The following is a 55,038-nucleotide window of genomic DNA, read 5'->3' on the forward strand; positions in this document are numbered from 1 at the left end:
GTGGGTATAAGTAGTGCATCCCTGTGCTGTGACGTGAAATATGATATGGATATGGATATGGATGAAGAAAGAGCAAAATCGGCCTGGCTGAGTGTCATATCTGAAAGAGGTTATAAGAAAAGGCGAGGAGAGTTGTATCTCAGGGTTTTTTCCTGTGTCCATTACTGGTGCTATCGCTGGCTGTTTGTAGATGCATGCAACTGAGACTTCTGTTTTCAAACTAGAAACTGATTAGAAAGTTCCTTTTCACTTGTTGGTAGGGTTTAGGCTGAGGAATGTTTGTAGTACCTTGAGCATAGCCATGGTCATGCTCAGACTTGTTACTGGTCCTTTCTAGGCTCGAGATATCAGTGAAAAGAATTCAACAGGGATGGGAAATACAACAGTGGAATTCCGCTCTGTCGCAATCTGTGACAAGGTCTGAAGATATCGGAGCTGGAGGGCCGCTGGAGATTCTGACATGATCACTGCTGCTTCTTTAAGGGCCCGAGAAGCATTCATCTCCCCTTCTGCTGCAACAACCTGCATCAAACACAGTAAGCAGGGTGAATTAGGGTCCAATTTTCTGAAGGACTTTTACTTTCTACAGGTTTCACTTTGAATTTAAGTTAGAAACATTCTAATATATGTGTCCAATCTGCTACAGTATTTAGTGAGTACAAACTATTTAAACAGAACTCTTATAAAAAAGAAAAATATATTTGGACAAAGCTGGCCATAAACTAATAGAATTTCATGCAAAATTTCTAATTTAAAGAACATTTGCTTGGTTTTTTAATTGTTAGTGTGGTCAAATTGATGTTTGCATTTAATGGCAGTGGTGAGTAAAATCATAAGAGCAGGATGCAAAAATTTTTCTCAAACAAATGAATTTCTAACGGTGTATGTGGTTTTCATGCAGAAAAGTCAATTCATTCCAAAATCGAATGTTAAAAACAAACGAAATTTTGACATACTTTCGACCATATTAATCGAGTATTGAATATACTGAGAAATATAGGACAAATAATGTTAATTAACCTCCCTGGGTATGATTATGTCAGGAATTATGTACCAAAAGCGGTACAATTTTTTGATATTTATAATTTATAATATATATTATATACATATATATATATATATATATTGTAATAATATATATTATAAAATATAAATATATTATAAAATATAAATATTATAAAATATATATATATTATAAAATATAAATATATTATAAAATATAAATATTATAAAATATATATATATATATATATATATATATATATATATATATATATATATATATATATATATATATATATATATATATATATATTAATAATATAATTTATAATTTACAATTTATAATATCTGATATTTTTCTGATACTAAGGTGATACAGTGTAATCCTCTCAGATTACTCTGTATCACCTCCTTTTTATGTGTGTGTGTTTTGTGCAACATTTGAATTTAGCAGGGATATTGTGCTTGTTCACCCAAATAATGATTTTAGTGTATTTTTTATCAAAAGTAGGGGGTGCTACCTATAGGTATGGTTTAGTACCTAATGGTAGTGGTTTAATGATAAGCACTTATGCCTTTCTGCACTGGGGTCTTTGGTTAAATCCTGACCAGGACACCGCCTTCATGGAGTTTGAATGTTCTCCCTGTGTTTGTGTGGGTTTCTTCCCACACTCCAAAGACACAGGGCAGGTTAGTATGTGTGCATGAATGGAATATGCACATGTGTATCATATTCTGCATACCATTCCCAAGCTGAGCAATTGATTTTTGGAAAGACTTGGTGACCTACCTTTAAAAAAATGCCAAAAAAAGTTTATAGAAAAGGCTTTCAAGCATATCAGATCTGGTGCCCAGACAGCTGACCCATAGAATCGCCAAGAGTGATGTATGAATAACATACTGTATATGTACATACCTATCCCGACACACAGCCAGCAATAAAAACCTGACAGATGCTCCATTCCTTCCCTATTTCCTCCAAAACTACATAAAAGTTTTAGCTAAAGTTGGACTTTAATGCTTTATTACTAAAGTAACAGCTCTATTTTCTTAAATACAGTATATATTTTCTTCAACAATTTCTGCCCAGGCCTTCGCTTTCTTTAGCACCGGTCCCAAAATTTGGGACGTACATCAAACTGTATGTCTGCCCTGGCTCATAAATATATAATTGGACAATATTTACTTAGTTGTCTGAAAGACATATTTTACTCTGACATTACAGGATGGGAACAATAGGCTTTTGTCAGTGTCAAAGCACTGAGCGGTATATTTATACTGAGGATCTTGACAGTTCCTGGCAGCAGTCCTAAACAAGCATTCAGCTGGATTAGGAATGCAGAGAGCCAGGGTACTGTATGGCTGTCCTCTGAGCAAACTCTGAACACACCAAAGTTTAGAGGAAAGAACTAATACAGTAATCTGAAACTGCAAAAAGTAATCTTTGTGCTACTTTGTTCTAATATACAGCATTTAGTCAAAAGTACATGCTAGTCTATGTAGATTATTTCTTTACAATACATTTTAAATAAAAAAGTAAATTAAAGCTGAAATTGAATCTGTTTATATTTTGCCTTTCTTGTTTCCTCTCTTTCCCCACATCAATATGTTAAATATAAAAAAAAAAAAAAACACCTTTCCATTACATACCTTATCCAGTCAGTCGATTGGCGAAGACTTGAGAATGAGATAAACACCAGCTGCTGCCCTGCAGTGCAGAACTGGTTTACAGCTATATCAGCAAGAGGAATGAGCTGCTGAGCAGGAAGGGTTCAATAGATCAAGTCCGGTAGCATGGCACTGTGCAAACTGTAGCCCATAGGAGAGAGGCTCCACTGCAATCAAGAGCTTTTGAACTGCATTTCCCAGGGAGGACAAGAAATAGCTGCATTTTCTGAGACTGTACAGGACAAGGCTTCCTTTTGCAATGAGGGAGCCTGGTAAGCAGTGCTGGAACAGGGTCACCTAGAGCCCAGGAGAAGCATACCAAACTGCGCCCCCCCACACACACACACACACACACACACACACACACAAAAAAACTGAGCACTAATCTGCATGCAAACCCCATAAGTATAAATACCCCTAACTGTCAGTACAAGTCTACCCCCCTGCTGAAATCCTCCCTGCCAGCACAAATTCCTCCAACCTCTATTCCTCTGTCTCTAAAAATCCCCCCCCCAAAAAAAAAATCACCTTTCCTAGCACACACCCTCTACCTCTCAAATTTCCCCTCCAAGCACAAAATCCCCCCCCCCCCATCCCTTTCCTAGCACAAATCCTCCCACCAAATTTCCCCTCCTTGCACAAATACCATCATCCCTACAAGTGCAAGTCCCCCCCCCCCCCAGAAAAAATAAATTTCCCCTCCTAGCAACAAATTCCCTCCCACTCTACCATATCACCTCTTCTAGCACAAACCCCCAAAACCTCCCTCCTGGCATAAATCATCCTCTCCATCCCCCGCCCCCCAACATAAGTGTTGGGAGTGCAAGTCCCCCCCCCCCCCCCAAATATATAAAATGTCCCCTTCTAGCACAAACTCCCTCCTTCTCTACCATATCACCTCTTCCAGCACCCCCCCCCCCCCCAAGTCCCTTCTCCTGGAACATATCATCTTCCCCCATACCCCCTCGCAACACAAACCCCCCCCCAGATTACCATTCCTAGCACACACCCCTAATTTCCCCTCTCAGAACAATTCTGCCACCCTACAAATGTCCCGTCCAAACACAAATCACCCCCCCAATCTACTCACGGTGCCCCCCCTCCACCTCATATGATACCACAGCACCCAGGCAGCCGCCCCTTCTGCCCACCCCTTGTACCCCTGCTGGATAGTGCACATTGCTGTCCTGTGTGCACCACCAATACTGCATAACGGCATCCTGAGCAGGATCTGGAGTGTGGAGTTCAGATTTGCAGAGCAGAGAGTGGACTAATTGCGGTGTGCGACTGGATGGTGATAGTATTATTGCTGGGACAAGTGAGCTGCTGCTGTGGAATTTACTATTTGCAGTTAGAGGGGCTGAGTATCAGGGCCTGGATCACCTGCTGGTGGCACTGTAGTTCCCTGGGCAGAGAGTTGTAATTTCAGTGTCCACCAGCGGATGTCTCCCAGCAGCCAGTAATTAGTTACCACCTGATGCTGGCTGCTGGTAAGGCATTTAGGTCCTCCCCTATAAGTGCCTCTCACTCTGGTATTTTGCTTGCTTTCAGATACTGCTAGCCGCTATCCTGTTCCTGCTCCTGCCCTGTTAACCGTATCCTGTATCCTGCTGAGTTGAACCTGCTCCCCCTTCATTCCTGTCAGGGAAGAAGAAGTAAGCCCAGGCACATAGTTATGTGCAGACGGAGAGTGTTTGTTAACCAACGGAGAAAGCCTATTTAGCCAAACCTATGGACTTTGGATTCCTGTTCACTTTCCACACCTGCCACTAAGTAGCGCCAAATGGCCTATATAAACACCTCTGCTGCACTAGGACCTTGCCTTATGGTCTACAGCTTCCTGCTTCCTGTTTCCTGTTCCTGGTGTTTACTCTGTTGCTGTCCTGATCCGTCTGACCACGATTGAACTCTGCCTGAACCGACCCCTGGCTTGCTCTTCGACAACGTCTCCGCTTTATCCTGCTGTCTGCCTGTCTGCCTGTCTGCCGTTGCCAACTCCTGCCTGAACCTGACTACTCTGCTGCCTGTGATCTGCCAGCCTGCTAAGCATCTGCTGCCTGTGACCAGTCAGTCTGCCAAGTACCTGCTGTCTGCATCACGATCCAGTCTGCATCCAAGTACGCACGGACCTCATCTGCAGCCTTCACCATCTGAACTTCTAGGCACTTGTGCCACTCCAGGCTTCTGTGTCTCCTGTTTGCATTATCAGGGGTACTAGGCCGGAGGTGTAAGAGATCGCCTTCCTCTCCACGTCAGGCTCCATCTCCAGGTACGTGACAGTACCATAAGGCCATGTCGGAGCCTGAGAGAGGGGCATCTCCACTGGATGAGATCTGCCAACACATCACAGCATTGTCACAAGCCATTAAGGACTTACAAGAGGGGTACACTCAACTGGAAAATCGCATCCAGACACTTCCTGCAGTGGCGACTTCAGCGACTGATGCGACTCCTGCTAATCCAGTTGCTTCTTCAGGAGCCATAGCTGCACCCACTGTCCTGATGCTGCCTCCAGAACCCAGAGTTCCTATGCCTGAGAGATTTTCTGGTGATCGTAGCAAATTCCGTGCATTTTGCAACGCATGTGAATTATATTTTGCTTTACAACCTCGCACCTTCTCCTTAGAGGCAACCAAGGTTGGGTTCATCATATCATTACTTCAAGGCGAACCTCAAGCCTGGGCTCACCATCTGCTAGAGAAAAACGATGCCAAGCTGTCCACCCTGACTCTCTTTTTTGACGCTATGGCACAACTCTACGATGATCCTCAGCGATCCGCATCAGCAGAGGCGGCCCTTCACTCGCTTCAGCAAGGCCGCAGGGCAGTGGAAGATTATGTGACAGAGTTCAGGCGCTGGAGTGCTGACACCTGCTGGAATGACGCTGCCTTGCGTTACCAGTTCTGCTTGGGCCTAGCTGAACCCTTAAAGGATGAACTGGCTCGTGTAGGGGTACCCAGCTCACTGGAAGGACTTATTAATCTCTCTATCCAGATTGATCGCCGCCTCAGGGAACGAAGGTGGGAAAGGTCCTCCAGTCATGCGTTTCCCGTATGGAAAGCCCCGCCAAGAGCAAACATGGCTTCAGCCGCTCCTGCCTCACCCACAGCTAAGGAACCTGAGCCAATGCAATTGGGGCTGCTACGTACCTCTCTAACGCCTGAAGAACGTCAACGCCGCCGCCAGAACAACCTATGCCTCTACTGTGGGGAAGCGGGGCACTATGTGCAGAACTGTCCAGCAAAGGCACGTAAGTGTCTGACCATCTTACCTGTTAATCTGCCACCAGTGCTTTCTAGTTCCACTCATGTTGCTCTCCCTATCTCGTTCGAGCTTTCAGGAAGAACCGTTCCAGTCTCCGCTATAATTGACTCAGGAGCCTGCAGCTGCTTTGTTGATCTGGCTTTTGCCACTCAGCATCAGATACCTTTGCAGCCCAAAGCCCAGGGACTTTCTGTATATCTGGCCGATGGTTCCAGCATAAGATCTGGAACAGTCACTCAACAGACTATACCTTTGCCAGTCCTAACCTCACCATCTGGTCACAAGGAACTGTTATGTTTGGACGCTATTTCATCCCCGCTATTTCCAGTCATTTTGGGTATACCCTGGCTACAGGCACATAACCCCAGTATTGACTGGGTGACTGGCAAAGTGGACTTTCAATCTTCATATTGTCATGAACACTGCCTCCTAGGACCTTCAGGTCTACCACTGCCCTTACTATGCATGGACTCGGATGCTGAATTACACCAAGCCGTCCCAGCAGTTTACCATGACTTCTTGGACGTATTTAGCAAACGCGGAGCTGACACACTTCCGCCTCACAGATCCTACGACTGCCCGATTGAGTTGCTGCCTGGGGCTGAAATCCCATTTGGACGAATCTATCCTCTGTCTGTACGTGAACTAGAGACATTGAAAGAGTACATAGATGACAGCTTAAGTAAAGGCTTCATCTGTCCCTCCACTTCACCAGCAGGGGCAGGTATCTTTTTCGTGGAAAAGAAAGACCACTCTCTCCGGCCCTGTGTGGATTACCGCGAGTTGAATAAAATTACAGTCAAGAACCGGTATCCCCTTCCGTTAGTTCCAGAATTGTTCCAGAGACTTAGATCAGCAACAGTATTTACCAAGCTGGATTTACGGGGAGCTTATAATCTGGTACGCATTCGAGAAGGAGATGAGTGGAAGACGGCCTTTCGTACCAGATTTGGGCACTTTGAGTATTTAGTAATGCCGTTTGAGCTATGTAATGCACCGGCAACCTTCCAACACTTTGTTAATGATATCTTCAAGGATTTTCTGGACATTTTCGTTATTGTTTATCTTGATGACATTCTGATTTTTTCTGTTTCTCTGGAGCTTCACCGAGGTCATGTCAAGAAGGTCCTCGGTCGGCTCAGGGTACATGGACTTTACGCCAAAGCAGAAAAGTGCGAGTTTGAACAGCAAAGCATTCAGTTCTTGGGGTTGATCATCTCTACTGAAGGCATCAAAATGGACCCACAGAAAGTTTCTGCCATATTAGAGTGGCCTGCACCATCAGACAAGAAGGGAGTCCAGCGCTTTGTCGGATTCGCAAATTTCTATCGGAAATTTATTAAGGGGTTTTCTGCCATTATTGCCCCCATCACTCAATTGACCAAGCAGGGCATTCGGTTCTGTTGGTCACCTGAAGCACAAGCTGCTTTTGAGACTCTAAAGGGACTCTTTACATCAGCACCCATTCTTAGCCACCCAGATCCAGCGTTATCCTTTGTCTTGGAAGTAGATGCATCCGAAAACGCAGTAGGGGCAGTTCTGTCACAGCGCCAGGGCCCAAAGACTCTGTTACACCCAGTGGCGTTTTTTTCACGTAAAATGTCCTCTGCTGAGAGAAACTACGATGTGGGAGATCGTGAACTGCTTGCTATCAAATCAGCTCTGGAAGAATGGAGGTACCTCTTGGAGGGGGCAGCGCATCCGATTTTGATTTATACAGATCACAAGAATCTGGAGTACTTGAAGGCAGCCAAACGTTTGAAGCCACGTCAGGCCAGGTGGGCACTTTTTTTTTCAAGATTTTTGTTTCATATAACCTACAGGCCAGGATCAAAGAATGTCAAACCTGATGCTTTGTCCCGAATGTTTGATGACCCCAAAGACCCACCTACTTCAGATACTATATTATCTGCAGGAAACTTTTTGTTGCTGCAAACAGATATCTTGTCACAAATCAAGCAGGCCTCATTGGGGGCTCCCTCTCCACCTGGGACAACGCTTGCTGCTAGAGAAGGCTTACTGTGGTCTGGGGATAAGATATTTGTACCAGAGAATGTCCGAGTAGCAGTTCTGGAACTATGCCACGATCATCCCTTGGCAGGACATTTCGGAGTTCATAAGACCACAGATCTAGTACAGCGCCTGTTCTGGTGGCCTAATTTGGACAAGGATTGTAAGGAATATGTAAGTTCTTGCACCGTTTGTATTCGTAACAAGAGTAGCAGAAATAAGACCTGGGGTTTACTTAGGCCCCTTCCAGTCCCCGATAGACCCTGGAGGATGATTTCGATGGACTTTGTGGTAGAACTACCAACATCTGAAGGGTGCTCAGCCATCTTTGTCGTGGTGGACCGGTTTTCCAAAATGGCTCACTTTGTGCCCTTGAAAGGGGTTCCCTCCGCAATAGAAACAGCCAGAGTCTTTATAAAGGAAATTGTGAGGCTCCATGGTGTTCCTGGAAACATTGTTTCTGATCGAGGAGTACAATTCACGTCAAAGTTTTGGAGGGCTCTCTGTGAAAAACTAAAGATAGAACTTTCATTTTCCTCTGCATACCACCCTCAGTCTAACGGTCAGACTGAAAGAACAAATCAGACTCTTGAACAATATATCCGTTGTTTTACTTCTTTTTCTCAGGATGACTGGGTTTCATTATTACCGCTGGCTGAATTTGCATACAATAATTCAAGACACTCTGCTACAAAACAATCTCCTTTCTTTGCTAACTATGGGTTTCACCCTTTATTTCTGTCCAATACTGTTCCTGACTCTTCAAATCCAGCTGTACAAGACACCCTTGAATTTCTCCAACATAACAACAGAATTTTGCGGGAAACAATCTCTAAGGCACAGGAGGACAACAAGAGATTCTTTGATAAGAAGAAAAGGGGAGATTTAATTTTGAAACCAGGTGAGCAAGTCTGGTTATCCACCACCAATCTCAAGTTGGCTTGTCCTATGAAAAAGCTTGGTCCCAAATTTGTGGGACCTTTTCCAGTAAAGAGGAAGATAAATGATGTTTCCTATGAACTTATATTGCCAGACTCACTGAAGATTCATCCTGTGTTTCATGTGTCTCTACTAAAACCCACAGTTTCTAATCCCTTTCCAGAACGGAACTCAGGTCCTCCCGAACCAGTGGTCATTAATGGCGAAGAGGAATATGAGGTAGAGGCCATTTTAGACTGTAGGAAAAGGAGGAATCAGCTTCAATATCTGATCAAGTGGAAGGGCTATGGCCCTGAGGAAAACTCGTGGGAACCAGAATCGAATGTTCACGCCCAGGAACTAATTCAGGCCTTCCGCTGCAGGTACCCTGAGAAATTTACTCAGTTGGGCATCCGGAGGCTGCCCGTAAGGGGGGGGCAGTGTCAGGGAAGAAGAAGTAAGCCCAGGCACATAGTTATGTGCAGACGGAGAGTGTTTGTTAACCAACGGAGAAAGCCTATTTAGCCAAACCTATGGACTTTGGATTCCTGTTCACTTTCCACACCTGCCACTAAGTGGCGCCAAATGGCCTATATAAACACCTCTGCTGCACTAGGACCTTGCCTTATGGTCTACAGCTTCCTGCTTCCTGTTTCCTGTTCCTGGTGTTTACTCTGTTGCTGTCCTGATCCGTCTGACCACGATTGAACTCTGCCTGAACCGACCCCTGGCTTGCTCTTCGACAACGTCTCCGCTTTATCCTGCTGTCTGCCTGTCTGCCTGTCTGCCGTTGCCAACTCCTGCCTGAACCTGACTACTCTGCTGCCTGTGATCTGCCAGCCTGCTAAGCATCTGCTGCCTGTGACCAGTCAGTCTGCCAAGTACCTGCTGTCTGCATCACGATCCAGTCTGCATCCAAGTACGCACGGACCTCATCTGCAGCCTTCACCATCTGAACTTCTAGGCACTTGTGCCACTCCAGGCTTCTGTGTCTCCTGTTTGCATTATCAGGGGTACTAGGCCGGAGGTGTAAGAGATCGCCTTCCTCTCCACGTCAGGCTCCATCTCCAGGTACGTGACAATTCCTGATCCCAGTTTTGTTTCCCCCTTTCCATCTTCTTCCTCCACCTCCAGTTTTCCCCTGCTTTTCGGCATTCATTTTGTATATATTGTATATAGTTAGTTAGGCTTCTATTTGTTAGTTTTTAGGTTTTTTTTGGTTTACTTGTTTGCGGTGTGCTGGGGTCTGGAAGGATTTTGTTTCACTGTAAATAAATCTCACTTAAAGCAAACACAGTCTGGTCCCAGTTTCTTGAGAGTAGCCATACAGATCTGGTCATCTCTGCTGCAGATTCCTGACACTGAGACCTTTAGGAACTGACCATACAGGCACCTAGTAGCCTTATTGTTGCTTGCAGGCTTGACTGGGACTATTCTCATGTGCACCAATGGTATAACTGGGCCACAACACTAGCCGGCTGAAAAGTTAGAACTAATGACTGTCATTTTACAGCTGCTACTCTATATATTGCTTATGCTAAGAGTTTACGCTCAGGGGACATTGCATCATATCCTAGTCATATTCCTAGAGTGCACTGTAGACTATGCATTGTACAGTAAAGGAAAAAAGTATTTGATCCCCTGCTGATTTTGTACTTTTGCCCACACAAAGAAATGATCAGTCTATAATTTTAATTGTAGTTTTTTATTTTTTTAACAGTGAGAGACAGAATAACAACAAAAATCCAGAAAAATGCATTTTAAAAAAAGTTATAAATTGATTTGCATTTTAATGAATGAAATACGTTTTTGACCCCTTCGCAAAACATGACTTAGTACTTGGTGGCAAAACCCTTGTTGGCAATCACAGAGGTCAGACATTTCTTGCAGTTGGCCACCAGGTTTGCACACATCTCAGGATGGATTTTGTCCCACTCCTCTTTGCAGATCCTCTCCAAGTCATTAAGGTTTTGTGCCTGATGTTTGGTAATTTGAACCTTCAGCTCCCTCCACATATTTTCTATGGGATTAAGGTCTGGAGACTGGCTAGGCTACTCCAGGACCTTAATGGGCTTCTTCTTGAGCCACTCCTTTGTTGCCTTGGTCATGTGTTTTGGGTCATCGTCATGCTGGAATACCCATCCATGACCCATTTTCAATGCCCTTGCTAAGGAAAGGAGGTTCTCACCCAAGATTTGATGGTATATGGCCCAGCTCATCCTTCCCTTTGATGCAGTGAATTTGTCCTGTCCCCTTAGCAGAAAAACACCCCCAAAGCATAATGTTTCCACCTCCATGTTTGACAGTGGGGATGGTGTTCTTGGGGTCATAGACAGCATTCCTCCTCCTCCAAACACGGCGAGTTGATGCCAAAGAGCTTGAATTTGGTCTCATCTGACCAGAACACTTTCACCCAGTTCTCCTCTGAATCATTCAGATGTTCATTAGAAAACTTCAGACGGGCCTGTACATGTGCTTTCCTAAGCAGGGGGGGCCATGCGGGCGCTGCAGGATTTCAGTCTTTCACGGCGTAATGCGTTACCAATTGTTTTCTTGGTGACTATGGTCCCAGCTGCCTTGAGATCACAAGATTCTCCCATGTAGTTCTGGGCTGATTCCTCACCATTCTCATGATCACTGAAACTCCGTAAGGTGACATCTTGCATGATGCCCCAGACCGAGGGAGATTAACAGTTATTTTGTGTTTCTTCCATTTGCGAATAATCGCACCAGGTGTTATCACCCTCTCACCAAGCTGCTTGTAGCCCATTCCAGACTTGTGTAGGTCTACAATATTGTCCCTGACACCCTTGGACAGCTCTTTGGTCTTGGCCATGGTGGAGAGATTGGAATCTGATTGATTGCCTGCTTCTGTGGACAGGTGTCTTTTATACAGGTAACAAGCTGAGATTAGGAGCACTCCCTTTAAGGGCTCTTTCACACTAGGGAGTCCGTCGGCGGACTCTGTTTTTCTCAGCGGGGGGATTGAGCAGGAGGATGACAGCTGTGTCTCTGCGCTGTGTGCGGAGACACAGCTGTCAGGTCCCCATGCATCTCTATGGGGGAATCGGATGGGAACGGACCGTCGGTCCGTTCTCATCCGATCCCATCCCATCCGCTGGACGGATGGAAAATAGGGTTTCCATCCGTCCAGATTTGACGGATCGGATGTCAGTGGACATGTCTCCGCTGACATCCTATGCCCCATAGAGATGCATGGGGTGACCGTTCAGATCCGCCAAAAAAACTGAAAGGCCGGATCTGAACGGTCCGCCTGTGTGAAAGGGGTCTAAGAGAATGCTCCTAATCTCAGCTCGTTACCTATATAGAAGACACCTGGGAGCTAGGAATCTTGCTAATTGATACAAGATCAAATACTTACTTAACTCATTAAAATGCAAATCTATTTCTAACTTTTTTTAAATGCGTTTTTCTGGATTTTTTTGTTAAGCCCCGTACACATGTAGCGATTGTCGGCCGTAAATATTCGGCCGCCGAACGATCGGCCGATTGTCGGCTTGTTAATATGATGCTTCCGACAACCGACAGCGAATTTTCGGCCGAACAGAATCTGGCGTGCAGACTTTAAAATTTTTGTTGGCCGTCACCAGAACGGCCGATTGTTCGCCAGTCAGTACAGAATTCGGCCGACAAACAGCAGATTAGCAAGACTGGGCATGCTCAGAAAAGAAAAAACACACGGAAAGTTAACCATCACATGACATCACTTCTGCAGTCGGCTGTTGTTGGCCGACAAAATTTGTGTGCAGTCTTTAGCACTTTTCAGCCAGCAGGACAGCACCGGACAAAAGACGGCCGATCGTTCGGCCGACGATCGCTACGTGTGTACGGGGCTTTATTCTGTCTCTCACTGTTAAAATTAACCTACTATTAAAGTTATAGACTGATCATTTCTTTGTCAGTGGGCAAACATACAAAATCAGCAGGGGATAAAATACTTTTTTTCCCTCACTATATTATTCACATTGAAGTTAATGCTTGTATGCTTTGTTTATTGCTGACTTTGCTGATTCATGGGTTAATTCCTGTCTAGTTATGAAGAACTCTATTTGAAGTTATCCTGGCATAGTGATTATATGGTCTAGTAGACTGTGACTAAACCTTCTTTCTGGGTGTTCATTTATGCTCAAACCATAATTTATTCTAACTCATACCAATACATTGAGTTACTATACCACTAAACGGTCTTGTGTCTATTTCCTGGTTATAATTCACAGTCAAGTTGAGGGATTCTATGGTTTTGTTCCTAAAGGTGCTTACAGTAACTTTCACGCAAAAAAGGTGTGTCAGAGGGGCTAAGGCTGTTCTTGGAGTTGAGGTGCAGAACAGAAAACCCAAATTACCAAGAGGCTCCTTCGGGGGTAGTGCTACACTTGTTTTAAACCCAGTTGTTCCATCAATGGATCTCTGAGCAATGCAGACAGATCACGGCTGGTAGGATGGGGCTGTACATAGCTTCCTGAAAAACATCACAGTAGCCACAAAAAGTACTCCTCTTAGGAGTTCTCAACCATGATGCAAGCAGTGGGTTCGCTCATAGATAGGGTGATCAGATATCCCTGTTTCTGGGGCTAGCCCCCAATGCAGGAGACATACAGCATACAGAACTTTTTGCCAGTCAATTCACCTGCACTGAAATTATAGTACTAAAAATGTATGTCAAAAAAAAATATCTAAAATCAATTTTTTTAAAATGTTTAATATTGTAGGTACTATTTAAAACCCTCATCATCCTTTTGTTTTTTGAGTAGATTCACTTTACTTCCTTTCTTGTAGACACAACAGGAAGTGATACGAATTCTCTTCAAAGGGAAGGGATGCCATGGGATTGAATACCAGAGGTGAGTCTGCCACTTGAGGTCCTGTTGAGGTGAACCTTGCATGGAGGCTAGGAAAGCATCGGGAGGATCTAATGAAGATATGGTTGCTATCAGCTTAAAGGCCATTTTCTTGTACGGTTTTGCTAGTGAGTCTGCCGGTCAGTAATGGATGTTCTACATTCCTGACCCCCTCTCCCTGGAGTTTGAGTGTGAGCTAATAAACTCCTTTTTGTTTGCATCTAAGTGACTGGTGCCCATCTATACAGGTTTTCCACTATTGTACCAGTGCTGAGCCTTTTCCTGCAAGTGTGAAAGCATTAGGAGACACCCCTGCCAGTGCCACCCCTGTGTAACACATATAACATGCTGTACACAATAATATATCCTTTTTTATTTTTTCTCATTATTCTAGTACAGCTGACCACTTCAAGACCGCAATACGTATATGTACGTTGCTGCTTTGAAGTGATTTACCGAAGTTATGGCTGAAGCTATTGGCCATAACCCCAGTATTTTTTTTTCAACTGGCGATTCTTTTTCTCAAAAGCAATCAAAGTGGCTGATTAGCCGCTGGAACGCTTTTAGAAGCAGCAGGAGGGGTCATCCCCCCCTCGAGCCGCTCGCTGGCATTTCTCAGGTTTACCATTCTTACCAGCAAGTCCGGGAAATGTTCCAACGGTTCGCACAGCTGGTCATAGAAGTGAAGAGCAATCAGATCATCTCTGATCACCTCTATCATCTAGGAGGACCAGAGCAATGTCAAAACATCATTTCCGGTCTGGGGCAGAAAAAATAAATTGTTTAAGCATAAGATCAATGTTTTTTTGTTTTGATCTTTTGCTTTCAGCCCCGGTTCACACTTATGCGATGCGGGAAGGCTGCGAATTCGCAGCCTGTTCCCACATCGCAAACGCACCCCCGGCAGTTCACACTGCCATATGCGATACGCTGGGGGTGTCAATGTAATCTTAACGACACCCCCAGTTTGATCGCATATCACAGTGCGATCTTGCAGTTTGCACAGGATCGGATCGCACAAATGTGAACCGATGTGCGATCCGATCCTGATGCGGCTGCAAAAAAGGGTCCTGTGCGTGTTTGCTGCGGGTGCGGTGTGAATTTAGCCATACAAAGTGTATGGCTAAACTCGCACCGTACAGCCGATCGCATGTAATGAAGGAGCAGTGCGCTCCGACATTACATGCGAACGCCGCAGCCGCATAAATGTGAACCGGCTCTCAAAGGGTAGAAGAAAGAGACCCCAGATCTCTTCATAAAGAGGACCCGTCATCCTTTATGTCTATTACAAGGGATGTTTACAATCCTTGTCAAAGAAATACAAGTGATAAAAAATAAATAAATAAAAAAGAAACAGTGTAAAAATAAAAAAATAAAATGAATAATACATTATTTTATTTTTTTTTAAGCGCCCCTATCCCTCTGTACTCACTTGCAGAAGGGAACGCATACATAATGTGCACATATGTAAAGGGTCTTCACACCATTCATGTGGTGCGGCAGAGCGAGAGCAGTCATTCTAGCCCTAGACCTCCTCTGTAACTCTAAACGGGTAACCTGTAAAAATATTTAAATCATCGACTATGGAGATTTTTTGGTAACGTAGTTTTCACCATTCCATGGCAGCGCACACTTTTAAAGCGTGACATGTTAGGTATCTATTTACTCGCCGTAACATTTGTTTTAACAAAAAATTGGGTATATACTGTGCTTTTTTGCATTTAAATTTAAGTGTATCTTTTCCAAAAAAAATTGCATTTGAAAAGACGCTGCACATATATATGTGACATAAACTAATTGCAATTATCACCATTTTATAGGGTCTCTGCTAAAAAAATAATATATAAAAAAATATATAATGTTTGAGGGTTACAAGTAATTTTCTAGCAAAAAATACTGATTTTTACTTGTAAACAAAAAGTGGCAGAGAAGGCTTGGTCTTCAGGCCAAATTACAGCTTGGGTAATGAAACAATTCCTTCCCAGAACCAATTAAAAAAGCAGCTCTGGCTGCAGTACTCACCCTATCTGCAGACTCGTCACCCTCAGACTCACCAATCCAGTTGTAACTGTCCGCTTATCACTTTAAATCTTTGTTCAGCACTTACTGCCAGGTGGAAACTTTCTGCCTTCCTCTTGTTTCCCTGGGGAATGTTTAATCAGCAGAACCACTAGACCACTCCTCCTCCCTCTAGCTCTGAGGTAAAAGAAACTCATGGGAAGATGATTGCTAGAGAGGATCCCTAAGGCATAAAGTTTGCACCCCTTGGCAAGCGGAGCGAGGTATGCAGTAAAAGTGCATTATATGTAAAAGTGTATATGTTGTTAGACATAAATTGTGTCCATGCTGTTAGTTTAAAATATGCTATAGATAATCTAAAGCATTTTGCATGTAGTCATGTTTCCTTAGATGTTTAATGTAATTTAGATATGTGTGCAGACAACTGAAATCCACCTTGTAACTTCACATTTGTAATTAAGCTTGTAACCCCCTTTTTGGTGATCACTGTAAACAAATGTATTGTATGTCGTTTTACAGTTTTCACGGTGCTTATGGTGCTCATGATGCTTATGGTTTACGGTGCTCAAGTTGTTAAAGAGATTAATGTTGGTGGTGTTCAACCCTCCTGCACACCTTTGATGCAAAAGAATAAAAGTACTGCACCCGTCAGAAGCTCTCCTCTCGTTATTTACTCAATGCCAAAGGGGCCGCTACACCAGTGATATTCTGGGTTGAATACCACCACCCTCAGCATGGGTATAAATACCTAGTGTTGTAAATGTTGCAGACTGCTTCTACTGATACATAAATAAAATAAAGTTTGAACAGATTACTGCCGCAGATGTGCAGATCAACATTACTAAAACTATACAGTATGTATACAGTATGTCACAGGTTTTGTTTCAAACGTAATTTTCAGTCTGTCTCGTCCTTCTGTATTTTGATTGGCATGCTGTTTGCGAAGTTAATTGCAGCTTTTTGTGACTCATTTATTTTAGTTTGCATACACTGTTCTCTGAGGTTTATTGGCCTACACGTTTTCAAACTGCTGTATAAACATTTAAATCTGAAGTCTAGGTATGATATTTATTGAAAAGTTGCAATGTTCCAGCTTGGACTAATGTAACTATGCATTTCTCATTCCTGAGCAATCGCTGTGGAAGCTGCATAAATCACTGGCCAGGGTCTGCTGACCTACTTGTGTTGTGCCGAATCACAGCACAGATCGGCCAGCAGGCACACCCACCTACCCCCAAAATCATGTAAATCATGTACATGTACATGTACCTGATTTAGGGCAGAGCAGCCACCCTGCCACAGTAAAAAAGGCACTTGGCGGTCCACAACTGGTTAATGTGGCATTTTTACCAGGTGGGGTGGGCACAATAATTTAGAAGACCTTACTATTTAGGTGCATGGTCCACTTTGAGAGAATGCTGACTGATTTGGTTGTGTGGGTGTGATTTTCAGCTTGAGCTATTGGGCTCTATAAACAACAAACTTTCTCCAGCAAAGCACATAAGTATAGCTTGGAAAGCGTGTGAAAAAAAGGCTGGAGCTCCACTTTCTTGCTGAAAATGAGAATACAATATATAATCATAGACACTATATAATATTGCATGGACAGCTACCCCTACCAGCACCTCTTAAAATGTTACTAAACCCACAACCATAAAAATCAGTCTGTATATGCAGTAAAGCATTTTGTTATACTCGCAGTAAAGCATGTTGTTATACTCACTGTGGAGCCTAAGGGTTTAATCCTTTGCAATGTGTAAAAAGGCTGTTTGATCCTGTCTTCTCTCATCCTTCCCTTCTTCTACAGTCCCCAAACCATCTCCTGACAGAACAGAGCCTTGGGGACAAGCTGCACATGCTCAGTTCGGTGTGTATTGCTAAAGAGTTTTTTTTTTTTCCTGGCAGAGTGCATGTGATTAGCACAGGGCCAATCAGCATTGTTCAAACAGAGGGTCAGGGCTCATGCAGACTCATAGGACAAAAGGGGAGAATGAATACTCCTCCTACAAGCTTTAACCAGTGCTCAGCCTGACACTGATAGAAATCACAAGACTGCTATATACTGAGGACTAAAATAATTGCATTTCCGTGTACTGTGGGAGGCCAAATATACTGAATGCAGGGTCCTGGGTTTAGTAACACTTTAGCTAGTTATTCTCTTACTCCTGTGGTATAATTATCTGGCAGGGGTCCCAAAAATTCCTGTCTAATAAAAATGTTATTAAGTAAATAAAAGATACCTTTGCCCTTGCTTCTCTGGCAGCCTCTGCTTCCGTAGCCATAGCTCTCTGCAGCGTTGACGGCAATTTCACATCCTTTATCTCTACACGTTCTACCTTAATCCCCCATTCCTTTGTAGCTTCATATAAGACTCTCTAAAAAAAAAGAAAAAAATAATAATTTTAAACAAATATACATTATTATATCATAATCTATACACACATCACAAAGTAAAAATAGAATTTAGGATTTTTTTGCCAATTTATGTTGGTTTTTTTTGTTTAAGTTTTTAAACTGATGTTTTATGCCTTTTTTTACATTTATATGAAATCTTTTTTTTTTTTACAAATAAAGCATTTCATACAGTGTGTACCTGTGAATGATTTTGCAGTGAATTATAGCTATTCCTAAGCAAATGCACATCAGCGGCATCCGTATTCTGATTTTTTGCTCCACCTTGGGATGGAGAAAGCACCGATCCATGTATTCCCCAGGGGTGGCCGGATATAAACAGATGCACATTCGCTTATTATCTGCCCACATCCACAACAGCAGAACTGGAGTCAAACATTTTCTGTACAGTCTGATGAATCTGAGTGGACCTGGATGTGGTTAGATATAAGGGGCGCATGTCCATTTACATCAGTGATGGCGAACCTTGGCACCCCAGATGTTTTGGAACTACATTTCCCATGATGCTCATGCTTTCTTCAGTGTAGTTGGGCCTGATGAAGGAGTGCATGCTCCGAGAACGCGTCGCCATGACGTAATCACGCATCCCGGAAGTGACGACAGATCGGTTTCTGAGTGTCCCCGCGACCAGGAAGTGCGGACTGCCACCGTTTACTTCCTGTACACCGCAACCGCTCAAGCCATCCTGATCTAAATACCGGAGTGATTGTCTATGATGCTTTGCACATTATTACCTTTGTGAGTACCTTTTCCTTTGGTTCTATCAATAAATCTCAAGATTCTGCACTTAGAGTGGCGCCTGTGTTTTCCTTTCAGTTGGGCATCATGGGAAATGTAGTTCCAAAACATCTGGGGTGCCAAGGTTCGCCATCACTGATTTACATCCAACCTCCAATAAGGATACATTGCACTCACTTTTACTTGTTCCATGTAATCACGGGTCAAAAAAAACAGACTGAGGAACGCCTATGTAAAAGGAGCCTAAATTGTCCCTTATGTGATTGAGGCTCTGTTTAGGACCATATAGTGCTGTACATAGGACTTTATGGTTTTAGAGATAGTTCACACAACAAAAACATCCTCCATATCCGTTCAACGCATTTCTGCATTTGCGTTTTTTAAGCGTTTTTTTTCTCTCCTTTTTTTCTTGTTTTTCTTTTTTCACTGTACTGGGGTCCGGTGCATTTTTTGATGTGTCTAGGTGTGCTCCATGCATTTTACCGCGTTCCAGTACAGTTCTGTGCAGGAAAAATGCAGCATGAACAACTTTTTTTTCTGGAACCAGAACGCACTGGAACTGAAAGCACTAGTGTAAACTATGCCATTGAAAACCATGTAATCTACTTTCTATGCATTTTAGATGCAGGAAAAAAAACACTGGAACAGATGTGGTGTGAATTAAATCTTAATCCAGAAGAGAACCAGTGGCCAGGGGTGGGCAGGGAATAATGCTGAAGATAAGGTAAGTATAGGGGTGAGAGAAGCATTTTTGTATTTTTAAAAAAAAGGTTTTCGCCTTTGTTGTATTGCAGTTTTGGTGATCTACTGCAGCCTCTTTGTAAACCCTTCATGTCCACCTGCATACACTCCAGCAATGGTTGCATGCCATTTCTGACACAAGGTTTCCTAATAGTGACAACAGCAGCCTTTGCCTGTGCAATGCATAGGGAAATGGTCACTTGTACCAGAAGCCCATGTGACAGGGGTACAGATAGAAGGGACACAGCCACTCTGTCACCCTATAACACAGAATGCTGAAGGACTTTCATGGTAGGACTACCAGGTGTTATTAAAAGCTGCAGATTTTAAAATGACTTTTGAAATGACATGAACATGGTAAAGCTTATGAGCTTTTAATGCTTGAGTTCACTAATAAAGGACTGAGAACAAACATTGTTATTTGCATGCTGCTCCGGGTCCGCAACTCAGAAATTACTGAGGCCAATGGATCAGCATGAAAGCCAGGCAACTAGCATTTTCAGAATGGGAAGCGAGCAATGGCACTCTCCATATTTCTCCAAGTACAGGCTTCCTTTAAAATCACCTAACCTAAAATTTTAGAGAAGTTGTATCACTGTTTAAATAGAGTTTACGATTTGTGGCTCTATTCTGGAATGATATTTGAGAATTCCTTTTGCTTTAAGGACATTTCCTAATAGGTAATCCTAGTATGAAGTGTACATACATTAACCTAAGAACCTATACATTTATATGCATATTTGGGCCCCTCCCTACCTGATATAATATATCACATACTCTGTCACTGATTCTGATTTCTTAACATAAGGAGGGGGTGTTCTGTAGTCCACAAAGAACAGGGACAGATTAATATTGTTTGAGATAAGACTGCAGAGGATGCAGGACAGCACTGGATTCTGGCAGAGAAAACAGTTGTCTCTCTGTAGAGGTCCAACTGGAAGCATGAGCTTTTATAAATAAAAGGCTTTAGCTCAGAGTCAGCAAGAAACATTTTGGGCATTTGCAGAGGGACCACTGCTTCCACACAGTGAGCAGCAGTTAGTTATTCTCTACAGCATGCTGGCAGGGGACAGACTTCTCTGCTATGCCGTGGCTGCTTTCTAAAGAAAATGAACTGTAAAACTTTGCACATTTCTGTTTTGATCCACCTGGAATGCATTTGGCGTATTAAAACTGGAAGTATACTAGGTCTGTTTTTCCAAGATTTTTACGGCACAAATTTTATAACATTTGACTAAACAGAAAAAATAGGTAATTTATATAAACACTCTATTTAAGTATTGAAAACTTTTATACTTACACCCATGTGGTCAGCCATCTCCTCGCGGTCAATGAGAATTTCTGTCAGACTCTTAGTACCCAGCATGTTTCTTAGTGTGGTCTGGGCCAGCATTTGAGTTGCTTGATTGGCATTGTCCACTTTGACTACTGTAACAATTGGATTGAATATACGATAAAAGACAACCGCATCAACCATGATGGTCACTGAATCTTTAGTGAGAACCTGTAACAGGGGGATTCAGTGGTAAGTTTACACTTTTATTACAGGAACAATGTAAATGAGAAAAAAACACCAAAAAATATGGTCTTACTGCAGCAATATAGCTGCTTTAAAGAGGAATTCCAGGTATAGATATTTTATACACAGTTGCATTGGTCTAGCTTGTACCAATATAAATGCACATACACACACCATACCAGGCCAATGCCGCTGGAAGCTGGAAATCCAGCAGCTTGCCCTGTTGCATTCTGAACACAGGCAGTCGGCCACTAGGCACAGGCACCATTCAGAGAATATTTTGCATTTTCTCAATAACTGCAAAGTATTCTCTGATTGGATGAGATGGAGAGTTCTGTCACTGCCCCGCCTCTCTACTTCCTCCAATCAAATAACACTTTGCATTCACTGCACACTGGCCACCAGCTGTCACTTAGTCACCACTGCAATCATTCATAGAGTACCAGATGTTTTCTGATTGGATGAGGTGGACATTGTGCCCTTCACAGCCTCTTCTCTCCTCTTTGTCCAAGCAGAAAAAGCCTTGTATTCATTGAATGAAATAGAAGGCATTCTAATAATGGCCGCAGTGCCAAGCAAGTAACCCCCTGTAAACAGTGCATAGGTGTGCACAGCCTATTGCAATAGGGTGTGCACCTCAAAGCTCAAACACATATGTGTGTGTGCATGTGTATTTATCCTGACAGTCAGTAGGGCAGGGATTGGTGTCGGTAGGGCAGTGGATGGTGTCAATAGTTTTTATTTTTATTATTTTTTTACAATTTTATTTTTTAATTCGTTTTTTTTTTTTTTTTTTTTTTTTACAATTTGTTTAGGAGCCCCGTTAGGGGGATTTGGTGAAATATCAGGGGTTTAAATGGGGAATCTGTACCATACAGGGTGATTAGGGTGTGCCCAGGCACACCTGGCACATCCTGTGCGCACGTCTATGAACCAGTGTGCAGCGAGTCAGTCACTCTGCATAGCACCTGAAAGATTGCTGAAATCACTATAGTAGCACCAACTACTACAGTGGTTTTCAGCTTCTCCAGAGGCCCCTTGGGAATGTGATATGAATACTTACATTGGTCCAAGACGGACCAATACAAGTGTGCAATTTAGATCATACTGCAGTACAACTTTAAGTCCCATTCGCATCTTGCAAAAATAGAGATCCTCTCAATTGGCAGATAAATAAAAGGGGTAAAACCTAGCATGGTAGGGGAGCGGAACTTAATCTCAACACTCCAATTTATAGCCTTGGCCCAGGATCCAGAAACCATCCTTGCAGATGTAGAACTGACTTGAAGAAGGTATTTGTATTTCTAAGATGCTCATTATCACCCTCTAGCACACCTAATACAGGCCAGTAACCGCAAACAATGCTCACAATCAGAATCATCACTAGCTTTTATCAAGCTGTTTGCAGACTTCGGTAACTGTGACAGGTCCTTTTAAAAAAGGCAAAATCACACCTTTGTAAAATAAAGATTACTAGGGAATGTGAACATGAAGTAGTGCATGCATGGTTTTACAATCAGCATGACTCAACATCTTTATTTTAAGTGCAAAATGACTCTTCTAGAGATTTTAAAACAAATTGTAGCTGCAGAGTTGTACTATGTAAAATGACCACTAGATGGCAGGCAAGGATTACAATGCCAACCTGTAATTCTGCACAACTCCTATAAAAAAAGGATATGTATCATCTGCCTGGACAGCCAAGCAAAATGTATTGTTCTAACTGACACATACTGGCATATTTTAATTTCCTATCTTTTTTTTGGCACTGCATTCGCACTTAAGCATGATTAAAATGTTTGCTTTAAAAAAAGAAAACATTATTTTGAAAAATTAGAAAACCTCTAATGTCTTTTGCCATTACCTGAATATTTATCTCTGCCTAGTATAATCAATATGTTCACAAATGCTATTTCTTAAAGGGTAAACCCACCCACTACATCAGGTTTTCTTAGATGTTCTTGAGGATAGTGAAATATTTGACCTGGGTCATTAATTCTGTACACTTACTGTGTTCACTATGACAGATTCTGCTTTCCCTATTTGATATTTGTTTTAATTAATGGGGAATGCAACAGGAAAGACTGAAACTTATAGAGGTGAATAGGTAGACCCAAAACTCCCCAGTTGACAGAAACAAAGTTAGGAGAAGTCTTGCTATTGGAATGTAGGGCATAGGGGTCAACTCAGCCCACCAAACCTCTCCTATAGATTTTAGTGGACAGATGCTTATAGATTCTTCAGGTCAATCCATAAACATGGCAACTAAGAAGTTGTCCACTCTGCTTATCTCCAGTTACAACCCAAACTGATACACATTGTAGCTATAGATACAATGGACTCTAAAGGTCCAAAATGCCCCCTGCGGAGTCCAACATATAACTTAAAAAAAAAAAAAAAGTTCCTTCCTGTTGATTGGAGAGCTCTGGCTCTGTCTCAGTAGGGGGTGTGTCAGATTTCTGCAGAGAGATCACTGTTGGCAACAGAGAGCAAGGTTCCTACTCTGCAGAATGCTGTCAGGACACAAGATTGTCTAGGTTGGCTGTAGCTGCTTCAGAGGCCATACAAACTGTAAGACATGGGGGTTGTACACCACCTAGCATATTACCATGGTGGATTTGCCCGAGTTTTTCGTAAAACCACTTCCCACCCGTAGGGTGTCTTTAAATTCATGGCTTAGTTTGGCTTAGTTTGTGGAGCACTCTAGTGCTGGGTACTTGAATTTATTTTAAGTCCATATGCAATAGCAAGGGAACAACTGCAAAGAGTCACAGCCCCGTTTGTCATTGGTTTCCTATCTGTGACTGATTGGAAACATTTGGTCATATCCTCTGCACAAATATTCTGAGCTGCGCTGTGTACAACCCTCAGGCTCCGTTAACACACCTAAGAGTTCGCAATTTCCAAAATGCTCTGCAAAATTGAGGAATCACCACATTTGTTGACGTGCCATTCATTTTTAAGGCCACCAAAACATGAGTCCAATGCTGCCACGATTGTCGCGCAATAAAATTGCGTCACCCAAACTGCGTCACCCAAAAGAAGCTTCTGCTCCTTTTTGAGTGACACTCTTCGTGCGATGCAGTTTGCCACAGTACAGTTTATAAAAAGATCATGTTGTATTTACCTGCTCTGTGTACTGGCCCCTCTCTCCTGCTAAGTACCCCCAGAGCAAACAGCTTGCTGTGGGGGCACCCAAGGAGGCTCGCTCCCAAGCCTCTCCTCTGCGTGTCCATTCAGAAACAGAGCCGCAGCTGCCCTTCCCTCTCGCTTTTCTCATTGGCTCACTGGCTGTGATTAAAAGAAGTGGGGAACCAATGGCTCCTGCTGCTCTCTTAGCTAATAAGGAGGGAAGAGTCCCCAGAGTGCTGAGGCTCTCGTGCACATCGTTGGATCAGGATGGGGCTTTAGGTAAGTATTAGGGGGGTTGAGGAGGCTTCTGCACACAGAAGGTTTTTTTTACCTTCATGCATTCAGTTAAACATTGAGCCTTTAGAACCATTTTAAGATGAAAGTTAAATTGGGCCTCAATTACTCACTTCTTGAGGAGGGACTGCAAATGACACAGTTCTCAAGTCAAGTCGGCAAAAATCATCTGTGCAAGGCAGAATCCAGAAAATCCCTTCAAAGCAAAACATAAGGAAAAAAAAAAGAAAAGCAAATTATGTTGATTAATTTGTCACTTGAAGAGCTAATCACAAAGTAAGCAGTTATAAATAAAATATAACAAATGCAATGAGTTGAATCTATTTGCTTGAAATGGCAATGCATAATATGCAGACCTGTACCTGCCTGCCTCTGAAATACTCTCTGCTCACACCACCTCTTAGGGTAACATAGGGGAAACCTTTTATGCAGATTTAAACCAGTCAGCCATACCAAGCCAAGGATGAGTAGGACTATTTATACCCCATTACGTCCTGATGTGTCTGCAGGACAGAAAGTGAATGGAAACCTCCCCTAAGGATGGTACATACATTGAAAAAACTTGTTTCCCACTCCATCCATATCTAAGAAAAAGAAAAAATGACATTGGATATGCTTAATCTGCATTCCAGCATACAAACAAAAAATATATATAAAAATCCTCCGGTGTATAATGTATACGTTGTTACAAAAATGCAATAGGTATAATAATTTGCAGCTCTGGAATTCAGATCCTCTAACCTGGCTGCATGAAATATTCAAGCAGTATCAAGCTTAAAAACAAAAATGTAATATATTGCAGCTTACCAATCCTAAATGCGGTGTCTGCAGTAGTTTTCTTTAGGCTTTTTAACTTTTTTATCTGGTGATCCACCCAGTAACACACTTCCTGTCTTAGAGTGTCTCCCCTCTGGATGGAGGCGCAATGGAGACACTTATAAAATTAGAAAATTAAATTACAGTCCTGAATTACTGCAGATGTGTCACAGATATTATAAGCAGAGATGTTTTTCTGCTGAGTCGCAATGATTTAAACACTAAAAACAAGGCCCCTTTATGCCGCACTTTTCCAGGGCGACAAAGCACATGAAAACTATTCCCCATTAAATGTTATGTAACTGTTCACACTGTAGGTGAAAATGTCTGAAAAGTACTGCTACAGGGCAGCTCTCCTGTGCAGAATCTCGTGTATATATACACGTGAATCTGCACTTCCGTCCACAGATGGCGCACATCTGCTGCCCCCGCACCGCTTCTGCTGTGAATTTTCACAGCAGGAGCCGATATGTGGTTGCCAAGCACTTTATGTCCTCCGGCACCCGCCGATCGTTGGCGATTTATAGAGAACTAAGATACGCCTATATAAGGCATATCTCAGTTTTGACAAGAGGGAAGGGATATATTCTGTGTCACTGCAAAGCAGGGATTAAATTCCATCTCTTATCCTAGAACAAGCAGCACACAGTGTACACAAAACACTGGCTAGGCACACAACCCTTAGATCGCCCCTGATGTTTAACCCCTTCCCAGCCAGTGTTATTAGCACTGTGACAGTGCATATTTTTAGTACTGATCACTGTATTAGTGTCACTTGTTCCCCCAAAGTGTCAGTTAGGGGTTTATTTACTAAAGCTAGAGAGTGCAAAATTAGTCACATTACTGCATAGAAACCAATTACCTTCTAACCTCAGCTTGTTCAATTAAACTTTGACAATAAAACCTGGAAGCTGGTTGGTTTCTATGCAGATTTGTGATTAACTTTGCACTCTTTAGCTTTAGCAAATAAACCCCTTAGTGTCCAATTGTCTTCCGCAATTTTGCAGTCCCGCTATAAAGTCGCTGATCGCCGCCATTACTCGTATAAAAAATAAATAAATAAAAATTCCATAAAAATATCCCGTAGTTTGTAAACACTATAACCTTTGCATAAACCAATAAATATACGCTTATTTGGATATTTTTTAACAAAGACACGTTGCAGAATACATATTGACCTAAATTTATGAAGAAATTTGATTTTTTCAATTTTTTTATTGAATGTGTTTTATAGCAGAAAGAGAAATATTGGAGGAGTTTTTTCCAATATTGACGGCCTTTTTTTGTTTATAATGCAAAAAATGAATGCAGTGGTGATCAAATACCACCAAAAGAAAGCTATTTGTGGGGAAAAAGGGACATACGTTTTATTTGGGTACAGTGTCATTTGACTGCACAATTGTCAGTTAAAATAACGCAGTGCCAGATCGCTAATAATTGCCTGGTCACGAAGTGGGGTAAATCTTCCGAAGGCCAAATGGTCAACAAAGGACAGTTCAGTAACTAGTTTTTAAATTTCAAAGGCAGTGTTATAATTATTCAATGATGCATTAGATTCATATTACCCAATGGTGCATGCTTTTTTTTTTTTATATTATTAATAACTTGCAATGGCAGTACCCGTTACAAGAATACCTAAACATTTTTTAACCACTTTAGCCCCAGCCACCGCAGATGTATGGCGGCAGTCTGGCTCTCCCAGACAAAGTCCCGTACATGTACGGCGCTCACCTGGGAGGAGCTAGAGGGCGATCGCGCGCTGCCTGAGGCGCGCTCCCGCCCCCGCTCTTCAGCGCGGAAGCTAGAGTGTGACCGGTGGCTCCGATGGCCGCCGGCCACTCGCAATCTCCCGCCACTGACAGAGAAGGACGGCTGATGTAAACACAGCCGTCCGTACTTCTCCCTGAAGTGATCACAGATGTCATGTGATCCTGCTATATAGAATCACATGTCTCTGTGATGACTTCACAAGCCACGCCCCCCAGTTAGAATCATGCCTCTAGGGTCACATTTAACCCCTTGATCACCAATACTGTTAACCCCTTCCCTGCCAGTGTAATTTTTACAGTAACAGTGCATATTTTTAGCACTGATTACTGTAGTAATGTCAATGGTACCCCCAAAAGTGTAGAAAATTTCAGTTAGGGGTCCAATCTGTCCGCCACAATGTCACAAAAATTGCAGATTGCCACCATTACTAGTAAAAAAAAAAAAAAAAAAAAAACTATAAAAATGGCATAAATCTTTCCATTAGTTAGTAAACGCAAACCAATCAAAATACGCTTATTGCGATTTTTTTTTTTTTAACAAAAATATGTAGCAGAAAACAAATTGGCCTAAAATGTTAAAAAATTTAGATTTTTACATTTTTTTTTTTTTTGAGAATTTCATATAAAAGAATGAAATATATTGTATTTTTTTTTTTTTTTTCAAAATTGTCGCTCTTTTTTTGTTTATAGCGCAAAAAATAAAAATCGCACAGGTGATCAAATACCACCAAAAGAAAGCTCTATTTGTGGAAAAAAAAGGACGTCAATTTAGTTTTCGGTACAGCGTCGCACGACCGCACAATTGTCCGTTAAAATCACGCAGTGCCGAATTGCAAAATAGGGCCTGGTCATTGAGCAGCCAAATCCTCCGGTCTGAAAGTGGTTAAACAATATTTCCTTTTAAACATTTGCAGTGTGTAACCTGAACTGGCAAATGTATGAGGTTACAAATAATGAAACAGTTGAGTCTTAGGAGAGTATCATATTTAAATCTCAAGACACCTCAGGCCCTATTTAAACATCCCATCAATCTCATATTACACATCCACTTACAAGTCGGCCATAGAGAAGTAACTGTACCAGAATTAGCATGCCTATATCAATCATGACACATCATAAATAAATATAGCTCTAGGTTTGAAAAAAAGATTTAGATTATATTTTATTATCATTATACTATAAAAGAGTTCTAACCAGAGCACAGAAGAATACGTTGGTCTGCAATCCTTAACCACTTAAGCCCCGGAAGATTTTACCCCCTTCCTGACCAGGGCCTATTTTGCGATTCGGCACTGCGTGAATTTAACGGACAATTGCGCGGTTGTGCGATGCTGTACCTAAACGAATTTGACGTCCTTTTTTTCCCACAAACAGAGCTTTCTTTTGGTGGTATTTGATCACCTGTGCGATTTTTTGATCATGCGCTATAAACAAAAAAAGAGCGTCAATTTTGCAAAAATAACAATATTTTTCACATTTTTTTTATATGAAATTCCCCCCCAAAAAATGTAAAAATCAAAAAATGTTAACATTTTAGGCCAATTTGTTTTATGCTACATATGTTTGGTAAAAAAAAAATCACAATAAGCGTATTTTGATTTATGGTTTGCGCAAAAGTTATTGCGTTTACTAACTAAGGGAAAGATTTTTGTCATTTTTTTTAACGAGTAATGGCGGCGATCTGCGATTTTTTTTGCGGGACTGCGACATTGCGGCGGACAGATGGGACCCTTGACTGACATTTTTCACACTTTTGGGGTTACCAGTGACATTACTACAGTAATCAGTGCTATACATATGCACTGTTACTGTAAAAATGACACTGGCAGGGAAGGAGTTATCTTTATTTGAGAAGGAGGGGTTAAGTGTGTCCCTAGGGGCGTGCTTCTAACTGTGATTGGATGTGGCTTGAGGTGTAAGAACAGAGATCAACGGTCCTACATAGCAGAACTGTATGATCTCCATTCTTACACAGGGAAGAATGACAGGCGGCTTTGTTTACATTAGCCGCCTGCCTTTCTCCCGCTGTAACGGACAATCGCGAGTGCCCGGCGGACATCGGGTCCGCCGGGCACACGCGCGGGGGGGACCGTGACAGAGTGGGAGCGCACCTCTGGCGGCGCGCGCTCGCTCCCTAGAGCCTCACAGGCTAGCGACGTAGACCTACGTCGCTTTGCCTGTGAGGGGCTGACCGCCGCCGTAAATAGTCGTGCGGCGGTCGGCAAGTGGTTAAGAGATAGATAGATTAGATAGATAGATACCCAGCTGATCAGCAACATGGGAACGGTTTTGCCTGCCAAAGTATTTGCAATTCTTTGCAGCCCGTTTGGTGATCTAGACACCCCTGCCAGACAGCACAATCAGATCATCGACCTGCACTGCAGTAGGAGAAAAGATAGTTGGTAAAGAAGACTCCCCAACCTCCTGAATGGACAATGAAAGGGGAAAAGCACACCAAATAATGCCATTGTTTATTCCACTAATCAACATTAGCAAAAGCTAGTTGGTCAATAGTGCTGGCTTTCCTTCTTGCAGTCCTGCTATTTAGTAAATTACCAGAGGCTGATATTAAGATACATTTATCTACTTACATTAGTTACATTTTAAAATAATTGTCATACTTTTTCATAAATACATGATTTCATTATTTTGTGTTTTAATCTGCCTGGAGGATGTCTTTAATTGTCATTTCTAATCAGCTAAACAAGTTAAAAGTTGACAATATTGGTTAGTCAGGTATAAACACAGGGGCATCACTGGGCAGACCTCACATCGTTTGTCTGCAGAACAACCCAGGAGGGCATAAATACAAAAAACAAAAACAGATGTAGGAGTAAAAACCTAGGAGCAGTTCTTTGTTGGTTGGCCATGGGTATGGTATTAGAATATAATTATGATGGTCATGCTATTTTAATGGTTCTCCATAGGAGGCTGTGTGAGGAACAGTCTAGACTTTTCTCAGTCTTTTTTAACACAGAGAATCCCTTAAAATAACTTTCTGGGCTCAGGGGACCCCTGCTAAAAAATGACTATATCTACAACTCATGATACATTAGTGCTATATTCAATGGGAAGAATGCTTCTTACACTTGTGGTCATTGGTCAGAATTACCCCCTTACAGATAGCTAAAAAGAATAATGGTGTCAATGGGGACTTATTTGAGAGGCAGAAATTGCTCATTGGTCAAGGAACCCCTAGCAACCTTTGGAGGAACCCTGTTTGAGAAAACCTGCTCTAGAGAATGTTTAGAGATATATGGACAAAAATGGGCGACCTCTAGAGTGTGAGGCTCTTCAGTGTGGCATGAAAGAAATAAAGGGCTCATGGGCATTTCGCCTGTGGTCTATTATAATGGAGGCCAGGGTTCATTGGGGTATCAAAAATAACCAGAAACAATGCATGTAACAGGCATAAACCAGTAATTTGATTCTTACTATAAAATAAAGATTTACCAGCTGACCAAGAAGGCAACAAGAACAACTGAAAAAATAAAATGTTAAAGCGGGACTTCACCCTACAGGGGAAGTTCCTGCTTAATGCAACCAAGAGCAATCAAACTGATAAGAGGCATGGAGGAGCTCAGCTATGAGAAAAGATTAGAGGAACTGAATTTATTCTGTCTTGAGAAGGGGAGATTAAGGGGGGGGTATGATCAACATGTATAAATAAATAAGGGGTCCATATAGTGAAATTGATGTTGAGTTATTCACTTTAAGGTCATGACAGAGGACAAAGGCGCACTCTTTATGTCTGGAGCAAAAGATTTAATCTCCTAACACGGAAAGGTTTCTTTTTTTTTTTTTCCAAAATGTAGGTTTCTTCACAGTAAGAGCTGTGGAAATGTGAAATAGACTCCCTCAAGAGCTGGTTCTGGCCACCTTGGTAGATTGCTTTAAAAAAGTCCTGGATTCTTTCCTAAATGTACATAATATAACTGGATACTAACATTTATAGGTATGGTTGATCCAGGGAATGTCAGATTAACTCTTGGGGGATCGGGAAGAAATATTTTACCCTGCTGGAGCAAACTGGATCAGGGTTTGCTGGGACTTCTTGCCCTCCTATGGATCAACTGTGGGTATAGAATTGTGTATATAAGATTGGAGGGAGGTGGGCTGGTACCTGGTTTTGATAGGTGTCTGCTCCCATTTCCAGTCAGATCGTCATGTTCCTACCTATGCCTGCAACCTTCTGGGACATGTCACAGGTCCCAGAAAGCTGCAGGACCATTTACAAATCGGAGCATGGCCTGCACATATGCACTGGGCAGCCGGCTGTAAAGCTGCAAGAAATCAAACCTGGCTGCCCAAAGTAAACATGTTGGCGTCAGGGACCCAAAGAACGAAGAACTGGGTCGGTTGAGGATGGTGCTTGACCCCTGGACAGGTAAGTGTCTGTTTATTAAAAGTCAGTGGCTACAGGATTTGTAGCTGCTGACTTTTCTTTTTTTTCCAAGCAGGGTGAAGAACCGCTTTAAGTATCTTTAGAAAGGTCATCTTGAAGGGTTTTAGAAAGGTCCAAGGGGTTTTTTGGTGTGCCAAATAGTTATAGTAACTATTCTTCCTGAAAGCTGACTTGAGACACGGGGGATATTTTGGGTTCCCTACAGTCTGCCAAGAAAGTTTTGGGCTCTGTGGGGCTTCCCAAGATGTGACTTGAAAAACAGCTATTGCATAGAGCCAGCCTTGGGTGAAATCTTTCAATTCCACTGTTCCTAAAAAGAAGCCTGGAGCTATTTGTATTTTATTTGCAGCTTACTGATATACGCTTTATCATCAAAGCCTTATATATTTTTTTTAAAAGGAAATACTTTTTAGTCTTTTAGAAATCCATTTTTATAATCAAGGCAGAATGTGTTCATTGGAACAGACTCAAGACAAATATAACAGCGTTAATTTCCTTTGACCAATAGGTTATGTGATGGGTCAGAGTCAGAGATAATCCAAATTCATGAAGCTTGCTTGGTTGGTCTGGTATTCTTGTTGGGCTTTGTAGATTCTCTGCTGCTTTGTGTAATAAGGAGGTCCACATATTAATGAGACTTGAATTTCAGGCTTTTGTACATTCAGAATTCAGTAAATACTGTTTATTTGTTAGTGCTAGAGCAGTAGTCTCCAAACTGTGGCCCTAGTATGAGGTAGAAGGGAGAGGGGAAAGGTCAGTGCAGGCTCTGGGCTGTATGAGAGAGACGCTCTCAGCTCAAGGCCCTGCTAAGGAGGCATTTATTTGCGGCACTGATATTTGGCACAGAAGAGCACTGAAAAGCTGCACTGATTGGCGCTGATGATGATTATCAGGGCACTGATGATCAGTGCCCTGATTATCAGTGTAAACAATGTACTGACAGTCTTGCCGGTTAACAGCTCTCCTTTTCTCACACACAGACAGGGTGGGAGGAAAGGACTGCCGTTAACCAGCAAGTCTGTTTATATATGATCGGCTGATCACATGGTAAAGTACCGCTGTGATTGGCCCTTTACCATGATCTGTGATCATGGGAGGAGGTTCATGGATGCCCAACCAGAAGTGGAAGCCCAGAGCTCGGATAGAAGGGGGGGGTGGGGGGTGGTCAGGGGGGCCCTTCATGGGTTATTGCACCGGAGCCCTGAAGGTTCTAGTTACACCTCTGAACTGGCCCTTTGTTTACAAAGTTTGGAGACCCTTGTGCTAGAGGTTTCTTATTTGGCCAAATATGGAAAATCATGAAGTCCATGTGTGGGCTCTAAAACATCCAGCACAGGAGCCCTCTGCTTTTTTTTGTCTATCACTAGTTGGGCCATAGAACCAGACGATTTGTGAAAAGGGTCTACCTGAGCCTGTGTATGGAATCTAACAGCTGATACTACATACCTGGTCCTTTAGCTCCAGACCTGACTCTTCCCAGGCGAAAGATGACTGCCCTTTCATATTCTTGCACAATCTAAAGAAAAATGTTTATTGTTAAAAACAAAGAACATTTTCTACAAACACATTCAGAATGTAAAATGCACACACTTATACTGTTACCTTGATACAGGCCCATAAGGAAATAGGAAAAGTCACAAGAACTATCAGGAAAGAAAAGAAGATCAGGATGTAACCACAACAGCCGATACCTTCCCTACCTGAAAAATAACAAAGCATATTATATAATTAGAGAAATGAAGAGAGTGTAAATGAGCCCTTAGAGGGACAGTCCATATCACAGTGCAATATATTTAAATAAGAAAGAAAATAAGTTATGTGGAAAATATAAGGAAAAAAAAGAGCTGTCTGCTTAGCACATAGTAATCAGTGTCAGCCGTTTTTTGTTCTGGTGTGACGTGGGGTATGTGAAAAAGGAAGGAGGGCTTTATATTATAAATCCCTGAGTCATTTATAAAATCATGGTAATTTATAATATCACTTTAAAATATCATGGATTTAAATTTCCACAAAATATGACACATGACTTTATCTAAAGCTAAAAACTAAAGTCTGCCGATTTGGAATTTTTTATCTAGGCCGCATGATGATCCAATTTTGACCAGCCCCATGTGAGCATTCTCAAATTAATTTAAAAAAAACGCAATCAGCTGGATTGAAAAGTCTGGTTCTATCATTTTATTTTCTAGTTCAAGGACTGTCTGTTCATGGCTCCTGCTTCCTGTATAGAGAAACTGGCCCAGTTTGTGAGATGATTAGATTGTGCATGCCTGTCCAACCTCTGTTGCTTTTCCCTTACTAAAATTTAGTGAATAGTCATTTGACAGTTCCTAAAGTGATTGTAAAGACTCCTGAGTTGTTTTTTTTTTCCCCCAAAATAACAAATATGTTATTCTTACCAGGTCTGTGCAATGGTTTCAAATCAATCTTCCTCTTCACAGGTCCCGCAAAGGCACTGTCCGCTCCTCCCCCCAACCAAGTGGTCCGATAGCAAGCTGATTGCTATGGATGTACTTGTGCTTACTTGCTTCTAAGCCAGCTCTGTGAGTCCATTGACACACAGAGAGCGGCGCAACCCCACCCCACCCCACTCCTCACTGGCTGAGATTGATAGCAGCAAGTGTCAATGGCTTTCACTGCTTTCTCTAAGCCAATGAGAAGAGAGAACCGCTGCTCTTGGGCACAACTCTGGATTGAGATCGGGCTCGGGTAAGAATAAGGGGAGGTCTGGGGGGGGGGGGGGGGGGAGCAGCACACAGAAGGGTTTTTACCTTAATGCAATGTAATGAGAACTTTAGGCTTTAGAACCAATTTAATGTTTCCACATATCTGGCTAAAAATGTTTACAAAACAATAAAAAACTTTAGAAAATCTAAGAGCCGGTTCACACTGAGGCGATCCGAGTTTGGGGGGCGACCTGTGAAGTCGCGTGCACCGCGACTTCGGCGCGACTTGCAGAGACTTCACATAATGGTAGTCTATGCAAGTCGCTCCCAGGTCGCCCCAAAGTAGTACAGGACCCTTTTTCTAAGTCGGAGCGACTTGTGTCGCTCCTATTAGAACGGGTCCTGTACTACTCAATGGACCGCGACCTACCGCGACTAGTGTTGAGCGAACACGGACTGTATTATTCGTGTTCGTACCGAATAATTGGATTTTTTGTACCCGAACACGGACACGGACACTTTACTGTATGTTCGGGTAAAAATCCGTGTTCGGTCGTTTTATTTCCGGGTTTTGCATGCTTTGGCGCTCTTTTCATGGCGGGCTTTCAACAGCCAATCAACAATCGTTTAACTGGTGTGCCTTAAGCCATCCCAGCCATGCCTGCAAATGTCTCAGTAGCTGTGATTGGCCGTCTGAAGCATGTGACCAAGTCTTTATAAGTTCGAGGCAGCCGCAGCGGCGTCATTATGCTGCTTAGATTCAGGGACAGAGCACACATCAACGTGCTGGCTGCTGATTAGGGAAAGATAGGCAGGAAAAAACCATTTGTGTCCGGATAGAATTGAGGGACAGGTCGGAGTGTTTAGGCAGGGCGAGTTGTAGGCATTTTAGGGATAGAGTCTGCTGAATTATATAGGGTCAGTGTCTTCTACAAACTACAATCGATATTGCTGTGTGGGGGGTGGGGTGAATCTGCACTCAATCCTGATCTACGATCTCTTCTCAATCCTGTTAGGGACAGAGTCTGCTGAATTTTAGGGAAACTGTGTTCTACAAACTACAATCGATATTGCTGTGTGGGGGGTGGGGTGAATCTGCACTCAATCCTGATCTACGATCTCTTCTCAATCCTGTTAGGGACAGAGTCTGCTGAATTTTAGGGAAACTGTGTTCTACAAACTACAATCGATATTGCTGTGTGGGGGGTGGGGTGAATCTGCACTCAATCCTGATCTACGATCTCTTCTCAATCCTGTTAGGGACAGAGTCTGCTGAATTTTAGGGAAACTGTGTTCTACAAACTACAATCGATATTGCTGTGTGGTGTGGGATTGGAGATAGGCAGGTGTCAGTGATCCACATCCATTTTTCTGTGTGTGAGCTGCAGTGAACACAATCTTTTTGGGCTGCAGTGAACACAATCTTTTTGGGCTGCAGTGAACACAATCTTTTTGGGCTGCAGTGAACACAATCTTTTTGGGCTGCAGTGAACACAATCTTTTTGGGCTGCAGTGAACACAATCTTTTTGGGGTGCAGTGAACAAAATCTTTTTGGGGTGCAGTGAACACAATCCTTTTTGGTGTGCAGTGAACACAATCTTTGTGGGGTGCAGTGAACAAAATCCTTTGTGGGGTGCAGTGAACACAATCTTTTTGGGGTGCAGTGAACAAAATCCTTTTTGGGGTGCAGTGAACAACATCCTTTTTGGGGTGCAGTGAACACAATCTTTTTGGGGTGCAGTGAACAAAATCCTTTGTGGGGTGCAGTGAACACAATCTTTTTGGGGTGCAGTGAACACAATCTTTTTGGGGTGGAGTGAACAACATCCTTTTTGGGGTGCAGTGAACAAAATCCTTTTTGGGGTGCAGTGAACAAAATCATTTTTGGGGTGCAGTGAACACAATCTTTTTGGGGTGCAGTGAACACAATCTTTGTGGGGTGCAGTGAACACAATCTTTTTGGGGTGGAGTGAACAACATCCTTTTTGGGGTGCAGTGAACAAAATCCTTTTTGGGGTGCAGTGAACAACATCCTTTTTGGGGTGCAGTGAACACAATCTTTTTGGGGTGCAGTGAACACAATCTTTGTGGGGTACAGTGAACAGAATCTTTGTGGGGTGCAGTGAACACAATCTTTGGGGGGTACAGTGAACACAATCTTTGTGAGGTGCAGTGAACACAATCTTTGTGGGGTGCAGTGAACACAATCATTGTGGGGTGCAGTGAACTCAATCTTTGTGGGGTACAGTGAACACAATCTCATACTGAAGGTTTGAGGGTGCTGCCTGTTCCATACTCCCCCTACTCCTCATCTAGCCTTTTAGGGGTACAAACAATAGTAATTGGGGCCTAGTGTGGTTGTGTACGTGTGATATACATACACTTTTTTGGGATCATATTTTCTATTCCGCTATTTAATCAAAAACCTTTGGGGATCAGTTAAATTGGGGGATAGTCTGTGTTGGTACGTGTGAGAGAGATCCACCTTTCCAAGTTGTTGGGGTTCATCTCATACTTCTGAAGGTTTGAGGGTGCTGCCTGTTCCATACTCCCCCCTACTCCTAGCCTTTTAGGGGTACAAACAATAGTAATTGGGGCCTAGTGTGGTTGTGTACGTGTGATATACATACACTTTTTTGGGATCATATTTTCTATTCCGCTATTTAATCAAAAACCTCTGGGGATCAGTTAAATTGGGGGATAGTCTGTGTTGGTACGTGTGAGAGAGATCCACCTTTCCAAGTTGTTGGGGTTCATCTCATACTTCTGAAGGTTTGAGGGTGCTGCCTGTTCCATACTCCCCCTACTCCTAGCCTTTTAGGGGTACAAACAATAGTAATTGGGGCCTAGTGTGGTTGTGTACGTGTGATATACATACACTTTTTTGGGATCATATTTTCTATTCCGCTATTTAATCAAAAACCTCTGGGGATCAGTTAAATTGGGGGATAGTCTGTGTTGGTACGTGTGAGAGAGATCCACCTTTCCAAGTTGTTGGGGTTCATCTCATACTTCTGAAGGTTTGAGGGTGCTGCCTGTTCCATACTCCCCCCTACTCCTAGCCTTTTAGGGGTACAAACAATAGTAATTGGGGCCTAGTGTGGTTGTGTACGTGTGATATACATACACTTTTTTGGGATCATATTTTCTATTCCGCTATTTAATCAAAAACCTCTGGGGATCAGTTAAATTGGGGGATAGTCTGTGTTGGTACGTGTGAGAGAGATCCACCTTTCCAAGTTGTTGGGGTTCATCTCATACTTCTGAAGGTTTGAGGGTGCTGCCTGTTCCATACTCCCCCCTACTCCTAGCCTTTTAGGGGTACAAACAATAGTAATTGGGGCCTAGTGTGGTTGTGTACGTGTGATATACATACACTTTTTTGGGATCATATTTTCTATTCCGCTATTTAATCAAAAACCTCTGGGGATCAGTTAAATTGGGGGATAGTCTGTGTTGGTACGTGTGAGAGAGATCCACCTTTCCAAGTTGTTGGGGTTCATCTCATACTTCTGAAGGTTTGAGGGTGCTGCCTGTTCCATACTCCCCCTACTCCTAGCCTTTTAGGGGTACAAACAATAGTAATTGGGGCCTAGTGTGGTTGTGTACGTGTGATATACATACACTTTTTTGGGATCATATTTTCTATTCCGCTATTTAATCAAAAACCTCTGGGGATCAGTTAAATTGGGGGATAGTCTGTGTTGGTACGTGTGAGAGAGATCCACCTTTCCAAGTTGTTGGGGTTCATCTCATACTTCTGAAGGTTTGAGGGTGCTGCCTGTTCCATACTCCCCCTACTCCTAGCCTTTTAGGGGTACAAACAATAGTAATTGGGGCCTAGTGTGGTTGTGTACGTGTGATATACATACACTTTTTTGGGATCATATTTTCTATTCCGCTATTTAATCAAAAACCTTTGGGGATCAGTTAAATTGGGGGATAGTCTGTGTTGGTACGTGTGAGAGAGATCCACCTTTCCAAGTTGTTGGGGTTCATCTCATACTTCTGAAGGTTTGAGGGTGCTGCCTGTTCCATACTCCCCCTACTCCTAGCCTTTTAGGGGTACAAACAATAGTAATTGGGGCCTAGTGTGGTTGTGTACGTGTGATATACATACACTTTTTTGGGATCATATTTTCTATTCCGCTATTTAATCAAAAACCTCTGGGGATCAGTTAAATTGGGGGATAGTCTGTGTTGGTACGTGTGAGAGAGATCCACCTTTCCAAGTTGTTGGGGTTCATCTCATACTTCTGAAGGTTTGAGGGTGCTGCCTGTTCCATACTCCCCCTACTCCTAGCCTTTTAGGGGTACAAACAATAGTAATTGGGGCCTAGTGTGGTTGTGTACGTGTGATATACATACACTTTTTTGGGATCATATTTTCTATTCCGCTATTTAATCAAAAACCTTTGGGGATCAGTTAAATTGGGGGATAGTCTGTGTTGGTACGTGTGAGAGAGATCCACCTTTCCAAGTTGTTGGGGTTCATCTCATACTTCTGAAGGTTTGAGGGTGCTGCCTGTTCCATACTCCCCCTACTCCTAGCCTTTTAGGGGTACAAACAATAGTAATTGGGGCCTAGTGTGGTTGTGTACGTGTGATATACATACACTTTTTTGGGATCATATTTTCTATTCCGCTATTTAATCAAAAACCTCTGGGGATCAGTTAAATTGGGGGATAGTCTGTGTTGGTACGTGTGAGAGAGATCCACCTTTCCAAGTTGTTGGGGTTCATCTCATACTTCTGAAGGTTTGAGGGTGCTGCCTGTTCCATACCCCCCCTACTCCTCATCTAGCCTTTTAGGGGTACAAACAATAGTAATTGGGGCCTAGTGTGGTTGTGTACGTGCGAGATACATACACTTTTTTTGATCATATTTCCTATTCCGCTATTCAATAAAAACCTTTGAGGATCAATTGAATTGCGGGATAGTCTGTGTCGGTACGTGTGAGAGAGATCCACCTTTCCAAGTTGTTGGGGTTCATCTCATACTTCTGAAGGTTTGAGGGTGCTGCCTGTTCCATACCCCCCCTACTCCTCATCTAGCCTTTTAGGGGTACAAACAATAGTAATTGGGGCCTAGTGTGGTTGTGTACGTGCGAGATACATACACTTTTTTTGATCATATTTCCTATTCCGCTATTCAATAAAAACCTTTGGGGATCAATTAAATTGCGGGATAGTCTGTGTCGGTACGTGTGAGATCCACCTTTCCAAGTTTTTGGGGTTCATCTCATACTTCTGAAGCTTTGAGGGTGCTGCCTGTTCCATACTCCTCCTCCTCCTCATCCATCCTTTTAGGTGTACAAACAATAGTAATTGGGGCCTAGTGTGCTTCTGTACGTGTGAGATACATACACATTTTTTGATCATATTTCCTATTCCGCTATTCAATAAAAACCTTTGGGGATCAATTAAATTGCGGAATAGTCTGTGTCGGTACGTGTGAGATCCACCTTTCCAAGTTTTTGGGGTTCATCTCATACTTCTGAAGCTTTGAGGGTGCTGCCTGTTCCATACTCCTCCTCCTCCTCATCCATCCTTTTAGGTGTACAAACAATAGTAATTGGGGCCTAGTGTGTTTCTGTACGTGCGAGATACATACAATTTTTTTGATCGTATTTCCTATTCCGCTATTCAATAAAAACCTTTGGGGATCAATTAAATTGCGGGATAGTCTGTGTCGGTACGTGTGAGATCCACCTTTCCAAGTTTTTGGGGTTCATCTCATACTTCTGAAGCTTTGAGGGTGCTGCCTGTTCCATACTCCTCCTCATCCATCCTTTTAGGTGTACAAACAATAGTAATTGGGGCCTAGTGTGCTTCTGTACGTGTGAGATACATACACATTTTTTGATCATATTTCCTATTCCGCTATTCAATAAAAACCTTTGGGGATCAATTAAATTGCGGGATAGTCTGTGTCGGTACGTGTGAGATCCACCTTTCCAAGTTTTTGGGGTTCATCTCATACTTCTGAAGCTTTGAGGGTGCTGCCTGTTCCATACTCCTCCTCCTCCTCATCCATCCTTTTAGGTGTACAAACAATAGTAATTGGGGCCTAGTGTGCTTCTGTACGTGTGAGATACATACACATTTTTTGATCATATTTCCTATTCCGCTATTCAATAAAAACCTTTGGGGATCAATTAAATTGCGGGATAGTCTGTGTCGGTACGTGTGAGATCCACCTTTCCAAGTTTTTGGGGTTCATCTCATACTTCTGAAGCTTTGAGGGTGCTGCCTGTTCCATACTCCTCCTCCTCCTCATCCATCCTTTTAGGTGTACAAACAATAGTAATTGGGGCCTAGTGTGTTTCTGTACGTGTGAGATACATACACTTTTTTTGATCATATTTCCTATTCCGCTATTCAATAAAAACCTTTGGGGATCAATTGAATTGCGGGATAGTCTGTGTCGGTACGTGTGAGAGAGATCCACCTTTCCAAGTTGTTGGGGTTCATCTCATACTTCTGAAGGTTTGAGGGTGCTGCCTGTTCCATACCCCCCCTACTCCTCATCTAGCCTTTTAGGGGTACAAACAATAGTAATTGGGGCCTAGTGTGGTTGTGTACGTGCGAGATACATACACTTTTTTTGATCATATTTCCTATTCCGCTATTCAATAAAAACCTTTGAGGATCAATTGAATTGCGGGATAGTCTGTGTCGGTACGTGTGAGAGAGATCCACCTTTCCAAGTTGTTGGGGTTCATCTCATACTTCTGAAGGTTTGAGGGTGCTGCCTGTTCCATACTCCCCCTACTCCTCATCTAGCCTTTTAGGGGTACAAACAATAGTAATTGGGGCCTAGTGTGGTTGTGTACGTGTGATATACATACACTTTTTTTGGATCATATTTTCTATTCCGCTATTCAATAAAAACCTTTCTAGGGCAAGATCTTAAATTACAGAAATATGAGGAGACCGTCAAATAAGGGCCGTGGCCTGGGTCGTGGTGCTGCTGGTAGAGCTCCTGTTGCAAGGAGAGGACATGGTCGATCTGTGCCAGCTACACGCACAAGTGAAACACCTTCCTCAAGTGTGAGTAGGCGACAGAACCTGCATCAGTATTTGGTAGGGCATCAAACGCCCCTAGAAGTGATGAGCCCAGAACAAGTTGAGGCGATAGTAGATTGGTTTGCTGCTGACAGTGCCTCCAGTTCCTTCACATTGTCTCCCACCCAGTCTACTGCAGAAAGGTCAGAGTTGGCACCTGCAGCCAATGTCCAACCGTCTTTCACCTCACCCCCTTGCAAATCAGGCCAGCAGTCTGAGCCCCAAGCCATACAGCAGTCTCTTATTCTTTTTGAGGACTCTGTCAGCAGGGTTTCCCAGGGCCATCCACCTAGCCCTGCCCCAGAAGTGGAAGAGATTGAGTGCAGCGATGCCCAACCACTTATTCCTCAAGATGAGTACATGCAAGGATCATCGCAGCACGTCTCCGATGATGACGAAACGCAGGTGCCAACTGCTGCGGCGTTCAGCATTGTGGAGACCGACAAGGAGGGCAGGGGTGAAGACTGGGTGGAAGATGATGTGGAGGACGATGAGGTCCTCGACCCCACATGGAATGAACGTCATGCAGGTGAACTGAGTAGTTTGGAGGAAGAGGCGGTGGTCGCACAGAGCCACCAGCACAGCAGAAGAGGGAGCAGGGTGCAGAAGCGGAGCGGCCGTGCCCTAGACACTACGCCCGCTACTGCCCAACGCAGCAAGGGAACGAGCGCACCAAAGTCAGCTCAAAGGAGTTCTCTAGCGTGGAAGTTCTTTAGAAAATGTGCTGATGACAGGACACGAGTGGTTTGCACCCTGTGCAATCAGAGCTTGAAGCGAGGCATGAACCTTCTCAACCTGAGCACAACCTGCATGATCAGGCATCTAAGTGCAAAGCACGAGCTGCAGTGGAGTACACACCTTCAAAACCAAGAAACGTCTCTGGCTCATCCTGCTTCCTCTTCTGCTGCAGTCTCGGCCGCTCCAGCCACATCTGTAGTGATACCGGCACCTGCCACCCCGCAAACAGACGATCTGTCAGCAACACCACCACCTGGGTCACCAACAACCATCTCCACAATGTCCCGTGGAAGCGTTCAGCTTTCCATCTCCCAAACACTTGAGAGGAAGAGGAAGTACCCCCCTACCCACCCGCGATCCCTGGCCCTGAATGCCAGCATTTCAAAATTATTGGCCTTTGAAATGCTGTCATTCCGTCTGGTGGAGACGCACAGTTTTAAAAACCTTATGTCGGTGGCTGTCCCACAGTACGTCGTGCCCAGCCGCCACTACTTTTCCAGGCAAGCCATCCCTTCCCTGCACAACCAAGTGGGGGAAAAAATCAGGTGTGCACTGCGCAACGCCATCTGTGCCAAGGTCCACCTAACTACGGATACGTGGACCAGTAAGCACGGTCAGGGGCGTTATATCTCCCTAACGGCACACTGGGTAAATGCAGTGGCGGATGGGCCTGAGGCGGATAGCAATTTGGCGCATGTCCTTCCACCACCGAGGATTGCAGGGCGCTTCAGTTTGCCTCCTGTTCCTAACTCCTCCTACTCCGCTTCCTCATCCTCTACCGCCTCCTCATCCGGACAGCGTAACACCTTCACCACCAACTTCAGCACGGCCAGGGGTAAACGACAGCAGGCAGTTTTACAACTTGCCTGTTTGGGGGACAAACCACACACCGCGCAGGAGTTGTGGAGGAGCATGGAACAGCAGACAAATGAGTGGTTGCTGCCAGCGAGCCTCAAGCCCGGCCTGGTGGTGTGCGATAACGGGCGAAATCTCATAGCAGCTCTGGGCCTAGCCGGTTTGACGCACATCCCTTGCCTGGCGCATGTGCTGAATTTGGTGGTGCAGAGGTTCCTTAAAAACTACCCCGATATGTCAGAGCTGCTGCAGAAAGTGCGGGCCGTTTGTGCGCACTTTCGGCGTTCTCACCCTGCTGCTGCTTGCCTGGCAGCGCTGCAGCGTAACTTCGGCCTTCCCGCTCACCGCCTCATATGTGACGTGCCCACAAGGTGGAACTCCACCTTGCACATGCTGGAAAGACTGTGCGAGCAGCAGCAGGCCATAGTGGAGTTTCAGCTGCAGCACGCACGCGTGAGTCGCTCTGCGGAACAGCACCACTTCACCACCAATAACTGGGCCTCCATGCGAGACCTGTGTGCCTTGTTGCGCTGTTTTGAGTACTCCACCAACATGGCCAGTGGCAATGACGCCGTTCTCAGCTTAACTATCCCACTTCTATGCCTCCTTGAAAAAACAATTCGGGCGATGATGGAAGAGGATGTGGCACAGGATGAGGAGGAGGAGGAGGATGAAGAGGTAACATTTCCAAGGCTTTCAGGGCAGTCATTCGCAAGGGGCTCCGAGGGTGGGTTCCTGCACACGCAAACGCCAGGGACGCAATTGTCCAGCAGGGGCACAGTTCTGGAGGATGAGGAGGATGAGGAGGAGGAGGAGCTGGAGGAGGAGATGGAACCATGTTCACAGCAGGGTGGCACCCAGGCCAGCTCATGGCCATCACTGGTGCGTGGCTGGGGGGATACAGAGGACACGGACCATACACCTCCCACAGAGGACAGCCTTTCGTCGCCTCTGGGCAGCCTGGCACACATGAGCGATTACATGCTGCAGTGTCTCCACAACGACCGCCGAGTTGCCCACATTCTAACTTGTGCTGATTACTGGGTGGCCACGCTGCTGGATCCCCGTTACAAGGACAACGTACCGTCCTTAATTCACTCACTGGAGCGCGATCGCAAGATGCGCGAGTACAAGCGCACGCTGGTAGACGCCATGCTGCTGGCATTCCCATCTGACAGCGGGGCCACAGTGGAAGCACAAGGCAGAGGAGGAGGAGGAGGAGGTCGCCAACGCAACCAGGGCACCGCCAGCACCTCAGAAGGCAGGGTTAGCATGGCCGAAATGTGGAAAAGCTTTGTCAGCACGCCACAACAAACAGCAGCACCAGCAGCTCAGATGGAACGTCTTAGCAGGAGGCAGCATTTTACCAACATGGTGGAGCAGTATGTGTGCACACGCCTACATGTAGTGAATGACGGGTCTGCCCCCTTCAACTTCTGGGTCTCCAAATTGGGCACATGGCCTGAGCTTGCCCTTTACGCCTTGGAGGTGCTGGCGTGCCCTGCAGCCAGTGTATTATCTGAACGGGTATTTAGCACGGCTGGGGGCGTTATAACAGACAAGCGCAGCCGCCTGTCCAGAGACAATGTGGACAAGCTCACGTTCATTAAAATGAACCAGGCATGGATCCCACGGGACTTTTCCGTACCTTATGCAGAATAGCAATGGATACCGACCTTACCCACCCATTGTTCCATTTTTGCTCTTTCTCACTCTTTTGGGGTGTACCCTCATTTAAAATTTGTGAAAAGAAGCAGTGTTGGCTACCTCGTCCTCCTCCTCAGGGCCAGATTAATGTAGGGTCTATTGGAGCTGCAGCTCCAGGCCCCTACCTTTTATATAGGCCCCGGGTTGGCCATATTCACTGTTACCGCTCTTCTGTCACTTGTAAACACAGAAGTCTGGCTTCTATGCTCGCTTCCCCAGGCAGCACCCTCAGAACCTCCCCACACAGCGTGAAGGCCGGACAAGGAGGGACAGTTGGCGATGCATGGATGTGTTTATGGGCTTCAGAGACAGCATCCCATGTTGAATTAGGCATGCATGGCTGCACCCTTCCTCCTCTGGGTGCATGGCAAGGCACGGCCCTAAGGCCCTTCAAAATCCTCAGCACCAAGCCCATGATGCTGTTAATCCGGCCCTGGTCCTCCTCCACCGCCGCTTCCACCTACACCGCCCATAGGTGTGCGCAGCCTATTGCATTAAGGTGTGCACCCCAAAGTTGAAATACACATGCATGTGTTTGCCAGCAGGGAGAGTAATGTATCGGGGCCATGTACCTGTAGGCAAGGAGAAATAGAGCAGAGCAGGTCCCAGGGAGATCTTTCCCATCTCCTCACTGGCAATGCTATGTGCCCTAGGTGATTAGGGTGTGCCCAGGCACACCCAGCACACCCTGTGCGCACGCCTATGTCACCGCCACATCCACCACCACCTCAACCTCCCTCCTACTCCATATGGGCCTCGTCCTTCAGAGATGAAGAAGAACATTGTTTTATTTTTCTGTTTTTTTTTGTTGTTTTAAGTTATTTCCCTATCCACATTTGTTTGCAGAGCACTTGCCATGCTCTTAATTACGTTTTGCTGCCATTTGCAGCACTCTAGCCCTTTCCTTTGGTGTTTTAGAGCCATTTTAGTGCCTTAAAGTTCGGGTCCCCATTGACTTCAATGGGGTTCGGTGTCCGGGAAAAGTTCGGTAAAAGTCCGGGACACGGACCCGGACTTTTTTTTAAAGTTCGGCCGAACCCGTCGAACACGGACATCTAGGTGTCCGCTCAACCCTAACCGCGACTTGTCAGGCTGACAAGTCGCCTGACAAGTCCCGCTAGTCTGAATGGGCTCTTAACCATTTATTTGTACTGTACATTTCTAGGCCCACATGTAATCAATAACACTTGACTGAAAACCAATAAATCCAACGATGGCTTTTGTATGCAAAACAGTATATACAGAAAAGTATAGTAATAACATTAGAATGAGATACTATACCAGGAACTAGTTCTGGATTCTGAGCATCCTGAGATCCCCCTGGTTTCTCCTGATTAGTCTCCATTTCTGGCTGCACTTTATTTGTCTCCATACATATCAGGCTGTGATGTCCTGGTTCATTGCTCATGCAGACAAAATTGATGAAGTGAGATCCTGATAGTCAGCATGCAACACGTGCCATTGGATGTGGACATGACAATGAGTAATGTGCGGAGGTCCACCAGAGAACTTATATACTTTGACAGTACTGTACCTAGGTACACAAACAACACCCTGTAACTAAGATATCATATTCATGCCACTTACAGCTTTGGTAATATAAGTCATTGTCATTATTATTTAATGACAGCAGGGTCGTTCCATTATAGGAGAGTGAGCTTATGAAAAAGAATTGGGTTACGCATTTCTCCAGAGATAGATGTTAATTGATGACATTACTGCCAATACAAACTCACAAAGAGGCATCAAATAAAGTAATATATTGTTTATATGGAATCAAGGGCTAAAGTACAGTATATGAGAGATGTAAACCAGTGTGAAGGAACTCTTATTAAGAAGTGTGATACACACTTTTTACATAACAATTGATGCTACATAGAGCCTTCTCAACATTATCCATCTGCTGCAGAACAACAGTTATCAGAGAGTACATACAGACATCTGAGTGCTAAACCATGACAATGTACAGGAATGATCTGCTCATCCTGTAAAAAACACTTAAAAAAAGAACTTAAAGTGCTACTAAACCCAGGACTCTGTATTCTTTATATCTGATCTCCCACAGTACACAGAACATGGAAATGCTGTACGACCCCTGACCCTCTGTCTAGACAGTGCTGACTGGCCCTGTGCTGATCACATGCACTCTCCCAAGAAAAAAAAAAAAAAAAAAGTTTTTTTCTAGCAATACACACCAAACTGAGCATGTGCAGCTTGTCTCCTAATGCTCTGTTCTATCAAGTGATAGATTGAAGTCGGTGGAAGGAGAGGAGCAGAGAAGGCAGGATCAAACAGCCTTTATACACAATGCAGAGAATTAACTCCTTAGGTTCCACTTCCATTTTACTGTTGTGAGTTTAGTAACACTTTAAAGTCAGGAGGCGGCATCAGGACGTCACTGGATTCCCTTTCCAGCTCTACACGCCCCAACAAATCTACATTGATCGGAATAGTAGCGCGCACGTCAGTAGTAATGTATCTGCACAACCTGACTTCCTCCCCTTCCACAAAGGGGTGGATGGAGGGTCCGATCATGTCTGCCTGAAAAACTGACACGCAGACCTGATCGGAAAGCCCGTGTGAAAGGGCCTTAAGGTAGTGTGTTCATTTAAATTTAGATTTTTGGGGGTTACAACTTTAACCGCTTGCCGACCCCCACAGTAATATTACTGCGGCAGAGCAGCTCCGCTGCGTCCAGAGTGCATGTGATTCTGATGGCACACCCCCCACACACACACACAGTTAGTAAGCATATAGGCATACATTAACCCCTTTCATCAGATTAACCCCTTTGATCAAAATTGAGATTTTTGGGGGTTACAACTTTAACCGCTTGCCGACCCCCACAGTAATATTACTGCGGCAGAGCAGCTCCGCTGCGTCCGGAGTGCATGTGATTCTGATGGCGCACCCTCCCTCCCCCCCCCCCCCCCCCCACACTCACACACACACACACACAGTTACAGAAGTAAGCATATAGGCATACATTAACCGCTTTGATCACCTCCAGGGTTAACCCCTTCCCTGCCAACGGCATTATTACAGTGACAGTGCATATTTTTAGCACTGATTACTGTATTAGTGTCACTGGTAGCCCCAAAAGTGTAAAAAATGTCAGTTAGGGTTCCGATCTGTCGGCCGCAATGTCGCAGTCCCGCTAAAAATTGCAGATCGCCGCCATTACTAACTTTTCCGTAGTTAGTAGACGCGATAACTTTTGCGCAAGCCAATCAAAATACGCTTATTGCGATTTTTTTTTTTACCAAAAATATGTAGCAGAAAATAAATTGGCCTAAATGTTAAAAAATTTTGATTTTTTTGGGGGAATGTCCGATAGCAGAATGTGAAAAATATTGTTTTTTTTTTTTTTTCACAATTGTCGCTCTTTTTTTGTTTATAGCGCAAAAAATAAAAATCTCACAGGTGATCAAATACCACTAAAAGAAAGCTCTATTTGTGGGAAAAAAGACATCAATTTTGTTATGATGTGCTGTAACCTCTAGCAACCAATCAGTGAGCAGTAATGATAAGCATTTTCTATTAAGTTCAAGCACTTTGGGGTGTGGAGCACAGATCACTGCATGAGAGCTACAGAATAGAAGAAGCACTTTATTTAAAAAAAAGTTTTTTTATGGACTTTCATTGGCTACTTGCTTGTGTTGAAGCAAAAAAAAAAATTGAATTTTTTATGATTATTTTATAATGGTGATTTTTAAAAATGTCCAATGTGGTTAAACGTTTTAAATAAGTTTTGGCACATAAGCACCTTTCTAAACATATGTTTTTTTACTAACCATTGGTTTGGTTTTTGCACATCATATGTTGTAATTGCATTATAAGTGGCACTGTACTTGCGCTGTGGTTTATGGTTTACATAGGTAATGATAAGCAGTAACCTCTAGCAACCAATGGGTGAGCGGTAATGATGCACAGTAATGTCTAGCAACCCCAATTAGTGAGCAGTAATAATGTACAGTAACCTCTAGCAACCAAACAGTGAGTGTGGACCAGATCTTTAGGTTTATATTATTCAAGTTTTTTTATATATATATATACACACACATATATACATACATTCATACATACATAGCTGTATTAGGTTTGACTTTTTAAATAATATCATGAATTTAAATGAATATGAATTTTCTTTGTGTTCATTGACGGGCACGGACACGGCTCCCGATATTCTTAACCATTGGGTTATACTGCCCCCTATAGGAGTAGGACACTAGGCAGAAAAAAAAAGTCTGGCTACGCACATGGGCAGTCCCGGGTGGTATACACCCTCTGCTAGTTTTTTTCTGCCTAGGCAGGAGTAAGGACCTAGCTGGGATCTATTATGGTCCTAGCAATTTTTTTTCCTTTTAGATCTAACATTTTTTCTCCTGTATTTTTCCTGTGAGATCTACAGTTAACTGCCGGACTGGGCGATGGGCTGGATAATCTAGATCAAGTGGTCACCCCAGTCTGGCCAGCGAGCGCGTGCAGGCCTCAGCTCCGTGCTAGGTTGGCCGTGACATAGCTCCAATGGACGGGGGGTGGCCTGCGAGTTAAACGCCTCGTGAGGTCACATACAACTGGGTCTCAGCCTGAGTTTCTGTACACTGGGGCCATGTTTGTGTAGTCCGGCGGCCATTTTGCTGTGGTTTGCCCTGTGTGTGGCAATTTCGGCGGTGGGAGCCCCTCCTCATCCCCTGGTGCTGACTCCTGGATGATGGATCCTTTCACTTCCTGATCCCTGGAAGTGTAGTGCAGATTATCCGGGTGGATGCAGATGCCTGTTTCTGCTGGGTGGCGAGTCTGGTGGGGTCCTCTCCCTCTCTGCTGAGGATCTCTTGGTACTTGTGCCTGGTGACCGGGTGGTGCTGCCAGCGCAGTGAGGGTTGTCCCTTTGCAGTTTTTTTACACTTTTTGTGGGGTCCCCCTGGTGACTCATGGAGTCTTTGGAGAACATCTCCCCACCTGATCCTCACTCTTGGGCTGTGGGGCCCTCCGGGTCCCGACTATCCATCAATGCACTGACAGCGCTCCTGGAGTCCTTTGTGTCCCGGGTGGAGGTGGCTTTTGGGCGACGGGCTGGCAAAGAGAACCCCCCCTCCCGCCTCATCTGTCTACTCAGATCCTGAATCTGATTCGGCCACTGCGGACGTGGGTCACCCTGCTGGGTCAGCAACCTCGCGTCCGCAATCCTCTGATAGTGAGGATGATTCCTCCATGTCTGCAACTGCGCACGAAAAGGCACTGGTGGATGCACTGATATTATCTGTGTGTGAGACCCTGAAGATCGAGGACACTGCTGCAGTTACGATGGAGGCACAGATTCCCTTTGGCATTCAAGCCATCCAGAACAGGAAAGGTGTTTCCTTTCCCTGCCTATTTTGACAGAATTGTTGCTAAAGAGTGGGGACGACCAAAGCATGCCCGTGGGGTCCCTAAGCGCTTTTCTTTGCTTTGGACTGTTCCACCGGTGGTGGAACCCCTGGTTCCAGATTAAACAAGGCAATCATGATTCCAGTTGAAGAGTCTCCAGCCTTTAAGGATCTGGCTGACAGAAAGGTGGAGGCTATGGCCTGTAATGTGTACACTCTGGCTGGTTTGGCAATGAGGCCGGTATTCTCCATGGCCCTGGTGTCACAAGCTCTGACCGAGTGGGCTAAGCTCTTACGCCATGACCTGGAGGGAGAATAGCTCCCCACTGCCTTTGCTGTGCTGATGAACCAGCTGGTCCAGGAGCTTCAGTTTATCTGTAATGTCTTTTTGAATGCGGCTCCCCTAGTGGCTCAGCTCTCTGTTTTAGCAGCGGTCCTTCTGCGTGTCTTTTGGCTCAAGTGCTGCCTGGTCTGTGGACCAGACTTCTAAAAAGGCCTTGACTGATCTTCCTCATCAAGCAGATCATCTGTTTGGAGCTACCCTGGATGACATCATTAAAGGTCTCTCGGGGGGGAGTATGTTTCTTCCGCAGGCTAAAGGGCAAGGAAACTCATCATAGACGTGGGCCTTCCTTCTCGGCTCATAAGACGTTTTTTCCCTCAGGGTAAACTGGCAAGGGCTTGAAGCCTTTAATGGCCTCCCTCTGGAGGTTCCAAACAACCTGGTCTGGCAAGCCAAGAGCCCTGGTGCAAGACAAGTGGGTTCACAAAGTAATTTGGTCTGGCTAAAAGATTGAGTTTCACTCTTGTCCCCCGGCAAGGTTCTTTCCTTCTAGCGCCTGTCCCCAGACCACTTGCAGGGCCTGTTTGGGGGCGGTACATGACTTGTTACTTCAAGGAGTGATTGTCCCAGTTCCGACTGGAACATTTTCAGGGTTTTACTCAAACGTGTTCACAGTTCCCAGGAATGAAGGCAAAGTGCGTCCAATCCTGGACCTTAACCTAAATTGCTTTGTGCAGGTGCAGAAGTTCAGAATGGAGTCTATTCGAACAGTGGTGGCATCCCTGCATCAGGGTTATTTCCACGCCTCTATCGACCTCAAGGATGCCTACCTTCACATTCCAATATGTGACAGTCACCAGCATTTTCTCCGCTTTGCTGTGGGAGAGGAGCATTATCAGTTTGTGGCATTACCCTTTGGTCTTGCCTCTGCTCCTCGGGTCTTCACAAAAGTTTTAGCCCCGGTGCTAGCCTTGTTACGCAGACGGGGGATCGTGGTACTGGGCGACTTAGACAAACTCCTTCTGTGAGCGGAGTCTCTTTCTGTTCTGGTGGAAAACCTGGAGATCACAATGCAAACTCTGCGGGAGTTTGGCTGGGTTATGAATTCTTAAAAGTCTGCTCTGGTTCTTAGTCAGAGTGCTCCTTCATCTCCTGCTGTCCAGCAGATGGTCATCCCTCCAGACTTGCATGCAAGTGCTGAGCATGATGGTGTCTACCTTTTGAGGCGGTTCCGTTTGCACAGTTCCATATGAGGTATGCAAAACGAGATTCTGACCAAATAGGCAGTCTCTGGACAATCAGATCCAGCTGAAACGGGGAACAAAGGAGTTCCTGATATGATGGTTTTGTTCTCCGTCGCTTCGGCTGGGCACAGTGGTCACCATGGATGCCAGCCTGTCCGGCTGGGGAGGTGTCCTCGGCAAGCATTCTGCTCAGGGGATTTGGACGCTGGAAGAGTCCAGACTACCAATCAATGTCTTGGAACTCCAAGCGTTTAGACTGTCTGGACCATTGGACGGATCGTCTTCAGGGTTGTCCAGTGCACATTCATTTGGACAATGCCATGACCATGGCTTATGCCAATCACCAAGGGGGCACAAGAAGTGTCCTGACCGCTCTGGAAGTAGCCAGCGTTCTAAGGTGGGCAAAACGGTTCATTCCAGCCATTTCTGCTGTACACTTTCCCGGGGTGGAATATCGGCAGGCGGATTACCTCAGTCGGCAGTCGTTGAACCAAGGGTAGTGATCCCTTCATCCAGGTGTTTCATCAACTGTGTCTCCGGTAGGGCACCCCCGAGGTGGATCTTTTGGCATCTCGGCTCAACAGAAAGGTGCAGAGGTTTGTGGCTCAGTCAAGGGATCCTCTGACGGGCGCACAGAAGTGCTGGTGGCCCCGTGGGTCAGTATCATCTGATTTACCTCTTCCCTCTTCTCAAGCTTCTGCCAAGACTTCTCCGCAGGATCAAGGCAGAAGGGATTCCGGTTATCTTAGTGGCTCCAAATTGGCATTGCCGAGCTTGGTATGCGGATCTGGGATCTGGTGCGGCTGGTCGCCGGCGTTCCTTGGAAGCTTCCTGTCAGGGAGGATCTGCTGTCCCAAGGACCGATCTTCCATCCTGCTCTACAGTCGCTGGCTTTGACGGCTTGGCTGTTGAACGCCAGGTGCTGAAGGATAGGGGTTTATCTGAGTCAGTGATTCCTACCCTGTTGAAAGCTAAGAAATCTACTTCTAGGAAGATCTACCATTATACGTGGAAGACGTACATTGCGTGGTGTGAGTCTCTTGGGATTCATCCTCGCTCCTTCTCAGTGGCTCGGATCTTTCCCTTCCTTCAATGTTGAACAGAAACAGACCTTGAGTACCATTAAGGGCTAGGTGTCAACTTTGGTGGTCTTTTTCAAATGACTAATGGCGACACACTCCCTGGTGCATACCTTTCTTCAGGGTGTCCGACATTGGTTCCTCCAGTGCCGGCTCTGTTGCTGCCTTGGGATCTCAATTTGGTGCTTTCGGTTCTCCAGAAGCCTCCCTTTGCGAATGTTTGGGAGATTCCCTTGCTTACACTGTCCCAGAAGGTGGCCTTTTTGGTGGCGATCACCTCTGCATGCAGGGTGTCTGAACTGGCGGTGTTATCCTGATGTGTACCTTACCTGGCGATTCACAGAGGTGAGGTGGTTCTACGCCCCTTTCCATCGTTCCTTCCAAAGGTTGTCTCTGTTTTTCATTTAAATGAAGACATTGTGTTATTTTATGGGTGTGATTCTTGCGCTATCATAGGAAAATTTAATACAGTAACTGGTACCTCAAACAGTCTAATGAAACAATCAATATAGGGGGGAGTACTGGGCTTAAAGGGTGATATAATGCAAATCGGTATATCACATAAATATAAGTTTCTAGTTTTAAATAAACAAACTCTAATATTCGGTATTTTAGTCCATCAATATATAAATACTGTTCTTATTAATCAATAATAAATAGATATTGTTCTTATTCAAGAGGGAAAAAAGTGCTAATGTGCAGTGTTCAATTCATCAATCATAACCTCATAATTATAAATATAAATCGATCAATGATTCAGGATAATAATGACAATCAAAAAATGAAAATAAAATATAAAAAAAAGCGGATATTAGATAGATAGATTAGTAGATATTTAAGATTGGGAAATACATTGGAAAAGTAAACATTAGACGGATGTTCCAAAATGGCGCTTTGGGATGATCCAGTTATCTAATCATAAGAAGATTTTCCAAAATGGTGTCTTTAGTATTTCTGGCTCCTTGATTATATATGGAACGTCACCTCCTTTGTCGGTTATACCCTGAGGAAGTCATGTGGTATCGTGACGTAACGCGTAGGGCGTATACCGAGGAAAAAAAAACGGAAGTGACGTTATGGGACACAATAACCAGGTCCCGCAGCTTACGAGCGTGCAGTTTGGAGAAGTTTTAAATGTAAGTTGCTACGGTTTTTTGAAAATAAATTTTAAAGAGGAAGTAAACCCTCCTCTGCAAGTTGTACCTATAGGTAAGCCTATGATAAGGCTTACCTATAGGTACTGTAAATATCTCCTAAACATGTACCGTTTAGGAGATATTTACCTTACATGCAGCCAGTGACGTCACTGGCACATGCGCTTTGAAGGAACGGCCGCTGGTACCGTTCCTTCAGAGCCCCGTGCCGTGACCGTCGGCTCCCGCGCGCATGTGAGTGACGTCACCGCGGCTCCGGCCAATCAGATGGCCGGATGCCGTGATCCCGGAAGACAGGCGACTGAACATGTCGCCCGTCATAGAGGTAAGCGGGCGGCACGGCGGGGGCTCGTTCTAAGGTAAGTATTTCATAATGAGCTAGTATGCTCATTATGTGTTTCTCTTTCAGGGTGAAGAAAAAAAAATTGGGTTTACAACCTCTTTAAAACTCTACTACACTATGATGGCCCCAGTATTTTACTGAGCTATGACACGCTGATACAGGAGTGGAGAAGATACACTTACCTTGGCATTAATACTACAGGCGTTTTTTGTTGCAAAATTGGGGTGAGTGTTTAGTACACCTAGAAGTGCCATCACTGAAGAGCATCCCTGTTCACGGTTTCCTGAGGTGGAGGAGGTGTTTGAAAACGATTGAATATGAAGAAGAATACATTGGAAAAATATCACTTATAAATTGCACACTATAGCACTTCTTAGTTTATTGATTTTTTTTTTTTAAATACTATAAATTCGTAAAGTTTACACTGGAGTATATCAATTGATCTGTTGCACTAATATATGTACTTGCACTTTATAAAGAATTGGATATCTGCACAAATCCACAATTTGGTTTACACATGAAGCACTTTAAATGTATTGGTTATTAATTAATTTGCACAAAATTAATTTACTTTGCACATAGAGCCTTTTATTTTTTGATTGTCATTATTATCTTGAATCATTGATCAATTTATATTTATAATTATGAGGTTATGATTGATGAATTGAATATTGCACATTGGCACTCTTTCCCTCTTGAATAAGAACAAAATGTATTTATTATTGATTAAAAAGAACAGTATTTATATATTCATGGACTAAAATACAGAATATTAGAGTTTGTTGATTTAAAACTAGAAACCTATATTTATGTGATATACCGATTTGCATTATATCACCCTTGAAGACATTGTGTTGCCTTCCCTGTGTTCCAGGCCTAAACATCCGAAGGGAATTGCCTTGCATACCTTAGATGTGGTCCGGGCAATTAGGGTGTACCTGGCAACTACAGATTCTTTCAGGAAG

The 55,038-nt window shown here is 43.9% G+C and overlaps 1 protein-coding gene across 1 annotated transcript; it reads right to left on the reverse strand.

Annotated features, from left to right (window-relative positions):
- Positions 1 to 333: 333 nt before the first annotated feature.
- Positions 334 to 46,009, reverse strand: LOC309547300 (stomatin-like; the record flags this gene model as incomplete). Its single annotated transcript, XM_082247133.1, has 7 exons — positions 334 to 522; positions 17,981 to 18,115; positions 20,932 to 21,135; positions 24,690 to 24,772; positions 33,013 to 33,082; positions 33,169 to 33,266; positions 45,883 to 46,009. The coding sequence occupies 7 exons, from the start codon at positions 46,007 to 46,009 to the stop codon at positions 334 to 336; spliced, it is 906 nt and encodes a 301-aa protein (XP_082103259.1).
- Between the last annotated feature and the right edge of the window lie 9,029 nt (positions 46,010 to 55,038).

The sequence above is a fragment of the Pelophylax lessonae genome (assembly GCF_965119305.1).
Source record: "Pelophylax lessonae genome assembly, chromosome: 2".
Lineage (NCBI taxonomy): Eukaryota > Metazoa > Chordata > Amphibia > Anura > Ranidae > Pelophylax > Pelophylax lessonae.